The sequence below is a fragment of the Colias eurytheme genome, chromosome 21 (assembly GCF_061535395.1).
Source record: "Colias eurytheme isolate Ceu_HAF_F1 chromosome 21, ilColEury1 Martin Lab GWU primary, whole genome shotgun sequence".
Taxonomy (NCBI): Eukaryota; Metazoa; Arthropoda; class Insecta; order Lepidoptera; family Pieridae; genus Colias; species Colias eurytheme.
In genome coordinates, this window is record NC_143000.1 from 4,994,296 (window position 1) to 5,055,859 (window position 61,564).

The 61,564-nt window shown below is 33.3% G+C and overlaps 1 protein-coding gene and 1 long non-coding RNA gene across 3 annotated transcripts; one reads left to right on the top strand and one right to left on the bottom strand.

Moving 5' to 3' along the window:
* Positions 1 to 588: 588 nt before the first annotated feature.
* Lim1 (LIM homeobox 1) lies at positions 589 to 56,966 on the bottom strand. Of its 2 annotated transcripts, none has more exons than XM_090114382.1 (7): positions 56,721 to 56,966; positions 46,824 to 47,013; positions 41,631 to 41,839; positions 25,743 to 25,900; positions 24,712 to 24,930; positions 1,560 to 1,818; positions 589 to 1,236 (listed from the first exon to the last, which is right to left on the bottom strand). In XM_090114382.1, the coding sequence occupies exons 1-7, from the start codon at positions 56,734 to 56,736 to the stop codon at positions 1,094 to 1,096; spliced, it is 1,194 nt and encodes a 397-aa protein (XP_089970508.1). In that variant the 5' UTR covers positions 56,737 to 56,966; the 3' UTR covers positions 589 to 1,093. The 2 variants fall into 2 exon arrangements, with proteins under 2 accessions (XP_089970508.1, XP_089970507.1); XM_090114381.1 differs by having other exon boundaries at positions 589 to 1,248.
* Positions 48,623 to 49,637, top strand: LOC149899098 (uncharacterized). The gene is made up of 2 exons (XR_016457975.1): positions 48,623 to 48,888; positions 48,963 to 49,637. It is a non-coding gene; the product is annotated as an uncharacterized LOC149899098 (long non-coding RNA).
* Positions 56,967 to 61,564: the final 4,598 nt, after the last annotated feature.

The following is a 61,564-nucleotide window of genomic DNA, read 5'->3' on the forward strand; positions in this document are numbered from 1 at the left end:
ACACATTTTTCTGTGTACTGAACCAAAAGTCATTCTTATAAATAAAAGTAGATACTAGAAAGGATGCCATTTTAAAATGAATATCTAAATTATTAAAAAAAAATATCTAAAATGTATGTAACGTTATATACAAATATCCACATACCAGTATTAGCAGAATACTTTGTAAGGTTAGCTGGTACCCGCTTTGAAAAAAACTTATACTTGCACTTTAAGATATACATAGGTTAAATTGCATAAAGCATTTTTCTTATTTTTTGGTTCAGTACACTGGAAAACGTACTTATTTTAATGAAATACAATGATCCCTTACTTATGGAATTGCAATGAAAATACCTCTATAATAATAAATATCTTACATTTTTACAGTCAAACTAACAATGATTAAAAAAATCGACGATCGTTAAGTTAAAAAAAGCAATGCAGTTTAAAAACAATAAATGATAATTAAGACAAATATTCAAAAGTAATTAAAATGATAAAAATAATTTCAAAGATGTGATTTACTTATTTAAAACACTTGATATTATGCTCATTTACGAATAAGTATATAATATTTACACTCAATTCTTTTAACAAGTCATTATTTTGAATTAGGTCTTGTAGTATGTACTATTACTCTTACTATTTCAATTTACCTAATTGGCTAATAAAAAATAATTAATAAATACACAAAAGATAATGCGTATAAACTATCTTAAAATAGGAACCAAAATGATTTTGTATAACGACCACGTTCTAATACCTACTAAATAAATTATGTATTTGCTTTATCTTAGGATATATTATAAAACTTTATTTCTGTACACTATTCACAATTTAATCACAAAACGTTACGTGCATATAATGCTAATGATATTTAATTTACAAAATTGCATAGAAACAACCACAAATCGTACCCTTGAAAGTGTCCATTCACGAATCACAAAGGCGCGTAAACGTAAAAATGCACAGAACATAAACCGGGGGAAACGTTCACAGATAACACAAGAATACCGGTATCGTTTTCGTTATCGGTTCGTAACGTTATTCAGTCCACAGTATAGCCAATCGAGCCGCATCAGTCGTGGTAGTCACGCGGCTCCGGCTTCAGCTACCACACCAGGCCCTCGGGGTGGAGGGGCGGCGGTGCGTCGCCGAACGTGAACTCGGGGGACGAGGGCCGCGGCAGCACCAGGTGGTCGGGCGGCGGGAACTGCTCGGGGAACTCGCCGCCCGGCAGCGACTCCATTCCGCCTGCGAAACGACCTGCTCCCGTTAAACTCCTGGCACATTATGCACGTTGGTAAATAATTGCAGTTGCAAAAATGTAACGATATAGGTAATCTATGCTTTCAAAAAATTTACTGTATTATCGATATGATATGCGACTAATATAAAAAATCGTTACTAAAAATGTATCTGAATTTTTCAGATGTTTTGAAAGGAATTTAATTTCAGATATGACTTTACCAAGCAAATATGTGTAGCCTATACGCAATATACTGGAATGATATTCATTCTGCTTATAACAATTAGCATTTGAACATATAACAAGCTTTATTTCGAAGTCTACCAACCTGGCTGATTAAACGGCATGGAAGGAGGCGGATGGAAGAACGGCGCATCATGGTGGAACGGCGGACCATAGCCAAACTCGAACTTGCCATCTGCTGTCGCGAAGTATGGGAACCCCGGAGGCCCTTCCTCCAGCCCTCCCGGCGAGAGGTTCATGGGGAACCCTCGCATCTTGCGTGACGAGCCGAAGAAAGGACCTCTCCCCATTGATGTTAGTTGCTTTAAACGTCTCTCTTTTGAACGCTTATTTTGAAACCACACCTGTTGAAAAGAAGAATATAGGTAAATTATATATTTGTACACTAAATATAACGTAATAGTGTCTAAGATTAGGTAAGTTCTCAAAGTTAAGTTATTTTTCCTTTCAGAAAATATGGTGAACATTAGAGTATGATACATAAATATCAGCAGCAGGTCATAGATACACTTTCAATACGCAACTTTCAAGTTTTAATTATATAAGCTTCAAATATTTTACAATTTCAATTACAAGAGCTATTACAAGTTGCAACACATTGTCTATCTCGATACCACAAAACACCCAGCATTTTTAAACAAACCTATTTATTTCTTAAATTACATGAAACCGCGTCAATACAAAATCGCGTAAACGAACTTTGTAAGCTTAATAAGCAATAAAAGTGAAAACATATCACTTTGTCGGTGTGTTACAAAACATTTTTATATATTTACGAGGCCGCGTGAGATTGTGGTCGCAAAATGTTTGTTCGTACATTGGTTTATTTCACGCGTAAGTACATTGTGTAATGTAAAAACCGCAGCCAGTTTATGAAACCGTGTTCTTTGTTGTTAATATCATTAGGAGTGTGTTGCACTTTGTAAGCGTATATTGCGCGCAAGCTTTGGGAAAGGAGTTTTTCAATTAGTTACTATCTATGTAACAGGTACAAACAACTGTTGTCGGTTAAGTAGGTATGCATCATGTAAAAGATATCATTTCTATTTTATACCGAAATACATATATGAATATTCTTTCATAGTATACGTATGAAATATCTTTTTACAATTTAGAGAAGTTACCACTGTTCTGAAACGAAAATCTACCGAGTTAATACTTCCATCGCATTCTGCCATGTCCTTGCTCAACCAATCCAAATACACTGCAACGGTAATTAAATGAAACGTATCTCTAAATCTGTGTAAGAATTATAAAATCATGACCAGACGATCGTTGTGCGTTACGCCGCGTTATTCACACGCGTCGCGTGCGCGCGCGCGACTAATCTCTAACGACTTCGTACTCTCGTGTGTGAGAGCCATTATATTTGGTCTCGCCTGTTAGGATCGTGTGAGACATGCACCAACACTTGACAATGACATTCACGCCGTTTTGCATACCCGATGCTTTGTAGGTCATGGTACAGGTGGGAAATACTGCAGTTGTAACGTTATGTTAGCACGTAGCGGGTGCATGCGTGTCAATCATAGCTTCATAACTGTTGCTTGGAGCTTTGGTAATCTGAAGTATTAGACGCGCATTTCATAATGCTTTTTAATACAGTACCTCATTTAGATCTTCTTTCAGATCAATTCTCATAATACTATATTTCCATGAAATATTTTATTACTTATACAGGGTGTAATCGTTAAGTGTGCACAGGCGATTATTCCGTAACTATTACCTATATCAAAAAACTTTAAACTGATATTGAAAGTACTTAACCCAATGAGTAAAATGGCCATAATAAATTTTCAAAAATAAAACGAGAAATATCTAAAAAAATCACTTGAAACCCTCCCATACATTTAGTATGAGATATGACTATCCCATATACATGAGTTGATCCAAAAGTAATTATAATCAATATTAAACCAGGTCATTACAGTTAAAATATTTCGCTAGATAGTCTTCTAACTAGATAATATACTCCGTTTTTTTTTTCCAAAACTTAGAAAAAAAACCTTCGACTTCATCCGTAAAAACCCCTCAACGCGGCCATCTCTTCGCTATCGTCTTAAAATTTTTTGCTAAGACGGTGTTTTTTGTGCCGAGGAAAGAGATAGAAATAACTAGGAGCTAGATCTAACAAACAGGGTGGGTGTTCAAGAATTTGGAATACCGATTTTTGAATGGCAGCCATTGCAACTGACGCTTTGTGATCTGGTGCGTGGTCTTGGTGAAACAACATTCAAGCCCGCAGTTTGCCATGTCTCTTTTCCTTACTAACCTACCGCAATCTTTCAATATGGTCTGTGTAGTAAGAGCCCAACATAGTGGCTACCTTCTTAAAATATTCCACCAAAATTATTACTTCGGCGCCCCAAAAAACTGCCGCTTTAATCTATCCCACTAATTTTCACTTTGAATTTCTTCATCGTCACTTTGGAAGCTCGCATCCAGGCCATTAATTGTTTCTTGGTTTCAGCATAAACATGGTGAACCCGGGTAACGTCCATGGTCACAAATCGTGCCAAAAAATTATCCTGATCTCATTAAGAATTTAGAAATTCACCCTCTAAATGTCGAATTGTTGTTTCTTCTTTTTGTCGGCAAAAATTCTGGCACGCACGGTTCACATTCAAATTAATGTAAATACTTGGAAACGTGGCCTATTGATATGATTTTTTTGTGATAACTTAGTGAGTACATGAGCAAGCAAAAAACAGTTATTTTATATTTTTATGTACACAGGAAATACCCAATTATCATTACTTTTGGATCAACCTAGTACATTTAATATGAAAGATTTTAGCTTTTTCTTTCTTTTTTTGGTTTTCTGCTTAAATTACTTCGCAAAACTGAAAGGAATTTCATTTCGAAACTGCAAATAGAGCTCCTCATTGTATTGCACAATGAGGACGTCACTTCGATAATCTGCTATGAATACAAAATGTATGGGAAATAAAATGTATGGGAGCGTTTAATGTAACATTTTTGGATATTTCTCGTTTTATTTTCAAACATTTATTATGGCCATTTTACTCATTAGGTTAAGTACTTTCGATATCAGTTTAAAGTTTTTTGATATCTGCAATAGTTACGGAATAATCGCCTGTGCACACTTAACGATTACACCCTGTATATCGGGTTGTTATTTTACTGTCAATGACAACAGCTGACAAATGAAAAGCGAAAAGTTGAGATATAACTTTAATGTTTTCTAGATACCGTATATATTTAGATTATATTTTATTATGTAAGTCCTTGTACCATAATTTATATATTCAAAATACGACAGCCAAGTTAAAAAAAAAAAACATCATCAAAATGATACCATTGCTAATCTATAATTGTATGCAAATTTGGCAATTCTTATCAAGAATTTTTTGTTATTTTAACAAATGACAAAAGCCTCAAGGTTTTTAGAACATCCTCCTTTCACGTCGTTGTGTAATCTTTAACAAATTTATTTACACTGTATCAAACGGATTGTATACAAGTTAACGTAAATAATTCAAATATATTGTCTATTTCACACGCGATTAAAACACAATTTTCCCATCTATTTATATTGACCGTATTTATTTGCATTTGCAACGGCTGATTTGTTTGGCATGTCTGACGTGTCATTATAATAGAAGCATGTTGTTACTTTTTTACAATTTGTAACTTTCCACTTGCGAAAATGATACATAATATCTAATGCCTGCAGCATGTTGTAGGGCATATTTTTTTTTCATTTTGCTCTCTACGTTATTTTGATGACTCTATCAACTAGTCTCATTCTTAAAACTGTATAAACTTACTAAACTGTTTATTTTATAGACACACTTTATCTCTATTTACAGGATGATTTATATCGTGCAATGGTTGGTGGCAGGGTCGCCATGCAATGGTTGGTGGTAATGAAACACTTTACTAGACTGTAGGGTGTATATAATAATGTATTCAACTGCTATTGCAACTGCTCTTAAACGGACTATATAGTATGACGCACAATAATAAACATACATTACACACTACAATCGTATTAAAAATCTTTCAATGAATATAGAGGAGAGATAATTGCGAAGAAACAACTTATACTGTTAAATAAATTGGATAAAAAGAAATCAACTCGAGTGAAAGTTTGCCGCTATTGTTCATAAGTAAGCTGTATGGAAACAAAATTACATTGTAGAGCAAATAATAGTAGGTACTTCAGTAAAATATATATGATAACACCCACGCGTTCTGTTATATCTATGTATCGCAAATAACAACAACCTTTGATAAAACTAAAGTGACGTAAGCATATAATAACGATATATATTTGAAATGAAGAATGAATAAAGAATAGATAAGAGCGACAGGGCATTAGATTTAAATATATACCTAGGCTCCTTTTTATACCAGCTGCAGCTTTGCAAGACGCGGGCTAAATTAACTAACCTACTAAAGCGTCGCTGATCAGATATTTTCATAAAAGAAAATATTTTATGTTCTTTCATATTGACTGTATTGAATACCAAATAAATAATAATAATAAATGATACAAATATATAAGTGTAGTTATAATTAGATAAAGTTTATAATTTCGATAAAAATTTGAACCCGTAGTTTTGACTCTACCTTGATAGTAATTTATTATGAGTTACTTTAAACAATATTTCTGACCGTATATTCCCAGATCATTTTAAAGCAGTCCCGTTATGTCCGAAACAATTATGTTTATTACTTAATCGCTCGTAGACGATATCAAATTTGGACAAAAAATTTAAACATTAGAGCTATTAAATATAATCACTTGATTATAATGATTAGGTACTGCTTTGACAAGACCTGACGGTGTACCAGCATTGAATATCAACTTTTTTACATGTGATGCTTAATGCTTTTTCATATAAACTGTGGTATAAACTTAATTCGACACAATAAAATATAATTTATGTGAACTAGTTGTCGCATATTTGGCTTCGCAGAATCAATTCGTTTTCATTCTGAGAAAAGGAGAAATAATGCTTATATTATTAATCGATGTCCCAAAAATTACTGTTTGTAAATGCACAAAATCAGGCCATATTGAGGGTCATATATTATCCACAGAGGTAAAGCTAAGTCACATGGGCTCTAAACCCGATCGTGTCTCCATACCTTAATTGTGTTTAATGTTAAGGTTTTACGATCATTATAAAGCGTCCGAGATGCATTTAACGAATGTTCGCAGCAGTGGTTGCATGAAATATAGGTTTTAACACCAGTCTGCTTGTACGGGTGGTATCCCGGGGCGCAGGCCGCGCGCCTTTACCGTATCGTCACCTTTTGAGTGCTTTGAACCTTCTAATATCTTGAAGTGGATACTAGCCCTTTTAGATATTTGACTCCGGTTATCGGAACTAGTGATCAAAACAATAATTGTAAAATAGGATTATTTTGAAGTGCGTAAAGCTCAATAGCCTTCTAGGTATTAAATTTATTTAATTTTGTAAACACGTTTGTTAATAATATTGAAAAGTACGCGAGAGAAACTTTTAAATCTCAAACTCGACTAAAAACTCGGTTCTAAATTCTAATATGTATAACTATTTTCAATTAAATAAAAATAAATGTTATAAAAGGAGAGTTCCTAATTTGCATTCTTGATTCTTAAATAAATAAGCTAAAATAATTAAATTTTCTATTATATAAGGATTAAGACCTAGATAATTATCTCTATCATAAATCTCGAATGTACTTCATGTAAGATTTTATAGTAAGACACATACATTGTAGCAAAGTAGGTTATGTTTAAAGTAAGTATTCAATACTCCCGAAGTAATAATTATAAATCAAGATTTATATTACATACCCGTTAATACTTTGATATTCAATTTTAGGTTCAATACTTTGATAATAAAACAATTGTTTATAAATACTTATAGCTAGGTTTTAAGAAACCTATTTCAATAAAGAGTGAGCTTTTGATTATTTATATTTAAATTTAAATATACAAAGGGGATTAAAATTAACGATTAATTTTCATTAAACAAACTTCTACAACGCTTAGACACAGAAAAATGGTGCAAATTCAAAACCTTACAAGTACCTATTAAACTTAAATTAAATACGTTTCAAGCAAGTACGAAAAAAGGCGGAAAACACAAAGGCCACTCTGTTATAAAAACAAATCATTGTCTATTATCGTACATTCACCGGGTTGAAGATGATTAATAAGTTTGTTGTATATTGTTCTCAGGCTCAGTATAAATATCCGAGTTTACCTGAGGCGCCCCCTTGTGCTAATGAGTTGATTTGTTTGAAATATACTACGTTTTTCGTTATTATAGACTGATAAATGGGTTATAGCACAGACTAATAATAATATACTACGTATACAAGTTATAGTAGGTATACTTAGTTGAATTTTATTGGTCATGTACCACTCATGCTTAGTATTATTTCTAATGTGCTAAATATTGAAATTGTAAAATAGAACTTATGCAAAATTTTTAAATAAAAATTTCTCTACATAAAAATTATGATAGGGACCTATGCTGCTTTATAAAATCTGATAGTAGCAGTTGGCAGTAAATATTCGCTGATATCGATAAGTTTTAAATTTTCTTGAACAAATAATATCACAAAGTTTTGTCATAAAGATATTTCGTAAAGAATTAATTTTTGATAGAGCTTGTGTTATCGTTTTATTCGAATGGAAACAAAAACACGCTGTTACTTTGATAATACATATAGTCAAAATGTACCAAATTATCTATCCATAAGTATGCTAAAATGGACAAGTCCGTAAGGTGAGTGAGGTGAACTAGTAATTTGGGCGCTGAGTTGAGAGGGCCCAGCGGGCGGCCGGCCCCCCGCCGCGCGCGACACAATATACCTAACCTTACCGATACTGCCGATACTTAAACACTGAACAGTTGTACAAAACCTTTTTGTTTCGTTCTCGTTCCGCCATAAACTTTATTATGTCATGCGCCATATGCGAGATGCACGCTAAATTTTGATCCCTTGCCGAGTTTCGACCGGTATGCCCAAAAATTGGATTATCACTTTAATTTTATGGAAAATTGCTTTGCACGCGGTTTCCGTTTGAATTACACGACGTTTATAAAGGTACGAATAAGTTGTCGATATTATTTTTTGAATGAAATGCCATATGTTTACGTGTTTACGTTCTGTTGGAACTCTTATACCTAATTTTTACCTTTTTTAAATATTTATTCTTATTACCTAATTTATAATATTTTGTATTTGATATTTTACTTAATTGGAGCAATTTTATAAAAATTCATACATTGTGGAGTTTGGTGGGGACTGGGGTTCATACCATTAAAAATTAAGAAAAATTATGTCATTATCATACCTATAGCATTACGCTGTGCCTGTTCAAATTGGAACTCTCATGAAACGATTAATACTGATCTCCATAACAAAAACTTCCAAATGCCTTAATTTCAATTTCAAACTGTTCATTGAGAACAAATGTTTGAAAATACATTGAAAAAAGAAACAAAAGGCAACATGGCGTCGCTGAAGCGACCACACTGCGCGCTCCGCATGCGCCATCTACAATCAATTGGCGTATCGAAAGGTAAAAGTAAATTATTATAGCGCTATTTGAACTGCTTACAACGTAGAATACTAAAATATGCATTTGAACATTTTGTATGCTTTGCATTTTCATTCGTAATACTTATAGTCATTCAATTTTAAATCAACAAAATTCAATGTAGGTAAAATCACCTGACCACATTTTGAAGACTGGTACCTAATTGAAAAAAAAAACTTACCTATGTGCGAAATTTAATACCGACTAAATGTAAGTTAATGGAGATTAATTTAGGTGCTATTAATTAAAACAACAATATTAAACAAGCGTCGAAAGTTATTTAAATTTTATTAATTTCCTCATTGTTTTATCTATCCATCTTGCGCAAACTTTTGAGTAAAAATTAGTTCAGTTATATAGTTATACCTAAGAGCTTTTTTGATCTATAAAAAACTGTTCTGCATAAGGCGAGAAAATTACTACTTATTATAAATGTAAAACACGCGTCCTCAATGTTTATTCTGCTAAATTTACCGTGCTCACTGACTTGTGCCTTATTTTAGTTAATTAGACGTTCCCGCTCGAGTGTTGTGCGTTATTCTTGTATCTCATCTGTTTTCATAAAAATAATTACTTTTACTCAAATAGCAACTAAAAAACGCAATTATAAAACGATGTGTCAACATTTATAAATAAACTGAAAATTGGGAACATTGAAGTTATTTCAAGACAAGATAAATTTTAGAAAGTGATGAATTGAGTAAGGAGCTGTAAAAATGTTATGACAACACTAAAAAGCTAAAGAAGTAAATTATAAACTCTATACAATTTATTGACCATATTTTAATGTCCATGTAAAAAAATTATTTTGATAAAATTACCTGTTACGTATTAAGTAATACCTCATATCACTGTTACGGTTAATTTATTTTTGCACGCCTCATAAGCGAAGCGTTGAGGTGGGTACTACTGTCGCTTCGCGCAAAACATCTGATTTTTCAAACTTAAAATGTCTTTATGTATCATACATTGCACTTGTAAGATAATACATACACACACATATTAAGAAAAAACACTATTTTTAACGTTCATGATATTTTTGATGTCATTTTTGTTATTTATACTAGTTAAAAAACAGTTTAAAAAAGTTCTGTCTTGGACGTCCGTGTGTCTGTATGTGCGGATCCTTTTTCTTGTTAACACGATAGCGACCGAAATACTTTACTAATCGAATCTTTTTTTTTCTCTTACGCTTGAGTATGCTCAGGAATAGAACCCTTTCATTTTTCAGGGTCTGATTCGATGTGGTTTAATTGTTATTAAATAAACAAAAAAAAACTCGGCTGTTTTTTTTTTTTTTGAAGTGAATTTTTATATTTTTATTGAAATTGATTCCAGAAGATTACTGGGAACTTTAAAAATTCATTTTGTTACTTTTATTAGTAGGTACGATCCTTATAAGTATTTTAGTGTATTCAACCAACTTAAAAAAGTGTGACTATTTTACAACAATTTGAATATGAATTGTATTATTGTATACAATATCGAAGCTTTTTAAGAAATGTATAAAATACTTTTTTAAGAATTATTATCATACATAATATTATGTTACCGGCAATATATTAAAACCGGCATTGTAGGGTGGTTTTTGGGGTAGCTATTAACCAATATGAGGTCAAAACTAAAATCCAAGATGGCGCCGACGAAAATTTGAAATCTTTTCGTCATGGGTGTCATTTTCATGGTTTTTGGGGTAGCTATTAACGAATATGAGGTCAAAACTATAATCCAAGATGGCGCTGATGAAAATTTGACTTTTTTTCGTGATGGGTGTCATTTTCATGGTTTTTGGGGTAGCTATTAACGAATATGAGGTCAAAACTAAAATCCAAGATGGCGCCGACAAAAAATTTACATCTTTTCGTCATGGGTGTCATTTTCATGGTTTTTGGGGTAGCTATTAAACAATATGAGGTCAAAATTAAAATTCAAGATGGCGCCGACGAAAATTTTACACATTTTCGTCATGGGTGTCATTTTCATGGTTATTGGGGTAGCTATTAACCAATATGAGGTCAAAACTAAAATCCAAGATGGCGCCGACGAAAATTTTACATATTTTCGTCATGGGTGTCATTTTCATGGTTATTGGGGTATCTATTAACCAATATGAGGTCAAAACTAAAATTCAATATGGCGCCGACGAAAATTTTACATCTTTTTTCTCTTACGCTTGAGTATGCTCAGGAATAGAACCCTTTCATTTTTCAGGGTCTGATTCGATGTGGTTTAATTGTTATTAAATAAACAAAAATAATAATTAATAAATAATTATTAAAAAAAAATTATGAGGCGTGCACTTTTGGATTTTCCAAACTATTGTTAGTTATTGTTGGTATCCCACTAACTAGTTCAGTATTCATCTATAAATTATTTTATTTTTAAGTTTATTACTATTCAATTAGCAATCAACATCATTTAACAACATAAATAAAGTTCGTAAGGAATATTTAACGTTTTTATAATGTGATATTATTATAGTAAACCACCATAATTCATGATCCATTTAAAACTCTAACAAGCTTTTCTTAACCCTGATAACGGCATTACGCAACTCTCAGCCAATCAAAAAGCAGGATTCATAAATCGAATTCTTATCAGTAACACGCTGATAACACGCGACACAACTATTGGTCACGGTTTTCAATATGGCTGTCGTTTGTTTGAATTTATTTTACTGCAGGTTTTATTCACTTTTTAATGGTTTAAGATATGTTATCAGAATACCTTTGTTTTAACGTACATAATATACTTTGTAAATGTAAATTAAACTACCTTCAACCGTTGCTAGGTAAATACTCCTTAAAACAGTACGTACCTAAATGATAAATAAAATAAGAATAAACTTATAATTTCATGTACCACTATCATATATCACTGTTTTGAAAAATACATAAAAATAGTAGCAATAGGTACATACACTCACCAATGTTTCGTTTAAAAAATGGCTCCATAACGACATATTGGCAAATCATGTGCACATTTTGTACTTACAACATTCAGAACTTATTCCTACTTGTATCATGTAGTACCTATAGGTATCTGTAAATAGTCTAGAGTCATCCCTTACGGAAGGGCAATGTAGGAAACGTTCAAGTTGAGTAGACGTGGCCTCGCATATCGACCGTGACCGCTGTTTAGTGATGGAATTTACGATAATTTAGTTTCCTATTAAATGCCTAGATTTATATTATTAATTTCCATGTCTTTTAAGTAGGTATATATATAGTATACACTATACACATTACACAAATAGGTATGTATTTAGTAGTAGAGTCACAATGTTCATTTGTAATTCTTAACTTTTGGATGCTTTCGCACATGTCTGCAGTTTTAACGATGAAGTCAATACTAGCTATACCTATAAGAAGCTAGCTACTGCTTTTTTAAGGATCATCTTTCGATCGTTCTTTGGTAAAGAAGATTTTTTTTTTAATAATGAATTTAAAAAGAAATATACCAACTACAAAAAAAACAAAGTCTTAATGAAAATTTATGAACACAAATAAATATTCAAAGCACAACCAAAACTATTAAGCTTTCACCTTTGCCCTTGTACATTTGACCGTAAAAATTTACCGAAACTGATGTTATTTCTCCAAATACCCATAAAAAGAGAAAAATGGGCACGTCTCGAAACCATAAACCAACTTCGGCTGTACACAATGGTGAAAAACCACAAAAATCAATAATCGACAATAAAACGGTCCATCGATATCGATATAGTCACGTCACTAGCGGCGTGAAGCGTGAACTCTGTTACGTGCCTATCTCTGCAGCTGCGAAACGATAAAACTCTTGAAATCGGTCAACGAACCATTTTTTTTCTAAATAAAACAAATAGCTTATGACAGAAATCATCAGCAATTAAGTTTACTTTTTCTCATTTTTCGAGGTTTTTAGGCAACATCGCAAAATCTAAAAACTATTGCAAAATTAAGACTTGTCACGCATTCTACCTTCCAAATTTTGCAGACGTTTTTATAGCATGCCAGTGACCTGAAAGTGATCATCTCCGCTCATAACGTCCTAGAAAACCAGTCGTATTTCAATATGCTCCTGATCTTTGATGAAGATTAGGTACCTATGTATTCTCAAATACATTAAAAAAGTAAGTAAACACGATCAATACACAATAGGTGTTTAACATTACCAGTAAACCGTAAAGTATTTCTTTTTAATCTTTATTAAATTCCATATCAATTTCTTTACAATCGGTTCCGCGACTAATCCGTGAAAATGCAAAGAATTTCCGAGGCGGTGACAAAATCTGGTTTGCATTCACTGTATAAAGTAACGTCGCAATTATTGGTGCTCCGTGCTATGAAATATATACGAATTTAGCTGCAGGTTACAATATATTGACACTTATACAAGTTGTCCAGATACCGATAATTAATTTACTATAACGCGGGCCACTGTAATCGATGGCATAATAAATCAATGTAGCAAGATGTGGGCAGGCATGATGGATGCCAGCTCGCGTCGTGTTTGCGTACTTATATAGCTACTGCAAGAAGCTGTGATAATGACTTCTTGTTTTACGTTAGCATTATGTATTTAGAGGTGATTTTAATTCCCACAGTAATTACTGATGCATCTCTGTTATGTCATGTTAGTATAGGTAATGCGCTTCCTTGATACGTAGATCTGGAAATATGCTAATTGTGTTTGACGAATTGCAGTGTCATGAATTGGTATATAATCGATAAGGAATTAATTATTTATAATCATTTAACATTGATGTCATTCTTGAACAATGGTGTGAATTTGTTACCATCAGTGACCAGACATTACATTTTATTTGTTGTGTATTATATAAATTCTAATTTTAAATTTTTAACAACTCATAAAATATTTACAAAATATGTTAATTCTTTGTTAATTTGTTTATTCATAATGATAATTTTTTAACATAAATAAAGCGAATAAACAATACAATACAACAAAACAACAACCATAATCAATTTTCAGTCCGCAAAATCATAAATTTCATAATTCGAACGACAGATGAAATTTACAGGGAACGGCGACGCTGACGAATGGTGAGCCTAGGGCGATCGAACATTAAGGTCTACAATATTAATGTAGCACATTCTCACCCACGGCAATAAAATAAATGATGTCATTTTTTTGTGTCCACGCGGGGAGCCTTTTGTCCCGTTCGCCGCTTCGGATCCAGCTTTGTCCGCTCCGCTGTACCCGCGGGACGCCCTTTGACAAAAGCTAGGCGCCGCACTTGAATTTTTTGCAATACACGAGTTTTGTATGACGCGGCTTTTCATCATAATTAATAATTTATTGCTTTCGTCAAGCCTTTGTGGCACCGCACCTGCGCAGACAACGCAAGGTGCTTCTGTCTTGTGCGTAATAAATCATAAAGCATTTTTGCATCTTCTACCGTGATTGTACCCACAGTTTGCGTAAAGTTTAACTTAGAAACTGATAGAAAATCTGTAAATATGTCCATGATTACTCAAAGTATTTCAATTTATTATCATTACAAGCATCAATAAATATTTATCTAGGTTTTATAATCATTTTTAAATAATGGTTGTCATAAATTACTAAGTTTACGCTTACCTATGAATTATAGAGTTAAGGCATAATTAAACATTTCCAAAGCCTTTGATTATAGTTAAGTTATTACGTCATAAACGAACCGCTCTGAAATTGTAAGCTCAATTCGTGTCAAGTGTCAAACACGGCGAGCGTACAATACTCGCATAAACGTCGCATTTTGATGCAAATCCGGCACTCACAATACATCGGACGATTTTACGAGAGCTGCCAATATGAGCGCTGTAAAACATCTATTTTACTGTTCATTCGCGTATCCCGTTGTTTTAACCATAACGATTAAAATTACAAATTTATTATCATAACACGGCGCTTTTAGATAAAGTGTGGTATCGACGGGACGGTAAGCGTCCGTCCGGCGGCCGATAATCGTTATCGACAACATTTCACGTACGATGACATCGCATCGCCTGTAACGACCATCAAAAAATAATCGCGCTTAAACGGTTTTTATAAGGTGCTCCGATGTTTTTGGTTGTAAGTGTACATATCTTATGGTTTTTATGTGACGTTATGTTGAAATAAATGACATTTTTCGGAGTGAGTTGCCCGTCTAGATTTTACTACACATCACAAATGTGTTTCTTAATCTACGTTTTATAGAGATTTAACGTGTATTACGCCATGTTTATCCAAACAGCTATAAAAAATAATTTCTATTATCCCGTTTAGATAGAAATTCATAAGTTTAGCTTGCTGGGAAGAAAATATACGTAACGCTATATTTACAGTATACATACTACTACTTATTTAAGAATAGATAGGTACCTATATAAACTTCTATTTTAATAATTGTCCCATGCTTATAATGAAGACTTAATTATCAATACTCAATGTTTACTATCCTTTATTTTATAAACGCTCTACCGTAATTAAACCTTCGAACGACAAAATAATCAAGAAAACACAAAATAAAGCAAGAAGATGAAACAATTTGTCGTAAACGCTAAGCGATCGAACACTTTGACCAGCAAGGTATATGGTCAAAGGCTCTGCCGGTTTATCTCGTAACTTGTGAAAGTTATAGTATTCGGGCCAACTCAAAGCCGCCGACGGACATTAAAAGAAGAGATATGGTTGAGCGACCGACCTCAACTCATTCAGTAATATTGTTGATCTTGACGTTTCCTTACATCGAACCTTGATTGACTGACCCTCCGTAAAGTGAAATAAAAGATATGTAAATTGGTTAAAAATCAAAAATTTCAGTATATTTAAGTGATGTTCAAGTTGGAGGAGATAAAATTTCTTCGAGCCATAACTACGACATTAAAACAATTATTATTATATAGCATAAAAATAAAACCACAGAAAGGACTTTAATAAAGAAAATTCAGTATACAATAAAATATATATGTCTCATACTCATTAAACATATTAAAGAATCCTTATGTTGTAACGGTAAAATAAGCACCAAGCAATCCTCCATCTTGACCACAGACAACTAAAAGCCATGGCCCATAAACAAGAGCACACATTAAGGTAGCCACACACGACATTAATCAGTCCGCGTCATGTCAGTGACATAATAACATGTTCGCGACTACACCGACAAACGTTTTTATCTACTGCTATCAATCAAACGTCGACACTGGCTTCCGTGTGAGAAATAGCTTTCTCTTCATACGCATTTTACACGAAAAACGAACAATAAAATCTCCAAATTAAATTAATTACCCAAAAACCGCAAATGACATATAATTACTACAACTCAAAACTACCATTAGAGTTCAAGTAATCGTGACGGAATATTGTTTAGCGACTAATTAATAATGATTAATGATCACACTCGGAATTGTAAATGCTATTTCTAGACCGACGGTGAATACGCTTTGAGTAATAAGGTAATTTGTAACTTGTACTTTGATGACAATGCCTGGCGCTGTTATAAATATTATTTGTGAATAAATTTTAACAAAAACAAGCATCTTTTACAATCGATTTTAAAGATGAAATAGATTTTAGTATGTCATTTGTGTTATTTTATTCATGAAGCAAAAATGTTGGCATATTAAAACGCTATTAAATAGCTTCTATTTACAAAATGCTCATACATAACGGGAAATCATATTCAAAAAGCAATAAACGTGTAATTAACATGTTGAACTGTCATCACTACAATATTTTGGCGCGAAACAAATGACAAATGAAACATTGACATGAGATGGCGCTAGCATAAAAGTTTGTACATTTTAAACTTACTTACTGGTTATCAAACACTTTATTTGCATAAAAATTAAGTAAATAAATCTTCACTTTCAAATTACCAATGAAAAATTAACCGAAGAGGACACTTTGTAGATAGCAATTACATTTTGTTTTCTCTACTCGATAAATTTACCGTATAATGTAAGGGTTCAATAAAACGCAGAAAACCTTCTATATTATATGGAATGTTAACCGCATCATGTGTCAAAATAAAATATGAGTCAATAAGGGCGCGACACACGATGACAGGCCCGTCACGCTGAAGAAATTACGATGTATGAACTTATTAAAATATCCTACGACTATTTTTCTCGTTTTGCGGTCGACTGACATCATGTTGCAGTGGAATGACGATGGGTAACACGCTTGTCTGTTTATTTTTAGTCTCCCAAATTATAGTTTTTCATTAGGTTCCTGTCACTTTTTGTGATGAATGTACATATTATTAAGATGCATCCGAAAATTCAGTTTTAGAATGTGTAGATAATAAAAATACACCGAATCTCTGCACCAAAAAAACAAGCAAAATAATTTAGCTATAATCTTATGGTACTCACGAATAAGTTCTCTACAATTTAACTATTTATCCAATATCGTACAAAGTGCAGTCATTATTAGAAGTGGTTTTATTTTAAAAAAGTAACAACTTAATAAACGGCGCAATCAAGTTAACTTCGAACGAAAGGTCTCCCAATTAGTATTAGCATATAAATTAACAGTCGTATAGCTTACAAAGTGATCATCGGCATCTTCAAAGGTTTATCGGTTCACACGGACCGGTGTTAACTAGTTAAATCCGGAATATTTGAACAAAAACGCCCAATACCGTTATGTCTACGCCACATGTGGTACAAACATTTGACACGCGCGATCTGCCTCTTGACGGATGGCGACAAAAAATTCTTGTTTATGAACCCACTTAACATACTTGACATTGTTGTTAAACGAATATTGTTACATCACAGTTGCTTGTACAAATATTTGCGCTCGGTCCGCACTCCGCCTACAATGCATAATGATCAATACTTTTTATGATAGCTCTTGGTCTATAGACTATAATGTGCTTGTAGCTCAACGCTTGTATTTTATAACCATTTCTACTAAATTCAGATTTTAAGAAAAAATTAAATAATGGACGATGACCTTGTCGATTCTTTTAAATGCATAAGCAAATAAAGCATCTTTTTTACATAAAGTCAAATTCTTGGAAAATATTCTAATTATTTTGTATATTTACATGTTTTTGTTCATTTTACACAAGTCAGTAAAGCTAAAGAAGTTTTTCACCCGACAAAAAGCCACAAAGAGGAAACAGTGCAAAAAGCGTGACGGACAGACGAACGACTCCAGCCGACATCTGTCGTGAGGCGGTGTGGAGAATTGCGCAGATCCATGTGTTAGATTGGATTAGAATTTTTCAGAAACTGATCAGTCACCGTGTTACAATTTAACGGTCCATATTACTGAAACGACGCCGATTTTCTGTCATAATCGCTAAAGCAGCCGTGGAATACGAACATAAATCCAAAAATTGCTGATGGCAACATTCTTTATAGTCTGTGCTTTGTTAATAAGGATATTTGTCACGTCAGAGCTGTTTCTGAACGGATGTGCGCGAAATTCAATTTACGAACATTGGAACGTTGCTGTCATGATTGAGTATCGGCCATTTGTGATGGGATACCGAACGTAGGATTTCAAATTAAGGCTGCAGTCTAGCAAAATTGCGTTTTCAACAAGTTATTTGACAATTTTTTCCCGGCTAATGAAATGATAAACTGAATTTTTTTTTCTTGTTTATCAATTAGTGTTATATACGCAATGCGCGTGAATTTTTTCACATTTATAAAGTTACTTTATTTTACCTTAATCAGGCCTTCAAGATAAGTCTCTTTCCCCCAAAGACATTTCGAGCTAAGTTTGTGCACTCACTACGTTGCAACCGATTACAATTTACACAATCTGATCAGCGCATTATTATCCTTATATAGTCGTTATTAAAAACTGCTGAATACAATTGCCGAAAAACTTATGATTTTCTTAATTAGAACGTTATAAATTCATTAAATTTCCCATTTTTTGCCTTACAAAATCTATTGATAAATACTGCTAAAAGTTATTTTTTCCATTAATTTATTCGAGTTGGTTGAAGACCAATGAGTATTAATCCTTTAAAAAATTTTTTTTTTTTAATTTTGATAATTCTTTAAATATTAAAAAAATATTTAAAATAATTAGGAAAAATCCTAGCGAATTTCTTTAGTCGCGCTCCTTGGGCCGGAGCGTTCTGACGTGTGCTCTACGCTCGATTTTCCTTCATACCGAAGTGAAAGTTGCTCTACTTCATTAAATTTAATATTTTTTTTTATTGATTATTTTTATCTTAGTTTTGTGCAAATATTCGTATTTTAAAACATTTGATTTCGATATGGAAAATAAACGAAAAAAATACGCGTGTAACTACTAGAAAAGAAATTATCTTCGAACATAAAGTTAATGAAACCAAATAGATTGCAAAGGTGATTGGCAACAATTTCTTTATTTTACGGGGTGTCAGTAAAGGGATGTATATTTCTTTAAAACTAAAGTAAGCTCATAAATTTTCTTATAATATAATTTTTTTTAAGTTCCAAAAATGTTTATTTTTCGTTTGAGAAATACGAAATATAATATAAACTTGTATTGAGAACTTGAACTTCCCAAGTTCATCCGGGGAAATCCCCATACGGGGAAAATGATTTGTTTACTCCAAAATTGATCCGAGGTGTTTTAATTTTTTCTTCTAGTCATTTTCAATTTTGTAACTTAAATACAGGATGTTGGTTTTATATTCTGATCTTATACAGACGCGCTGACAAATTTAGTCCGCCATTTCTAGTTTAGTCTACCAACTCTAAGTACCAATATTTAAACGAATGGATTATCATCACATCATCAAAACTCAGATGTAATGGAAGATCACAATAACATAGAAAATTCAGTGGGTGTTGAGAACTAAACAAACAGAAGTAACAGAGACGCGAAGAATAAAAAAAGAGGACGAAAACGATAATTCGTTGATGCTTTCCCTTTTCGACGTATTGTTAGGGTACATCACCAATCTGCAAAAAACAAAACTGATGATTCCCAATTGCTAATTAAAAATGAAAAACAAATAATCGACAACAGTGGTGAAAATTTGCTGATCACAATGAAACATCCTTCAGTGGTAGCAGATTTACTCATTTCAAATGTATCGGTGAACAGCGTAAAGGAGAGGAGGACAGGAAAACATTATGAATGTGGATGGTGGATTGTATACAGGGTGTAATCGATAAGTATGTGCAGGCGATTATGACGTTATTATTGCAGGTATCATAAAACTTAAAACTGATATCGAAATTATTTTACCTAATGAGCAAAATGACAATAATAACTTTTTAAAAGTATAACGAGAAATATCTAAAAAATTTACTTTATACACTCCCATATTAAAAAGGGAAAATGGGACTAGTAGAAGTTAAATGTCTAATTCCGGCAAAAGACATGAATGCGGAAGATGCGGTTAAAAAAAATTTAATATTTGAAATCCATCCATCCATCCATCCATTCAGCCCGGATAAGTCCACTGTTGGACGTAGGCCTCCCCCATACTGTGCCACAGTTGCCGATCTTTGGCTTTGCTTAACCATCTGCGCCCAGCTGTCTTAACTATATCATCCGACCATCTTGTGGGAGGGCGTCCAACAGTGCGCCGTCCGGTTCTTGGTCGCCATTCAAGGACCTGTATTCCCCAACGAGCATCGGTCCTGCGGGCTATGTGGCCTGCCCACTGCCATTTTAGTTTGGAGATTCTGAGAGCAATGTCAGTTACCTTCGTTCGTCTGCGAATTTCCGTATTGCGGATCTTGTCGCGCAGAGAAATTCCGAGCATTGCTCTCTCCATAGCTCGTTGGGTCACTCTTAATTTATTTATCAGGCCCTTTGTAAACGACCATGTCTCTGCGCCATATGTTATAACTGGCAACACACACTGGTTGTATACTTTTGTTTTTAGGCATTGCGGTATGTTTGATGAGAAGATCGTGCGTAGCTTCCCGTAAGCTGCCCATCCTAGTTGGATTCGGCGGTTTATCTCCTTCTCGAAATTGAATTTACCTAGCTGGATCGTTTGTCCCAGGTATATATATTCCTTGACAATTTCGAGTTCACAGCATCCCAGAGAGACAGGTTTAGCTTCGATGTGGGCATTGAACATAATCTTTGTTTTATCCATATTCATCTTTAGGCCTACCTGTTGGGATACTTTATGGAGGTCTTCTAGCATTTTCTTCAGGTCATCAAGAGATTCCGCCATGAGAACTATATCGTCTGCAAACCGAAGATGAGAGAGATATCGCCCATTGATGTTTATTCCTGATTCTTTCCAATCCAGAAGTTTGAAGATGTCTTCTAAGGTGGCAGTGAAGAGCTTGGGTGAGATCACGTCTCCTTGTCGTACGCCTTTCCGTATAGGAATTGATTTTGTGTTCTGGTCTTGGAGACGGACTGTCATATTGGCCTTGTTATATAATCCTCTCAGTACTTCGATATACCTACTATCTATTCTGCATCGTTGGAGAGCCTGAAGTACAGCCCAGGTTTCCACCGAATCAAACGCTTTCTCGTAGTCCACGAATGCTAGACAGAGTGAGTCAGGAACCCCAGAGGACAAATGCTTTTGGATTTTATGGAGAGAGAGGGCCTGTACCTGATGAACTCATTCTTTAAAAAACCGAAGCAACGAAGGTGGACCTGGATTAGTCCGGACGGATCTATTAAGAACGAAATTGATTTTATTCTTTCCACGAAACGACATATATTTAACAACGTCTCAGTGATTAGTAGGCTTAAAACTGGTAGCGATCATCGTTTGGTTAGAGGAACGTTAAATATCAATGTTCGGATGGAAAGATCGCAACTGGTCAGACCCACTTTTCGTCGTTTAAATCCAAGTTTCCAAAAACAAGAAAGCTTTCAGCTCGAACTTCAGAATAAATTCGAAGCGCTACAAGACCTTGATTCTGTCGACGACCTAAATGACTCCATAGTAAAAACTATATATTCAACTGGTTTGACGCATTTTAAGACCCCCCGAAAAACTAAAAACCAAAAGATCTCGGAAGTTACTCTAAAACTCATGGAAGAACGTCGCCAAATGAGGTTACAAACGTCGACGGACAAAGAACATTACTCACAGCTTAACAAGCAGATCTCCAAGTCACTGAGATATGATATTAGAAAAGCTAACACGATCCACATACAAGATACAATTGAGCGAAATAAAGGCTCCAAAGTATTTGCAAGGGATCTCCGTATCGGACATAGCCATATGACTCAGCTGAAGACCGAAAGCAATGTTCTTGTCTCGTCCAAGTCAGAGATGCTAGGAGTAATCGAAAGATATTACAGCAATCTATATGCTTCACAGATCCAGCCGCCAACGAATGAAAAAGATAAAAGAGCCAAGCTTACTCGCCATCATACCGATGATATCCCAGATGTTAGCTTGTATGAAATTAGATCAGCTCTCAAACAAATGAAAAACAACAAAGCCCCAGGGGAAGACGGTATTACAACTGAACTACTTAAAGCTGGTGGAAAACCAATACTACAAGTCCTACAAAGGTTATTCAATTCCGTTATCCTGAACGCTACCCCACCAGAGTCGTGGAGCAAAAGCGTAGTGGTTTTGTTTTTCAAGAAGGGTGATAAGACACTCCTAAAAAATTATAGACCTATCTCACTTTTGAGCCACATATACAAGCTTTTTTCCAGAATTTTGACAAATCGCATAACACGAAAATTGGATGACTCCCAGCCTCCCGAGCAAGCCGGTTTCCGCAAATCATTTAGTACCATGGATCATATCCACACGCTGCGGCAGATTATACAGAAGAATATTTGAAATACAATGCAAAAAATAACACTTTTGTCATAGATAAGAATCATGACTATTTTTTCTAAATTCAGGGACAACTAAACGTTGCAGAAGCAGAAGTCTGCTTATTTGCTGTTTGGACTGGAGTGAATAATTCGTTAAAAATAGAATATATAAAAAATTATGTAACGTTTAGGCAAAATAAAATGATGGACCATTATCAAGATTTTACATAAATTGCCTACTGTCAGAATTGATTGATTCGAGACTTCAGCATTCGATGCCCATCAAGGACCCATCCTATATCATTCAAGCGATTGAAAAAAAAAGAGATAAATCCAGTGCAACCGATAAAGCATCAGAATGCTAGCAAAAGATTTATTAGGTTTATCAATATAAATCTATATATTACACATAATATAATAAATCTGTAGAAGACGCGAAGACTGACATCCGCGCGGACGGAGTCGCGGGCGGAAGCTAGTCAGAAATAATTATCTTTTGTTTTCATTTGCGTATTTTTCTATTTTATAATTTTTTAACACAAACATTACATTTTTTTTATTATATACAAAATTTGTTTATCCGTTTTATTAGTTAAACTGAACAACTTTCACTAAGAAACTTAGGTCGAAAAAAATTTATAGAGTTATGCATTTTGTATGGAAAGCTTATTTTTTTTATATTTCGTCCAAATTTCTTTGTAAAAGATGATCAGTTATATATAAACATGAAGTTGAAGATATCAATAGAAAGTATTCGCAAATTTTGTGTACTGATAAAAAAAATCACCCGGTGTAATTTTCACGAAAATTGTTTCAAATTGTCATTTTTGGTACTTATTACGAATATTAAATTATGCATACGAATGATTTTATTTTTAAAAATTAAGTGGAGCAACTTTCCCTTAGTACATTTGTATTATTTACATATAGGATGACAGGATGCATTTGTTTGCACTACTAGACCAAGCCCTTAATGAGTTATGTTTTGTCTAAACTATTTTGCAATACAAGCCTTTCGAATATATTCTATTGTTATACATATTTGAATGTTCGATTTACAATAGAAAGGATGCAATGAAATAGGTATTTTTGAATAAATATCTGAGGAATTTGAAAGAAATACCTAAACAGAAAGAAATAAATAAATGTATTTATGTAACGTACTAATATTACAAAAAACCTCCAATATTTGTGTCTCAAGACCACTCTATCGATATTAACAAAAAACTTTCAGTCAATTCTCATTGTCAAATATTCACGGTAACGATTCGGAGTAAAAGTGAAATTCGTTAAATGTTGGCCAACGGCGCGGCGTTGTCGTTGTCGTTATACGCCGTTATTGTGACGTGGAAATACAATTATAACGAATAATAGATCACGAAGAGCGAAGGTTTTTTTTGGACGTAACGAAAAATTTCGAAATTGTGTAACAGCGTGTACGAAACGTTATTAAGGTGATCTTTGTATTGTTGGAACTTGGAAGGTGTAAATTGTAAAAACGATTAAGCATTGAGTTTAGAAAACAAGGATTCTGGGTCAATATTATCATGAATAATGAAAACTTATAATCCGTAACGAGTTTTTAGCTATTTAGTCTGTAAATACCTAAAAAAACTGTAATATGTTTACAATTTCGGTCTACGTTCTGCAGAAGTCAACCTAAGATTATATTATGATACACATCTTTGAAATACATAATGAAGGATGATTCAATATGAAAGTTTTTTTTTTATCAACAAAAACCCAATCGTAAAATCTTGCAACTAGGTACAACATGTGAATATGGTGATATCGGAAAAACACATGTGTCTTAAAATGTGTCTTAATTATTAGAATTACAAACCTCTTCAAGACAGTAGGTAATAGATACGATAAAACGTAGATAAATTGAAAATTGTATGGTATAAAACACAGTTCATTAAAACATACATATGAAACTGTAATGCTCAATGTATTTAGAACTATGATCACTAACCTGTATAACCCGCATCGGCAGTCCAGTCTCTTTCGCCAGCTGTTCTCGTATATGCCTCGTGGGTTTAGGTGTCTGTGAGAACGCAGACTTCAGTATTTCTAGCTGCTTCGCTTTTATCGTTGTTCGAGGACCTCGTCTCTTGGAACCGCCGTTCCCGTCATCTGGGGATTTGTTCTCCGCTTGCGAGTCCCGCGTCTCCGGGTCGCCGTCCAGGGAACCCTGGGAGTAGAGGAACAACTGTATGCGACTATGTGGTCAGCTCCCATGCATGTTATATGGGATTGTCATTTTACTGGGTGAAGTTTTGTTGAAATATACGTTTATGAGTATGCAATGCTTGCAGTATATTTTGGCTAAAGCTGCTACGGTGATTTAAAGTTTCATTTAGACTGAAATTTGAAATAAGGATCAATAATGTGAAATATACCACTATTTTTTTAATTTAAAATTAAAGAGAATTCTTTTCAATGTTCTTTATTGGCATATCATGCTACATTAGTTGCAAAGAATAAGCTAAGCAAAGGTTAGAAATATGTTTAGTGAGTAGGCTCTACCACTTTTCTTGTTTATGCAAACCTTTTCATAAGATATTCATAATATTAGCTCTAATATTTATGATAGAATACATACGTTAACAACATAGTTAACGTATTCTATCGTAAATATTAGTTAAAATGATTTAGTGCTGCAGGATAAATTAAACTTTTCACTTTTTAACGATATCTTTTCCACGCTTCTTATAACAATTAACACTACATCATATAGTTCACTAACTTTGCGCCCGCGGCTTCGCCCGCTTTGTCTAAAACATAATAAATTATATATACTAAAACCTTCCTCTTGAATCACTCTATCTTTAAAAAAAACCGCATCAAAATCCTTTGCGTAGTTTTAAAGATTTAAGCATACATTGGGACATAGAGACAGAGAAAGCGACTTTGTTTTATACTATGTAATGATACCTCCATCCTATCCATTGTCATAACCACCAACCATCCTCTTACCGAAACCTATTATTCAATAATACCAACCTGGTCTTCCGAATCCTCATGTGGCTTCGTGTCCCCATTATGCGAAAGGTCGGAATGTAACGCTGGATGCGTCGCATGAGCTGGACTACTTGAGTTGTTCGCTGTTCTTGATTCCTCCTCCTCTTCTTCATCAGACCCGGAGCCAAGAAGGGAGTCCGCTGGTGACAAAAAAATATATAAGAAAGGTAAGTCTAATATTTGAAAAAATAGATAATAATGTAATGTAGAGCTATCTATACAAGTTGGAAATAAGTCTAAATTAGAAAAAAAATTGAAATCGAGTGTTTTGCACATTCAAAAATATGTTTTTTATAATAAAGATGCACACTTAATTATAGTACAATAATTATTTAGGTATACTTTCATTTGAGATCACTAAATTCTATCTCTATCTTAATAGGTGTGACCACATTTAAGATATTTATACTTATGATCACACATTTTCATATTCGGTAATTGAACAATTTATAAGTATTAGCATATAACCTATAGCGATGATGGTTAAAATTGACTTATCAAAAAGCAATCGCTCGACCCTCTAACTCTATAAAAATGTAATTTGGAGACTCCCCTAGAGAAGCGGGAAGAGAATTAGCCACAAAAACAATTACTGAGACCCTTCTATGAAATGTTATGAAATGTCTTGCTGTTTCAAATACGAAGCAATATAAATAAATAAATAAATAAAATATATTTGTTTGTAATCAAGTTAAATATTTAGGCTATATTTAGGCTATTTTCTAAAAAGCAAAGAATCGTTTCATGTAAACAATGGAAGATCCTTTTTAAAAAAAAGCTGTTAATTAAATTGTTATAAATAATTCACAAAAATGTAAATCAAAGAAGCCTAATTTAGAAGTAGAAAGCTGATGAACGTCTTGCTGTTTCAAATACGAAAAGCAATGTATGGAGATGTTTGTTAATCTTCAAGTTCCATTTTTAAGTGTTGATGTTGGTGTATGATCTTATTATCGTTTTTATAAGGATAAGAAAGAAAAAGAAAATCCTTTCATTTAAACAATAGATGATGCATTTCAAGAATAAATCTTTTAAATAATTAGGCATTACTTTTTGTCTCCTAAATTATATTATTTGTGATATCTAAAATTCACGATAATGGATATCAAAAAAGACTGTTTCAGACGTAGAAAACGAAAATGCAGTTCTGAAATGCATCTTGCATCTCTCTAGCTAAATGAGAGCTCACCTTAATGAAATAAAAATAACTATCGTGTTAACTGAAATATCAAACAGGTTTCCTAGTGTAGGTGTGTTTATCTCAATCTCATTACATTTATAATTGCGAAATATTCCAAGCTAATAATAAATTTAAGCCGGAGGCAAAAATGTCTTGCGTACAAATATTTGAACATCTGGCGAAACTACACAATGCCGCTAACTATAACTAGTGCTATTAATTTAGGTATACATTTTTTATAGCTTTTCTATAAATATTAATGTAGCAAGTTAATGTCGTGTTTCGAAATGGACGATAAAGTTATTATTTTTTAAACTGTAGATAGCCATTCTGTTGTTCTTCTTTTTCCTAGTGAACTTCTAATTAAGTCACTGCTTCCATCACAGACACACAAACTTTGGCTTTTGAGTTCAAAACTTTATTTGATAATGTTGTAAATAAAATCCTTACTTAATTTAGTATAAAAAACCGTAATGTGTTATTTTTTACCTACCTATATGTTATCATCGTTCAATTTTAAACTTATCTACATGCCTAAAAACTCTATATTTCACAAATACTTAAAAGCGTAGTATCTAGGTAGGTACTAAAACAACGTACCCACAAAAAACTCAATCTAAAGTGCACTTAAGCTATATAAAACTTCAAATGAAACTCGGTAAATATTTGCTTGCGTTTACCAACATTATCTCTTCAAAGCACTTCTACGCGTACTAGCCAAGTGTTTACCGAACATATAAAACAAGGGAGCTAAGGGCTCTCAGTGTCCGGACGTTTTGTGCTCAAGTATTGCCGGGAACAATTGGAAAATAATCTACTCTAGTCTTCACACGAATGTTTGTATATTGATGCTTTTGAATAATAAAGTTATAAAGAACTATATTTTTATCAACATGCTAGTGTTTTATTGTAATGACGAGCTTTTCGTAGAGCTTTTGATGAAAATGTACCTAGGTAATTAATTGGCTTCGTGATGTGGCCTTCTGTTTAAAAATAATGCAAGTTAAAGTACCTACAATAAGTAGGTTCTACTGTTTAATATTTACATATTTGGTACCTACATGTTGTCTTTTTAACATTATTTCAAAATGTTTTTTGAAAGTACATACATATTTTTATGGAAATTTCTTTTAAAATGAAAATTTTTAAAAAGAAGAGTCTCATAACAATATAGAATTCTGGTATAATAAGCTGTAACTTACATTAATGAATGTATAAGATTACTATTTTTATAGTTAGAAAAAACTTCACATATCACAAGAAAGTCCCGTTAATTCGTTTCCCTTACAATGACTTGCATTTTCCTAAGGAACCGCAAGTCAGGCAGGGAAAAAAGTTACAAGATTAATAGAAGTCAAGTCCCTTAGCCAACTCATTGCTTCTATTATAAGTTTTTGGTGGTAAATTAGTTTGAGAAGTGCGGTATATACCTATAGGTATAGGTACCTACTATTGTAGTCGGTAGGTATGTATATCTGAAATCCGAATCCATAGCTACCTGAAATCCGAATATATCATAAGTATAGGTATTTATTCGTTTTAATTTTGGTAATTTTATAGTAACAACCACAGGTAAATTTCAGAAGCTAGACAACCAGAATGAGAGTATTTTCTTTTGTTTACAGTCATGAAATAACTGAAAAGTTTCGCCGTTTAAAATATGTTTTCTACACGACAATTATTAATATTAGGTATATGTTTTAAATCAGAATTGTTTAATATGCGCACCAACTACCTACCTAGGTAGGTACATTGAATTGAGAAGGGCGGTAAGGCAATCCTGAAAACAATTTATTTCGCCCCCAAATAAATGGTTCTTTGACCCTCTTCATTCCCAAATCGAATTTTGGCGGGAATACAGCTGGCTATTGTCAATAATTTTATAAGATTTCCTCGTTTTTCGTATAAATTGTGAGTTAAATATTTACATACCTAGAAGACTGAAAAGTTTTCTTGAGTTACCTACACATGTGTATGAATGAACTTTGAGAAATATTAAAAAGTAATTAGTAAGTAACAAGTAGCATTCAAAGATAACTTTAATGTGAATTTTTAATTTATGGGATAATGCATACAAGATAATGCATAACATGCCAACAATGCAACAACTCTATCGCCTTCATCTCTAAGTCGTTCAACAATTAGTAGCTATTAAGAATTCAATCAACATGATTCATGAATAATTTCCCCAAAAATTATAATGAACACTATCTTGAAATCTATAACAACCTATTAGCGGAGCGAAAGCTATAAAAATCACAGATTATTTCGTATTACAGGCATATTAAAGTTTGTTATAGCGTGTTTATGGGACCGACCGTTAATTCGAGACCACCATCTTAAATGTAAAATAAGAAACCGCGATAAGAATCTAAGAATATAAAAGATATGGGAATTCTTTGTGGTGCCGGTAGCCGGCATGTACTTATGTACGCCGCCCATATACGGGACGCGGTCCACGCACACTCGCGCACTGAGCCGGCACACATACACGAGCCCTATACACACACTCGGAACTGTGAAGTGTGATTGGTGAATGGTGGAGCGACGCCACGCCCACTTTTATCGACGTTGCGCCGTAAGCGTGCGTGCGAAACACCGCTATATGTACGTAAGATCGTCTATAGCCAGCTTTGAGGCCGAGGGCCGTTTTTAAAATGTCATTTCCATCCGACGTCTGTGGGAAAGCTCTTTGTTGTTTTTCAATGGTACTTTTTATTGTCGAAATCAAATTTCGCCGCTTCGAATTTTTCAATTTGCGCTCGGTTCACGTATATCAAAATTGTTGAGTATTTTTCTTGAATAACAAGGTGAACTAACTGAAGGTCTTGTTAGTGATGGCTCTTAGTAACAATCGTGTTATGTAGGACTGTTATCAATTATATGGTCTGTGATTGATACTATCTTCCCAAAAGGGTACTTATATTCCAAGTTCTTTGTAGACGTGGGATAGTATCATATCATAATGATTAAAGTTTTGGTGCTCCTCCATAACTGAGTCAGACTTTAGTACAACTACGTTAACGTTTAACTACGTCTCTGGCTCTACACGTCTCTACATTAATAACCTAGATGGCTCGTAACGTTAATAACAGTCAAATCTAGTCGTGACCCTGACTTTCCCAGGTAGCAGGAGGGAGTACAATTGTGTTGAAGAATGACTCCACTCTTTCCACTCGTTTGATTCGCGGCGCCTACACCGCCGTGATGAGTTGCATTTTTTTCTGTTATACAACTTTTGAGTTGTTATAAACAGTCGTTATTGTGTACCAGTTTAGCCGTAAATACCCCTTGAGATTTCTTTTTTACTTGGTGATTTTAGGTAGAGACCGATACATTAAATTTTAGGATAACAACCTTGAATAGATATTATATAATTATAGTAAGAAGCAAGTCCAACTAATCAATATTTGACTAGGTACGTAAAATGTACATTATACACACAAGTTCAACATATGATCCAATCAATACAACTGTAATAAAATGATGAATCATTATAGTATCCTAGCTACAGGACTTTTTATGACGATAAACTTGAATTAAAATGAAGTTCATAAACATATGACGCGATATTATCCATTTACGAGCACAGAGCCTAAGATTATATAACTCTTGATTATTATCAATACATAAATCAACAATCATGTCGAACATAAAACAACAATGCGCTTAATTCAGCTATCCACGATGTTCATTAAAAGTCCAACGAACGAAAAAAAGGAATTCAATAATTTAAAAAATGATATACGACCTAAGGTCACATCACACGACCTGGGTGTCGTAAACCTTCGTCGGATAAACAAAGAAAAAAGTCTAACGGTAGAGCGGGCAAAGCAATATGTCAGCGTCCACAGACTATCCAACGCTGCGTACGCGTTAGAAAAATTGGTAGCTAATTCATCAAATGGCTGTGAAAAATTGGTGTTAAATTATTTTTTTATGCGCCGCAGCGAATTCTATGACCTCGTAACGAGCTTGAACCTATCTGTTTGGTTAACGTTTTAAATTGCTACAAAAAGTTTCTATTATTGCAAGGAGCTGAGATTAATGGTAGTGGCTTACTGAAGTGGAAGATTTGGTTACAACTGATAAGCATTAGATGCAATTGAGAAATTTGAATAACGGCAAATGATTTGTAGAAGGAATAAAAGTATTTCAATCTAGTCTAATCACGGATTATTACGAATAATTACTTACAAATCGCTAAAGCTTTTACTACACAGAAATTATATTTCTATTTGAATTGTATAATGTACGGCGTTTTATGGACTGTCTTGCATTCTATTATCGGTTTAAGCTGGGTATCGACTTCGCGCTCCTGGCGCGCGCGCCATGAATGACCGCGCCGAGAGTGCGTTCCGCGGAGCGCGTTCCAAATAATTGAAGTATATCAACTAAGCGCGCCTGGCGCGCGTGGCAACTGTTCCAGTGTTTGACCGTTCATCATGGAAGCTAGTCGTGTACGAGCAGCAGCAGCATTTTTTTCTTTAACTCCGGCACAGGGACTCTCATGTCACTACTGATTTCTCTCTAAGCGATTTATTATGATACGAAGAAATTTTACTGTTCCACAAAACTACTTTCGTACCATACAGCTGAATTAATTTACGGCAACTTTGGTTATCCATAATTATTGCTCGGAGCGCAACAAACACAAAAATACGACAAACCCGTCTCCATTGGCGCGCGCGCCACGTTTGATGCGCGGTAAAAAACCGACACCCGACGGAACGGACCGCTCCGCGTTCGACCGCTCCAACGAACATTTTGGCGCGCGTTCCAAACTGGTATCCATTTCACGCGGCTGGAGCGCGCGCCAATGTTCGATCTCTTGGAGCGCGAAGTCGATACTCACCTTTATTCTTGCGTAATGCTAGTTGTAATGATCTTTATGGCTTTACCTATCAGCGAAGAACCCAAAAATATATCAGAAAGAATATACACAAACTTAAGCCCTAATGGTGGTCTATCTCTAGCTCATATTGAAACTGCACATTGTACACACTAAGTTATTATTTAGTGATGAAAACTAGAATTTATGTCACTTCATCTATCAATCACTGAGACTGTTCGAACACTTCACAACTCATTACCTATCATAAAGCAAAGGTTTTTACATCTGCACAATAAATTACTGTATTGCATAACGGAGTCACGAACAAATATAGATTGCAGCTGGTCCAAACATTATGCTCATCTTTTTAAACAAGTTTATATACGCTCGGCACATTAACTAAGAACTGACATGTCTAATAGTTGTATGGATTTTCATTTCCCTTAAGGCTTAAGGCTTCCTATAAGAAAGTAGCATAGATAGCAGTAGATTCTAAAATGGTGACGCTTAGAGAAATTACGATTGAGCGTTCATCTCTCGACCCTTTTTCTTGACCACTAGGAAAACCTAACCGAGTAATCAAGCAACTGGTCATTTTTAAAAATGACTTCAATTGTAACCTAAAATTACACTACGATATTATCCCCGACTGTATTACTGTAACTATTATGCTTATAGCGAGGTATGGGAGTGGGCGAGCCGTGACCACAAATCGTGATCTCCTGAGATTGCGACGTGCGTGTGCAGTGGCTTTATTTTATTTGATTTACCCGTACAACAGTTTCGTGATATATATTGTTGACTGAAATGAATATACAATAATTATTGCTGTGGTAATAATGAGTAAAGCTCAACCGATAACTACAGAAGATGGAGAATTAGCTTATCTACGTCATTTTTATGAAAAGAAAAATTTATCGCTCAAATAATGTGATGGACTGAAGATTACCTTTCAACATTATCTCAGATTATATCTATCGTAAATATTTTATTCATTCTGCAATAAAACATCGTTAATAGGAGTAGGTACTATCTTTAGTATCATTCATAGCATTTATGTATAGCTCCTTTTATTACACCTTGACCACCGATCTTATCAGCGTACATTATCTATATTATGTGTACCACAAAATCTGCAGACATCAAAATATTCGAATATTCATCATAATACATTTCCGAAGTATGCGCGCAAAAACTGATCCATCAAACCTACTCATAAGACAATAATGATAATGAATACAAAAAGTTCCCATCAAATGAGGATAATCGCAAAATAAATAAAACAGCTGGGAACAAGTTGTCACGTAATGGCATGTTTGACACTAATGACTGGTAAGGTGGTGAGCATACGAAATCGCTCAATGAGCAGCGTACGCGCGAAACTCACTGTGACGAATCGGCAAAGGATAAAAGTTGTATGCCAATTTCACTTAACAGCCAACTTTTTGCAGCCTCGATGCATTTGAACGAGTTGCTGTAGTTTATTCGAATGAAAGTGTGACCTAAAGTTTAACTTCGAACAAATGAGACATTCTGCCTCACTTATTTTGAAATAAGACGAATAATGAGATATAATTTATTATCTACTCATAAATATAAAGCCGTACTAATTCACCACTGGACAACACTGTCTTACAAGAAGCGCCAGAAGAAGACTAATAATAGACATTAATTATTACTTCCAAGTTCCATCATACAACCCTTGTTGAAGGCACGTCTACCAAACGGTAGAACACAATACACAAAACCTGAATGCGATGTAATTAAAAGGGTTGAGCCAAACACGATCAATCTCGACTCCATCTCCCCACTTAAAGTCAAAATAATAGACGGCCAAGTCTAATGTCGCTTTTTTTCCACCCGACGAACAGCGATGGAATTGACAGGTCATCAACGCAGGCGCACGGTGACTAGGCTCTTTCTTTTGACTCACGACCTTGCAACGAAACGTAGTAAGTCCGCATGGCTGCATTCGATTACCACCCTTATTCAGTAGCATAAAGAAGCAATAAATGCATGAAGCGAACTCGCGGTTACGTCCTTGGCTGTCAGATACAGCGCCTCCTGTTCAGTTCTTTTTCCGAAGATAATCTTCGGCGGCCGAGGCGTGAAGGCCGAGTGCCACACAACATGGCGTCGACAGGTTTCTTCCCGCTTTTTTACTTCTTTGTTCCCTCCATTATTGTCTATAGATTCGTATTGTCTGCAGCGTTCGATTTTGACTTGTTCTTTTTTGAATCACTGATCAACGCGGCTTTTTAATAGCTATTTACATAATGGATTTCAAGTGAAATGTTTATTGTAAATAAAAAACGAAATATAGAGATTTCTAAGGTAGAGCAGCAGTTTGAAACATAAATGTCATCTTTTCGCAGACACTTATGATTTAGAGTTGGTCGTAAAATATTGAAAACAATATAATGGTGGAGGTCCGAATCGGTAGCCTGAGAACTTCAAACGGATGAATGTTTCGGTATAAATAAACATATTTATAATTCTAAGATGTATTATTTCTATTTTGTTATAAGTATTCTTCTGAAGTTTTTATTTTTTGTTCCAGAAATTCAAATCATAGCAGAATTGGCAAGAGCTGGAAATCTACCAGTACTTAGTATCAGTAAAGATATTGCTATAATATCCGTTTCATTGTTTTGTCTTTGAAAAAAAATGTGACCTGATTATAATGCAATGAATTGTGTTTCATTTCACTCTTGAATAATATTACGGATTGCTCTGCAATTCATAAACTTTTCTTCACTTGAAAGTTATTGAAAAGAAACCTTACATTATGTTAATTGGGTATGTTTTACCTTGTTGCCACTATTTCTTACGACGTTACGTCTTATGCTAACCAATTAATCCTTTTAAAAACTTTTCAATTGTAATGGCTCGAATATACTGAGGTTAAGGTTTATTTTAGGTTGTGGTTAAGTGAGGAAGTGGATTGAAATGAGGCGTTTCGGGTTCGATTCCCGATCCAGGCTATTAAAGTGTTAAGGTTAGCTTGAATAATGCTACGGTCGGTTAGTTAGCATATGTTTTGAGTATGAATGGGCCATTTTGACTGAACAGCAGTTGAATTGAGTGTCGGATGTCATTATGTTTATGTTGGTATGAATTATGCGATTCTCGGAATGTGTGGGGTCGTTGAACTGTTAGATAATTTGTTAGTCGTATACCACCTTGAATGAAGTGATGTACTGTTAACTGTAGATAATAACATAATTATGCGTAAAATCCTTCTGCCGAGTTTAGGGCGGTACGTAAATAAACTTGTGTATTTAGAATTATAATATATCATATAGATTTTAACGTGTATAAGAAATTAACAAATAAGTAGGTACATAGGTAATGTAATATAGTATCTATATCTCTCGCAAGCATACATTCAATATGTACTTTAAGACGAATCATTTATAAAACTGTCATCTTACAATCGTTCAGAAACGACCTCTGAAGTTTGAACCCTTACTACAGAGGCCTTACCGGGGGTAGATAAGGAAATAATATTTCCTTTCTTTACTCCCTCTTTTCCCTTTAACATATCTATACATATATATCACTTACGATTGATTCAGAACGTAGATTTGATCTTAGATTTCAGTTTAGCGGAAATTAATTTTTGCGTAGTTGATTTATGGCAGGTCGTTTTATCGTAACTTTTACACTACACTGTTTTCGTAATGATACTATCGCGACAAATATAATGTAATTGCAAAGAAAAGTCTGCCTAAAACAACCACTGAAATTAAAAACGAAATCAGAAACAACATATTGTGCTCTATGTTAAATATTAGGTGTAACTTTATATCTTCTTATCTACAAAACTTGATCTGTATATGCCAGGTCGTACAATTATTATTTCATATATTTACACACTTATACCTACAATGGAAATTGTAACAATAAAGGCTTTGTCAGACAGGATGCGTACTTAGCGCGCGTCAGAGCGTTAAGTTGACGCCGCGATATGACGCTAAGATGTGTTCTACTACCATCGTAGAATACCGTCAAACAGAGCGCCGGCGCTAGCAGTACGCAACGCTCTGTCGCGGCGTTAGGACGCTTTAACGTCGGGTGTTGTATTTTTTTACAAATTCTATTTTAGCGTCGGAGTTAATAGGCGTAAAATAATAATAAAATACTGCATAATGACCGAAAATTTGATAGAATTGGTTAGAAAATATCCATGCTTATATAATACGAAGGATAGTTCATATAAACTATAAAGATATATCAATGAAGGCAAAATTGTGGGCACAAATCGGAGAAGAAATTAATGAAACTGGTAAGTAAAAAATTCTTCCGACTCCGGAGTTAATATCGCTGTACCTTGTTTTGTTCGTAAGTAATAATTATGTAAACAACATGCAGCTTTAATAATATCAATTGCTGTGTCCTAACGCGCGCTAAAGCGTTCTGTTTGACGAAGCCTCGCGCGACGTTAAAACAGGACGCTGTAGCGCTACTACGCAGCGCTAAAATACGCGTCCTATCTGACAAAGCCTTAAGTTGGTTCAAGTTGGGAAGGAACCTACAGTTTTTATAACCGAAATTTAATATCATGTTAAACATTTTTAACCTAAGTTTTAACTGACAGATGGTATGTGAATCAAAAACAGTCAACAAATACTCACTGACCGCCAATTTCACGCCATTTACCTGCGCACAATACTGGCGCGGAAAAAAGAAAAAAATAATGCGAAAAAATTAAAAAGTGAACTCGATTCTTTACTGCCAGGAACGCGCGAGATATAACTTAATGCTGCCATTCGAAAATTTAACAAGCCCCAGAGAAATAAGAATTCGAAATATAAAAAATTATGACTTATTCCGATGGTATAGTTATGGAAAAAAATCATACCTATGCTGAATCAAAATTATCCATTTATGGCTGCGATTACTGAACTCGACTCCGAGCATGACAACTAATAATTACTAATAAACCCTCGAAAAGCTCACATCGGCCAAATTACGCTAAACGTTGGAGTTAACCCTCGAATCGTCGCCGACAATTACAGTTAATAAATAATAATTTTAATAATAAGCGTGCACAAAAAGTCATGCCGTCGCCAGTTTAGATAGAATCCTGGTCGGTCATAAAATTGTTCGGAGAGCAGTAGCTTTTGAGGACGATAATGGGTCAAAAACGGTGGTCTTGATTTAATACGCTGGGCACGTCTCCTAATGGCGAGCGGTAACAATCGGCCAGCACTAGCGATTATAACGATTATTGTCGATAACTTGTATCGACACCGGCTATTTGGTTAGTCAGTCGATTATCGATAATTTACCTTCAGGGTACGCTCCTGACGCTGTAAATTGTCCAACCATTAGTTTTTTATTGATGTTTTGTTTGCATCTATACGGACGCTTTCCAATACTGTATGTCAATATTATATCCGTTATCGCTGTTTGATTGCGAATGAAAGTGATTGTAAGGCAATCATAGATAAAATAAGTGCAACATGTTTTCACGCTGTGGTAGGTACCTACTAGGTATTACTTATAAGTTTTTCCGTAAATAAAATACACTGCGTAATAACAATAACTATATTATGTTACATCTATAATTAACAATTATATGTTTCTACCTCAACACGAAAACTAATTGCAAACATATAAACGAGTAATGGGTATTGGTTTCACACTCATCTCGAGACCCACGATTCCATTAACCGAAGTTATTGTTCTTGTAATATCCTAAAAACGCCATAAATTTTAAAATAATGTTTTATTACTCTGTGTCATATAGAATTTTGCGAAGCCTGAACATCGTATAAACGGATAAGTCCGGAGTACCGTTACGGCGCATCGAGGCACACGTTTTACTACCTATAATTCTATTCCACGAGTACCTACGTATAAAATAGAAACTTGGGTCTAGCGAGCTTTCAAAAACGCTACATTAAAACATCATAAACTTCAAACATAAACGTTTACTGCGGCGATTTTACGAGCACGCTACCTATCGATCGTTTTGTCGATAAATAAAAATTAATGGTTGAACATAGCGCTCGATCGTAGCGCGCTGAGAACTCCGTCCTGAAATATATCTTAAAATGTGATTCTTGCCTTTATGTTCCGTAAATCTCTACAATGATTATCGTCTGACGTGACTGACACAAGCCTCGGATCATGCATCACGGCAACTGTATTGTACCAACTCATTTCTAGTTTGTAATAGATGATCTAAGCTGTTAGTTTATTTCCAATAAATAATAATATGTTGATACAAGAATATTGCGGTTAACTAAGCTTCATTACGGATGCTCGTTTTCAATAATGTTTATAGAAGATTACAGTTTAATAAAACAAGAAATATTATCAATTTTGGTTTTACAGGCAGAAGTGATCATAGAGCTTTATAGAGCACAGTTTGAAAAACTTTCTCATTCTACAAACTTGCCAATAACCTACTCATATTCGCTAAAATATAGTCGCAGTCTTATTAACTCGATCAGTCTGTGCTGTACGTCTCCCCAGCCCTCCTCCAATAGAGGTACATCCCAAATAGGATTCTATCGGATTCCTCCATTCCACGCCGTTCGCTCCCAACGTGATCCTACATAACCAAGTATACAAGAACCGTATATAGATTTTAACACAAGGGACTAAGAATCGTAATACGACAACCACGAATTTTGCGGTTGAATGGTTTTGTTTACGTCGGTATTTTGTTTTTTATACTTTACGGTTGACATTTGTGTTAGTTCGTGAATACTTTTACTTATACATTGTTTTTGTCTTGTCTAAAGTCAAGTTATAATACTTTTATGTCTGTCATAACGAATCATCTGTAATAAACAGTTCCATCAGGAACATTTTACAATTATGGCATTGTAAACTTCGACAGTTTAATTTGTGTCGTTTACTCTACATCCTACATTCTAAAACGCAAATCATCCAAGCAACATAATCATGTCCAATAAACGAGAAGCGTGTACTTGATGTTGTATTACATTTTCTCTGGTCTGCACACGCTAAGGCCACAATCTGTACCAGCTACACTCTACAGCAAGGGAGTCTGTCCGGCCGCGCACGATAACGTCGATACGTCACATGCACGCGCGGGAAATGAACCGCCATTTTTGCAAACAATTTTTAATGGTTGAGGCTATGGAAATTCTAAGATGGTAATTGGAATATTGAAACATGTAATGATAAAACAAAATTATCGAAATCCTCGTTTTGAAAAAAAGCCCTGTCATATCACAATATTTTTTCATATTATATAGATATTTAGATACCAGTAGATTTCTGATTTACGCAATACCTACATATGTTTCGAAGCAGCGAGCAGTAGCCGGTACTAATCACATCTCTTGCCGTACGATATTATTTTTTAAATAACCATAAAAATAATAGAAGAAATTAGCATAACGCAACATTAATATCATAACTGCTTACGTTTTCATTCTTATCCCTCAATGGGGTCGAACCCCCTTCACAAACAATCTCCAGGCTCCCGGCTATTTGTACTGCAACCGATACGAGGGAGCGGATGTGTTTTTGTTTGAAATGGGCACGCTCTAACGCTTCTTGGTCATGTTAGCCTGGTACTTTTCTACCGCCTATGAATTATGATTTTTTTATAACAACACAGTAAATTTTAGAAGCTCTATCTTGAAAATATCTTGATTTTGTAATAATATCTTTAACCAAAAATTTGTAGCTACATAATATCACTGCATGTAGGTAAGCAGGTAAAAATACAAAACAACAACAACTACAGAACCAATTAATTAAGTAAGTATCATGTCTACCCCTCCTTGACTAATTTTAAATTTTGCAATATAATAGTGAGTGTTGCTTTCAAATTTATATCCTTAAAAACCTACCATAATTTCTACATAAGCCTCTTAACCCTCACGTTAGGGTTCCCTAATCTCATGAGGCCCAGACCAGTGGAAACGATTTTGTATTTGCTATCATATATTATCTGTATAAGCTCAGAAGAGGGGGATATTATCTATCCTGGCCCACAGACCTCGTGACATTCTCATAGAAAAGATAAACCTAATGGAAGAAATTTCATGTTCAATTCAATCAATTATTTATTATACCTACTTACGATTTTATTCGACGTCTCTATAGACTTCATATTTTTAATAAAACATTCACCATAGAAGGTAATAAAAAATTTTTATTACCTTCTATGGTGAATGTCAAATTCAAAGTTTATTAGAGAAATGATAGAGTTATGAAAAAAAAACTTTACATGAACAGCATTTCCCCCTGTTTATATATATCCATGTCTAGCTAACAATATCTAAACACAATTACATCGAACAAACAAGCGACGCCGCAGGCGTACACATGTTGCGGATTCACTGAACAAACCGATTCCAAAATCTATTAAAGACGCTAAAATAAAAGCAATCGTTCCAGACGTCAAAATAAATTTAATTATAAGAAATGCGTTTTTGTGAATTTTGACGAGAGTGAAAGGCTGCAATTCAAGTTGCAATAAAATCTTTTCGTGCAATATTAAAAACATTTCAGTATATTTTAAATCATTTCTGTAATAAAGCGTCTTCCTACCAGGATAAATAAGATTCAATGAAAATTTAATAATTGATAAGCGAAATAAACCCTCTACATCAAACTCGAAACATTATAATTCAAAGATGATACAGTAGCACAAACTGAATTCATTAATACAGCCGTAGCAGATATACCTACGTATACTACTAATCAACCTTCTAAAACCAGTTGATCCGGATTCAGTGTATTGATATAAATGGATACCATGTTCAAATTACAATCTCAATTAAATATTCCAGAGCAATAAAAATGTTAGACGGATTCATAAACCTATTCTCTATGAAGACATCACAATATTTATACGTCTCATATGCATATTTCAATTTTCTTCTACATCTGTAACCCTTGTCTATGGTTTTTTCCATCTCACGTCAAGAAAGCGGTAAAATAAAAAAGTAAAAAGTTGTCTCTACCACTACCGCGTAGAGACGTGGCTAATGTGTAATGCGGTTGGCTTTTTGTCCATCGCCTTCGACTTTTTACAGTCTTTTTTCTTCACTTCAGTTACGGTTCGTATTGATCGAAAAATTCGATTACAAAGTGGGTCCCCCGTTTTTATTGCTGTCGTGATACGTTCTTAACAATAAATGTTTTTCGATCGGTGAACGCAATCACATGTCACGTATCACGTTTAAAAATCGATGACGATGATAGAAAAGTAATTATTCAGCATCGATTGGCTAGCAGCGAATACCTTAATGGGACAATAGCGGACCTCATTTATTTAATTTTTTATGTGACAACGTCCAATTGCGTACGTGCTACTGCGGCGTAATGTTTGGTCTTGGAACGAGCTTTTAATCATACTCGCTGCAAATATTGACTGTACAATTCGAAGCAATTTTGTTATCACATTATAATTACGTTAAAGTCATTTAATTTGACTAAAAAAGCAAGACATACATTGTCGCAAAACAACTTTACTAATTACCACCATTACTCGTAAAAGGTCATAACAACAACCATAGCCAGCTTTTGTAGCTTTAGCTATAACTACTCTATGTATGCCCATAATACAATTACCACATCTATGAACGTCAACTCCAAACTGCCCCTAGGTATGCTTATAATAAAATGGTCAAATCTATGTGCATTGTACACCAACTAAATACTAAATTCACTTGATTACTTCTTAACTGATTCGCAGCGCGGCACCAGAGAAGAAAATCAATTAGGAACTACTTACAACTCATTGGCAACGACGTGTCTTTTCTCGATTGGTTTGGCGAATACTTATTACGTCCAAAACATATAAAATATCCCGAGATTACTTCGCGAAATGTGTAGGAATGGTAAAAACAGTACTTACAATGTGTCGGCGCCTTTCCAGCGAGGTAATCCTCTTTACATATGAATTTGTTGTCATCCAAGACGTATAGTTCTTCACCAGTTGACAGCTGCTTTCTGCAGACAAGGCAGGTAAAACAGTTGAGGTGGAAGACTTTTTCCCGCGCTTTCCTGACCAGGTCTGATGGGGAGATACCGTGGCCGCAGCCGCTGCATTTTGTACCGTATCGCCTGGGAACAAGATTGAAAGTTTCGTTTAATAATGTTTTTATATTGATATTAAGAGGTACACGTAATATAGATAATACGAGGTATAAGTAGGTAATAATCTTAACAAAATCGAGTATATTATATGCAAAGTATCTACTGTTTGAAAATATGTACTTTTTATATGATGATATACTGATCACATACATTGACTCTGATCTGATATGTATTTCTATAGTGATTTATTTATTTACACGCAAATACTTTTCAGGTTAGATATTTATGAAGTTTGATCTCTTCATTAGGTATGCCACAATTCGTTGGAATTTATAATTTTATAGCAGGAACTTATTGGTGTAGGAATTTAAGAGAGGTAATGAAGATAATAATTATTATACAACATATTACAACAATAACAAATAAATTAAACAAGTTTTAAAAACTATTATTAACTAAGTATCTTGGTGAATAATTTATTTCGGTAGATAGGTTTTTAAAGTACGAAGACTTTAAATACAAAATTAATTAGGTACTTACAAACTTTAATTGTTATTTTACAAACGTAAAAGATTAAGAAGTAATTAATATGCAAATTCTTTCACAAAACAGTAGGTAAGTACCTACTTATGGCATTGACATTTCTTTGGCAATTATATGAATTATATAATCAATTATATATTCAGTAATAATATAGAGCAAGAATTACAAAAATAACTACTACTAACTAAATCTATTTAATAATTCAGCACATCATCAATTTCAGAAAAGAAATGGAATATACGTCTATAAAAATACAAAAAAGTTGTATTTGGGTTGAATTTCGAAATCATAAACTAAACTTAGATCTGTAAAAACCGCAGTATCACTGACGACCTGTTGATTTCTCATATCCAATCATAAATAACAATATCTGGATTAAAAATAGCATAAATTGCCGAACACGACGTCCGCCGAATAAAATATGAGTCATAAACATAATTTAGACATCGCTTCCCAGATACTTCGACATCGATATTTAGAATATCAATAAATCGATATTCAAAATCGTTAGCTTGTAATGACCGATGATAATTTAAAATCCAAGTTTGTATCAAATTTGAATGTAAGGCTGAGTGCAAACTGAGTCAGGGCCGTTGTGTCGCCGCAGACCGTGTGTATACCGCTCGTGTAGGCTTTTATTACTTTATTACATCAAAGTTATAACCAGAGCTACGGTTACCAGTTTAATGTGTCCTTACCCTATAAATCTATGTCGGAAGAACCATAAAAGTTGTAAAACTGCATGTTATTTAGTACAGTTAACCGTTGTCTTCGCTCTACGCTATTACATCCTTTCATATAGTTGCGAAAATTCCGATGCTTAGTATTAGCTCTATGTATTTTACGGTCTAAGACTTTAGTAAGATAAAATAATATAGATCCATGCAATGTCGTTAATCGGCAGCGTTTATGGTTCTACTTTATTATAATTTAATTGACGAATAACATGATTGCCAGGTACTATAAATTATGCCTATTATTAAGAAATTTTGCAGGTAATTAAAATTATTTATTTCCTTATGATGAACATGTTCAATAAGAACTAGAAAACACTTGAATATGACCTAACTATGTATTTAATATGATTTATAGGACCAACATGAATTATTTATATATAGATACATATTTGAACTATCATTTGATTTGGTGGGTATACCTACAATGGGGAATACTCTTTCAAACATCTTTTAGAACTCTACCATGTATCACCTAAAAAGTTTATTGCAAATTTTATATAATTTCAATATTTAATTTAATACAGCTACCTAATTTTTCTCCAACACGCTCCACATAAAATTGGTTCTACACAATCTCTTTTAAAACGCGCACTAAGCTGAAACCCGGAAGTAATAAAGTAGCCAGATGAATGTCGATACAATAAATAACTTTTGGCTATAAAATATGAAATTATGTGATAACGGTGGTCGATCGTGCGATGGCTGATTTTAGGTCAATATCAAAGAAACTATTCCGCCAATGTATCACAAATTGTTGACGGACACGTATCGTATAGCACGCGATTTATATTTAGACAACATTTACTGTAATACAGTGTTAATTAAACAAGTTGGAGTGCTATTTCTTGTAAGCGTTCGCGAATAGAAAGCTATGAAAAATTGTTACCATTAACCATATTGATATACTTGAACTTCCTGGACAGCATTTATTTTTATAATACTTGGTTGTCATAGTAAGAAATAAAAAAAGCACTCGAGGACTGCTGCGTTAGAGCTATTGCATAGCATCGCATCGCTGTGCCGGTTGGAGTGGGGGGTGTTAGGTTTTTTCGTTACGAAATTTTTACATTCGGTCGCCACGCTCAAAGTCTGAGATAAAAGCTATGCAATAGCTTAAAAATATTAGGATAGTAACAGATCATTGTTAATTGTTATACAATTTATAAATAGTGACTATAAAATTGTTTGTTTACTTCTTGAATTCCATGGCTCTATGAACACAAAATTGTTGTAAATAAATCATTTTACACTAGCGAACTACAATTATAGGTAACTACTTTATCCACTAAGATAATTTTATTTAGCAATTAGAGAATTTCTCGAATTTAAATATCGAAGTGATGTATAACCTGGTTTTGTTTTACTGTGGTAAATAACGAATTATAAACTATGTGTGCATTAACGGGTTGTAAAACAAATTACGAAGTCATAATTAGTAATGTAGATCTAAAGCTATGTAAATTAGAGACAATACAACATCGGACAAGTCTGAAATTCACTGTTTTTATTATTTTATCATCACTTTGAATTATTACCAGGCAATTTGCATAAACGATGGAGGTCGCATGAATAAAACATAAACTCTGTGGTACGTTGGCAGTCCGCCATGTTATCCACACGTTGCTGCCAATTTTGAAAAATGTTCGAATTTAATTTGAATTCGACTTTGGAATTTTCTTTTGTTTCTACAAAAAAAATGTTTTTATTGTCTTCATAATTAATGGTATTTTATGGACAAAAATCTATTATGTATGTATTTTTTATACTATAAACCGTTATGGCAGTTTATGATTTTATAGTTATTTTTTATGGGAATTAATTCCTCTTTTTTTATTTATAACTGCTTTTTAACATGGAAGATTCTTTATTTTATATTTGACTTCTCAAGAATGATTTAATGTTTTTTTTTTTTATAAACGATGTGCATCTACAATCAAATTCAAGTGTTTTAGAGTGAGTCGAGTCTACATAAAAAGTTGTCTATAAACTGCCTAATATTTTATTCTCATTATAAAAAAGTTGCACCTGTGCATTTATAAAAGTTAAATGTAACTCGGCCAAACAATTTAAACTAACACAATAATGGCGGAGTGTCAAGGAGCGGAAATGACGTCACTTAGGTTTAGGAAGTTGAAATGTCACTGAATGAACTCATCACGTAACAAATTGGCCAAGGTGCGGATTGTAACTCCATATATACGTTAAATGTCAGTACGTTTGGTACTTGTAAGGTATAAAATTTAATAAATAACTGGAATTATAATTCTTTTAGAAGTAATTTGAAATGCGTAAGTTAACAGTTTTAATAAGACTTTATTATGCATTTACAAGATAACGTTTTAATAAATTGGATTCTTACTCTATAATCCTACCCACCAAAAAAATAGTGTACAAAAGTAACATTTCTGTCCTGTAAACAAATAAATTACTACATTGATTACTCTGTTTTGAAACCGTCGAGATTTTATTTCTCTTTAAAATTGTTGTCAACGTAAAAACACTAAAAAATAAATGAATCCATCAAGACAGCGGAAGTCGTAAGTGAAGCGCTTTCCGCTGCGCCGGTAAATACGGGCAATTTTTGACAATTGGGCGCCATATGATTAAATAAACAATCAAATAATTTTACAGAAAAAGCTTTGGAGTTATAAGAAATATGAGAGTTTGTTTACACCTGCAAACGGTTGGCTACATTTTTAAGAAATACTTCAAGATTTATGATGGAAATATTTGTACAAACTACCTACAATCTTTGAATCATTTATTGATATGTTTTTACTGAATAGAGGAAGCTTCTAAATTCTTAAATATTTTATCTATTTGATGAAAAAATTGGTAAAGGTAGCTCTACATTTACCCCAGTTCTTTATTACTTGGTAGTTGGTATCTTATTGTGTATGCAATAAAAACTAGTTATAACTAGTATGTAAGGTATTTCTATTTAATAAACAACGTACACGCTGTATATCTTAACCATCACACATAAGTACATCGCAAGTGGGCTAACTAATTCGCATTAATAACGAAAACAATAAGAAACAGTAATATCTCGGCAACATAAGGTTTTTATGGTTTGTTCATCAATGTGAGAATGCGCCTAACGATAATGTCGGCTAAACATCATTTATCATTTACAAGCGATCTATAACATAAAGCTAAATTAAAATAACAAATAACTTCCGACTCAGTTTTTATATGAAACTATTGCGAATTTCTGTCATATTATCGCGATTATATCGATATGCAACGATGATCTTGGTCGATGCGTGTTGGCAACTTAGCAGTTTTATAATTACATGCTATTTCTTGTAAAGTAAGACTATTATTATAATGTCTTGCAAGTACTAATTTCTGATATCCCTGATGGAAGCTATAATTGTGTCCGTTAAACGTATCATAATTTAAATGTTTGTTTAATTCACTAGTTATTCAACCAAGCTATCATGCCATTGCATAGCTACAAATATTTGATTCTCGCGATAAACTGTTTTATTTACCTAAGTACTTTTCTACTCAGGTTTATATATTAGATAATAGGTATTAGATCAAAATTGTGAATAGATAACAGATAATCTAAGAATTGACTATTTTTTCCCCATATTCATATATGAGAGATAATAATCAATGAGACAGCTCAAAACTCTTATCAATTTTAAAATTCACATAGCACAGACTGAAACCATAGATAAAATCATAGACACTCTAAAACCATAGACTAATCATGGACTCACCTGAAAAAATCATTCCTACAGAACAGTTTATTATCCCTAGAGTAGCACTTATCCGCGAGCGGCGCGCGGCAGTCCGCGCAGCGCACGCACGCGGCGTGCCACGCGCGCTCCAGCACGTGGAGGAGGAACTTGTCCAGGATCGGCTTCTCGCAGCCGGCGCACGCCATCGCGCCGCCTGCTTCGCCTCTTCCTGGAGAAGGAATATAGTTATTATACCTATAGACTACAATGGATGTTTGAAAACTGTTGAGATAATTTATAGGGCTTGATGAAAAAAATTGTGCGCATACTTTATTTTATTATTGCAACATTATGTATATGTAAACGACTTTTATAAGAAAAGCTGTGCAATTTCGAGCAAAATGATAAAGCTCTACATTACCATCTCTCTCACTCTACATGTGATATGTACACTCTAGGTAGGTACATATATTTGTACCTACTAATCAGCAAATTATTGAAAATTTTTTTTGAACGTCACCTATTTCACCTACTTGATATATTTAACAGTATAAATTCAGGTTCAGACATGATAGCTTCATTAAAGATAGAGGCAATATTCATCATTATATTTGTATAACAATAAAAGCCTTCGGTTAAATGCGATTTTAAATTCAAGAAGTTCAATTCGAATAAAAAATTCATAGTATTTATAATATTAGCTACACTTTAAGCGAAAAAAGTAACGAAAACTTTTTTAAGTATTAATAAAAAGGCGAACAACTTCGCGACCCACAACTAACATTTAACAAATAAATTAAAAACTTTTAATTACTTGCCAATTAAATATACATATAGAAAGCGATCGAATAAATTTCCAATTAATATCCTGTGATAACGTATCGCATAAAAATGTAAAAAAACACCGGATAAAATATATCTTGTAAGGTTAAAATTGCAAGGGCACGTTAAGGTCCTATTTAATAATTTTAACAAGTAACTAATACTAAGGAATGACACAATGCAGGTGTCAATTGAATTATTACGTAATGACACGCGAAATTTTGTATAAATTACCAAGAGTTTACTACGCTGCTAGCATGACTAAACTAAGTTCAATTTATATCCACTACACTACCTATATTATGTTTGTATAATTCTAATTCTATCAGAAGCTTACTAAATTTGTAATAACTAATTTTAATTACCATCAAGACTACAGGTAGAATATATATTATCCTATATCCTACACATAATTTAGGAACTAATAATACTTTAATTAAAAACTACTATAGCAGGACTAGCAGACAGCAGGAATCTGTAATTTACCTACCTATATTAGGTATAGAGTTTATAGTCTTAAGGTGATGAATTAATTTTTCTAACATTTACGGCCCTTTTCAAACCTTCGTAATTTTTATATTATTAAAGTTGTCGTGATGAAAATTCTTGACAAGAAAGTTCAATAGTAACACAATACGTCTACCGTTTTAGAAACATGATTCCATGATATTTTCTCGATACAAAAAAAATACAAAGTTATCATTGTTATTTTTTTTTAATCTCTGGCATCTTCAAAATAACAAACGTAAAGTTACGACTTTTTGGACATTAACTATAAAATATACAACCTATACGTCTACCGTGTTAGAATTTTGAAATATGCGATGGTTTTGAAATAAACAAGAAATACTTGAAATTAGCGCGCGACCAGCCAATATAGCGAGAGCCGCCCTGTACCTTCCTACCCCGATCGCTGCACGAGTCATTCCCGCCACGGCCGTCATACGGGGAACTTGTGTCGCTCGCGCAATCGTAAAAAAGGGTGACAACACGAAAAGACAAAATGAGACAAATGGGGACAATAAAGAAAATAAGAATAAGAAACATAAAGGTTGGAGGAAAAAGAATGCTTACAATTGGAACAAATTAATGAAGTAAGTTGGTTTTATTTTAAATTTGATGATAATTGTATTATAGACGATGTTTGATATGTACCCCTGTTTTAAGTACATAACGAATGTGTAAGATTTTTTCATTTATAGCATAAATAATCTGTTCAGAAATCCGGAATCCAGAAGGAAAATAAACCCACTGATTGTTCACAATGTGAATCCACTCCTTCGTAAGTATCTTTATTCAGTCAAAAATGTATGTTATCAAAGCTCTACTGGTTTTATCGCATGATTCCATTTTTAGCAAAAAGCAACAAAGTGCAAAGAAATAAAAAATCATGGTGAACTTAGTGGAAGTATGGTGGACATAATATGGAACAGGAGCTCATTGGAGTAGTATTATATTTAAAAAAAATACGAAATAATTTCAAGAATTACATTTCTTAGAAGGTGGTAGATAAGTATGTTGTATAAAGAATTTGATGTTGATATTTATTTCATTTATACTTACTACACCTGTGCGGGAAATTGCTTAGTAATAAAACAGGTTTATATTCATATTTACATAGTAATGTGAGTTTTCATTTCGAAAAATTTTGTGTAAGTATATTAAATTGAGTTCCTGGGTGATCTGGAAACACAATTGGGCCCGGAAGATGGCGCTGCAGTCACTCCTCCTAATGACATGAACCGATTTGGATGAATATTTGTGTGCACATTTCATTTTTGTGGGATGATTGGTTGATTCGCTTTCACATTAGCTAATATTATGTATTTTTGTTGTTAGAAAGTAAACTTAATTTAATGTTTATAATACATTATTATTGGTATAAATAAGCCAGTGTTCGTCTCACATTGCTGTACCTGCCTACCTACCCTACCAGGGCCTAACTTTGTTCTGGCTATTTTATTTTGATTATTTGTAATGAATAATTACAATTATAATAGAGTGCAAAAAATAAATACATGCGTCAATATATTTTGTGTTTTTTTTAAACAATTTTTTTATTTAAAAAAATATCATTCCGACCGCGGCTTTGCCCGAGTGGAATTAGATTATATCGTGAATCCTGTCTTATCCCATAATTTGAAAGAAGTGTTCAGTTCGGATAAAAAGTATCCTATGTGTAAATCCAGGCAATTAGCTATATTTTATCAAAATTGGTAATGTAGTCTTGACGTGATTAAGTAACAACTAACAAAAAAATATACAAATTAACATCCAAAGTTTCGCATCAGTTTTACTGTATTAGTGATATCTTCCACTCTTGACTTTGACTGAGAAGAATTAGGGTTTATAACTTCTTTCAGAAATATTACCTTTCATTTCTGGGCATGACGTAATATCTACGTCAGCATCAAATTCTATCTAAATCCATTCAGTAGTCCGCGTTATTGAGTACCATTTCATTTTTTCAGAGTAACAATATTTTTTGTTATTTTAAAGATTATTTATAACCTGTATTATTTTGTAATAAAGTAAACATTACGAAATAATAATAATTATTAATAATGTCTAAGTAGTTGTTAAAAAGAAGATTATTTGTTTATAAGCAAGAAAATAAAACCAATAAATCAACAATTAAATATATGTATAAGAATATTATAACTGTATGACGACTCCATACATGTTTGTCCCGAGTCGGCTAGCGGCAGCGCGGCGAGTTTGCAAGAATGACTTCGCGCACACCCGCGTTCGCGATAGCGAGCTATTAGACTCCGCCCGCCAAGCAGTAGATTTTTTTTTGTGTATCGTCTTAATTCTATTTTCTTCCTTTATTCTATACTAGAGGTCCGCCCCGGCTTCACCCGTGGTACATATTTCGCAATAAAAGGTAGCCTATGTCCTTTCTCGGGTATCCAAATATCTCCATACCAAATTTCATGCAAAATTGGTTCAGTAGTTAAGGCGTGATTGAGTAACAGACAGACAGACAGAGTTACTTTCGCATTTATAATGTTAGTATGGATGTATGTTTATAATATCTAGTATATTTCCCAAATAAATGAAGATATTTGAAAAGTATTAACTTTTTTCTTATTTTCCCATTGCTATATTAATTATAGAGTCGTCAACATTTTATAAGACAGTCAACAAATTGTTGTTTAAAATTTAATAAATGTATAAAGTTAACGGATTTTGTTTATAAACAAGAGATCTAAAGAGAATTCTCGGTTATTTTTTATCGAGAAAGATACTTGATAGATCACCAAATATCAAAATGATTGACTAAGTCCAGAGTCCTAAACAATTCAGTAACATAGATTTGCGTATGCATATATAAATGGTATATTTTACCGATTACCCAAAGAACGGGTCTAGGGTTGATAAAGGTCTAAGTATTAAATAACGAAACATTCAATGTCTAACTATTTTACGTAAAGTAAAGCTAACAATCGTAAAGTTGGTAGCAGAATGGCTGAACGTAATAGGATTGAGTTTTACGATCGATAAAGCATAGTTGAATAAAGTTTTATTAACGTAAGCTATTACTGGTTACCACGCATGTATGTAGGAAATATGGTATGGGTATACTGGGATGTATTCACTTATTCGAAGCTTTTAATCCATACTCGATATCAATCACTCAATAAGGTAGGTAATCATTGTTTTTTCTATTATCGATACCTAGTAGTTAGAGCTTAACGCAGTGAAAAAATGTGGAAATAATTAGTTTGAAAACTCTGTCGTCAAAAGTTGGTTGTGAAGATATGAAATATTGGGGAAAGCATCTTGGAATTTTTCAACATTCATCATAGATTAAAAAAAAAAAATAATGTAGGTATTTTTCAAGAGACCTATTTCAGGAGTTTACAGAATTCTAAATTGTGGGCTCATTGAAATTTTATTTACTTAAATTATTAAAAAATATAATTAAATGAACAAAATAAACCCTGAACATTTTAATACCAAGCTATGAGAAGTATAACTCTACCATTTATTATTAAGTCGTTAGAGTCAAGACTGATTATTTTTTATAGGTTAGGTATATTAAAATTATAATCTGCCTTGCAAATTACATAATAAAATATTTCAGGAGTCTCACTATTAAGGAGATTCACACGTTCATAAAACTTGTAATATTTTTGTTTATTTATTTATCTTAAGTTTAAGGCCTTTTAAGGTTTAAGGTATGCAAGTATATATCTATTAGCATTAGGTACTTATACCTTTTTTATTCTGGCACTTACCTACAAAGGTACCTAGTTGCTCTATAAATAAAGAAAAATCTTAAATATAAATAAAAATAAATAGCTTCCGCTTTTATTGATCTGACACTAAGAAAAATAAGGATTACCTACCGTTATATTTTTTAGTAAAAAAAATAAAAATATATGAGAACTGTTGAGCTCTAAGATAGAGCTCTTAAAACTTTATTAATATCTAATATTCATAAAGACAATCAATTAATTCATAATGATTAAATTTAAAATAAAAATTTAATAATTATTCAAACAATTTATAGCAAAGTGTTATAATATTATGCATGATACAAAAAAAATTATCAACCCTTTTTTGTAGGTATATAATTTTATATTATTTAAACCTACTTATCCTATCATACTAATATTAATAATGCGAAAGTTTGTGAGGATGTGTAGGTATGTGTGTGTTTGTTACCCTTTCACGCAAATACTACTGAACCGATTACAATGAAATTTAGTTTTTATTTGAAAACGCGGGCGAAGCCGCGGGCGGAAAGCTAGTATTGTCTAAAGACACATTACACAATATACCTACCTTCTTAATATATGCCATAAAAATTAAATAAATTAACGAGTGCACAAAATAATTTATATCACATTATAAACATTAATTTTAGTATTCATAGATAGCAAAAACTTTGATTCAAAAAATTACTCTTCACTTTTATATTTACGCGCGGTATCACAACTGTTCGCACAGTAAATCCTAACCCAAGGAACGTTATGTTATGTTATTCTTTTTAATTTTTTAAACATCTGACATTTATTAGTTAAATTTATGAAGGTCGCGTCGTTATTCCTCCGAAACTGCTCGATTGGTTACGCACCATTTCAAATGTATTAAAAAAATCAGCGTATCACCTCTTTGCTCATATTTTAACTGAGAACATGTGACCCTTAACGATATTTATACCTTTAAAAATATTTTATTTGTAGACTTAAGAAATTTTAACCGATATAAAAAAGACTAGATTTCCGCCCGCGGCTTCGCCCGCGTTTTTAAAGAAAAACTCGCATAGTTCCCGTTCCCTTGAGGTTTCCGGGATAAAACCTATCCTGTGTGCTAATCCAACTTGGATTGTGATGTGTCATGTGATTGTGTGTGATCCCTCTATTGGATTATTATATTGGATTGTGATTGTGTGTGATCCCTCTACCTATATGTGTGCTAAATTTCATTGTAATCGGTTCAGTAGTATTTGCGTGAAAGAGTAACAAACACAAACACATCCTCACAAACTTTCGCATTTATAATATTAGTAGGATTTTAACCTCTAACAAAATTTCATAGAAACCTAACTGTAAAGAAATTAGGTTCTTTACTATTTAAAGCAGCTTACCTAAATCTTGTATCAATACACTCATACAAAGTAACACATATCGTAATCCCTTAGTTTAAGCACAGATAATATAATACTGTTTTAGTTAAAGTTTTATGGTTATTAAAGTTACTTAACATAACTGTCCCTGATATAAGTCGGTAATCGTATTTTAAAATTCTTGATCTCATAAAAAAAAATTATTCATGATTAATACGTATACTCTACCTACCTTATAAATACTTACAAACCTACCATTATTTATTGGTGTGCGAATATCTAAATATCTTAGATATATAGGTAAGAACGTGTTTATTCATCCGAATGCAAACAATCTTGTTTTTAAAATTTTAAACCAGGTACATACCTACGAAGTTGCCTGTTAGATACCTACATATTTCTCTGACTACCTATCAAAAATTACTATAAAATAACCACTGATGAACGACAATGTTAAAAAATAAAGATTCTCTCTCTGAACCTAAGAGTATTTGCACCATAGCCACTTACTTGACATTTGTTTAGCACTTGCCAAGGATACGGGCTAAATAATGAAATACTCAAATACCTAATGCACTAAGTACAAAACCACAATATGGCGTCATGTATTTTAATTAACACAAAACCAAAAAACCTAAATCGAACATGGAAAATAAATTAAAAACCCGCAGAATTGCACCACTTTTAGCAAAACAAAGAAACGGAAAATAAAGATTCCTTCTATATTTCAGTAATATTATTTTAAGAGCATTTTCAAATAAGGATATTTAAATTGTGTACCTATAGGTGCAAGTAAAAAAAAAGGAAAAATAAAATAAGTTTTGCAATTTTGCGTCGGTATTTTTATAATTACTTATACACAATTAATTTTTCGGGACAAACCCTTGATCGTTAGCATTTCCTTTGCGCTAAAGACTAAAGTCTAAAATATATCGTATTTTAATTAGGTATATATACTATAGATATTTTTGAAGCTGTAGTCATTATCGTTTTCTAATTTAGGTATAACTTCGTCAAAGTGACTTGAAAAAACTTGATCATTATTGTTGTATTTAAGGAAAATATTCACTTGAGAGTTGAGACCGAAATAGAGGCCAACTCCATTTTTATAAACAGCATCGATTTGTATTATGAGAAACTTTGACACGCTTCCAAAAAATTAATTCTGGTCGAAAAGACATCTCACTTCTATTGTTAAATCTATGTAGACAAAGGCGTGTTAAGATTATATACAATATGCCTTGTAATCCGTATTAAGATAATCACGTAACGTTTTTTCCGTTAATCTGTCAGCAGCTTTTTAATTTTTAATCTGTATACGGATTGTGAATTACAAGTACAAAAAATACGTAAAAAACCTAACCATAACTATTTTAACAAAAGCTTAGTTAGCATTGTCATAACGTTTTTTGTTCAATTTTCAAGAGTTCAATTGAAACATGAATTTTAGTGAGATAACAATAGTTTGTAACAAAAATAACTATAAGTTGATGTGTTTTATATTTAACTACACTCATGTTTTGTTTATAAGTAGGTAATCAACAATAAGTTTGAGTAAATTATATCGAGCAGGGGGTAGTAAGTACCTACTACAATTGTAGGTATAAATGGAACTCTATGATATTTATATTTATTTATATATTTTATACTTATTAGGTAGGATTAGATATCCGTACCTACTTAGGTATATTACCTACATACAATTTTCAAAATCTCAAACACTCTTTGCTCTCTTCGTATGGCAAATAAATTGACAATTCACTAAACAAATAGGTTTTAAGCCCTAGGTATAGATATCCGGTTGCATGTTTTAACGAAATGATGACATTGATTTTGAATCAGTTTCACATTTCCTTATGAAAAAAGTTTTACTATTATCCAATTATATACGACAAATTTTGTGAGGATAATGGAAATAACTTTTTTCATTCAAATGCCTTGTCCTTACAAGGGCCCCTTTCTTCCGAGGGCACAAGCTGTAGCACAAACTAGTAATAGATATCTATTATAACTAAAAACAAATTTGAAATAACGAAATGGCATGACAGATTTATTCAGGAAACATCAAAGAGAATTTTTAACTTCTCTTATTGACAACTTTAGCAGTTGGTTGTTGTACTGAGATACAATCAATAAATTCTCTTTTATTCTTATTTAATAAGTACATTAAATTATCGATTATTTATACTCCGATACCAAGAAATCTTAATAAATATTTTAAAATAATTAGGATTATATTTTATTGATAATGAAATTATTACGATAATTTACCTACCTACCACAAGGTATTTATACCTACAAAGGTATAAATACAGAATACAGATACATAAATAAGATAATGACATTTTTAAAATGAAAACTCGTAGGCTTTCCGCGAATTTATTTGATTAATGTTTTTGAAGTTATTTTATGCTCTTATTATAGGTACTTTTCAAGTCAATATAAAAGCATAAATAGTTAAAACCCAAGAAAATAATAAGTCAGGATAATATGTAAGTATATATAGGTAGGTAACATTGTACCTAGTAAGTATGAAATAAATTTTATGTAGAGTCTGTATTTATATGCAACTTTTATTTTTTGTAGGTATAATTACTTTTCATCAATTTAAATTCTATAAAATGTTTATATATCTATGAAACTAGGTATATAAAATCAAAAGTAGGTACCTATTGAAGATTTTAATTGTTGCTCTATCAATATTTTATAATTTTTATTGTAATCTACGCTAATTGAAACTTATCTTATTGATCTGATAACTGATTATGGGGACACTTGAAGTGTTTGTGTTAAAAAATATTTTATAAGGCAGGCAGTTAGGCATGTACCTATATCTACCTACCAATATCTTTAAATTTCAACATGATAGCCATATTACCTAGGTCAAATATATTTTGTTTGTTTTCTATGATACTATTTCTATACCTTAGGTATAATAATCCTAATAAAATATAGTTATTTTGTTTTGGTTCTTTACCTATAGGTATCTGATTATGAACTAGATAAGTGATTATATATGGATTATATCAAAGAAAGTATAACAGACTAAAATAATTTTTTACCACTCATATATTTATTCAAGTACCTAGGTATATTGTGATAATACAGTGTTACCTTGTTACTACCTATTTAGCGCGCTAATTAGGCCTAAACGTTCGTCTTTTACAATAATATTTCATGCATGTGTGCATCAAAAGAAAAGTGTTCATTACTATTCACTTAATTTGAAGTCAACTTAAACCACTATGAATACAGAAGCCATAATAATACATTACAAGGTAGGTGAAATAGGCTTTAAGTGATTTTATACACGCCTTAACTTAAAATCTGACTTGTAGAGTCATGAAAGCTTGCTCTATCTTATCAATTATAATTCAACGCAATGTTTTCAAAAGCTTTTGACTCATATTTTTGTTGTCATGAAATAAACTAATAACATTCCAATAAATAAACACATAAATATGTACATAAAATGATAAATAATTATAGAAAATAAAAATTGGTAAAAGTAAAAGAAAAATAACAAACTAAACAACCTCCGTAAGTCGGCATCACTGATGCTATATGTCACATTCAAAGTTCGCGAATAGAAAACTTCAAAAAATCTTGTCTGATAATTCTAGGAACACAGGACACTGACTTTTACCAATGTGGTGCTGGTGGAAGGGGGCATGAGCCCCCCGACCTGCGGCTAGGAAGCCCGCCACTTCGGCACCCTCTACACGTCACTGCACTTGACACACCGCGAACCGCGCGGAGCTCCCAACGACACTCCAACACGCGCCAACACCAAACGCGTACTGATCGGAGAGCCGCAGCTTGGTCGCCCTAGCTCGACCCGGAGCGAGACGGCTACTTGGGCGGCCTGCGCGCCAGAGGGAGAGGCGAACAGCGCCGGCGACAGGGCGTGGTTCCGGTGAGCGGCCACTAGCGGCGAAGGGGTGGCGCCGCGTACGTTCTTCTAGTTTTTTTTCGTGCGTGTTTCTGTGCGGTAGTGGGATTTCATTTTGTGGGACACGTGCGGCGTTCGCAGTAAATTTAAATTGCCTTGCCGGTAGATCGGGTAGCCGGCTGTAATTATAGAGCTTGGGTTTTTCGGTTGCCTCTCTTCTAGGCTCGTCTTATTTTATGATTCTGGTTCTGTGAGGATGTTTTGACTGGGGGCGTGTGAGAGATGTTTATATGGAGTGTTGCCCGCCTTCCCGATCGTTCCATGATCTCTGTAATCTATTATTTTCATGATTCAAATGCGTTCTTGCGCTACAACATCTGTAGAACGAAATGTAGAGCTTTTTATAAACGCTACAACATCTGTAGAACGGAATGTAGAGCTTTTTAATTTTTTTTTAATTTAAATATTATTTATCTAGTTAAATATTTTGATAAGTACCTATGTGCGTATGTGTCTACACAGAAATGTGGACTTTCAATTAAAGAGGAACTGCAATTTTTTAAAACGAAGTCTCAATTTCAATTTCTTAAATAATTATAGGTACCTACCTAATAATTTGGGATCATAGATTTTAGTTCATAAAACACAATATTTACTGAAAAAATCAGAAAAGAGACATGAAATAGGTATTCTTCACATCTATAGGTACATAGAGCTCTACATCAAAATGTAATTTCACTCAAATGTAACTAGTCCATTTCAACCTTCATTAAGATTCCTATTCCTAACAACAAGTGTATAGCTAGCCTTATATTTCCCACTTACCTACTACTACATGAGACCAGTGAAAGATTCAAAATTACACCGATACTTTTACATGAACGTTTACCATTTTTCTTTTGGACGTCGTTATAAATCTTTTTCCCACACCAATTTATCCTTGTTCTTCAAAATAAAGCTTATTCCGTATACTGTAAAAATTGAGATCTATAAGTTATACGGACCATTTCTGTATACATATTTGCATACAAGATGTGCCATATTCGTTGCACTGGCTTATACCTACATCTTTTATTCTGGTTCAATTTTTATTTAAAAAGGTAAAAATCATATACCTACTTAACTATTTATTAAATAAGTACCTAACCTACCTACTGGTTTACTTTGGAATTGACATAATTATCAACAAATATTTTTTGTATGTAGGTGACTACCTACTTTATTAACCTCTCTCACTTCAAACTTCGAGAGTAGATACCTGCCCTGCACAAACGCTCTAATATTTTTGTCGATCTAGTTCTAATAATTAATCAGTACCTACCTACAGCAAAATTGTTTATTTTTCTCTCTACTTTTTATATACGACCCTTAAAATAATTACCTTACAAAAATTTGTATAGTTTATTAAGAAGATCTCATCACTTAGCAGTGATATCTTCCAGACAACCAGTGCAAAAAGTTATCTGTTTAAACTATTAATCTATATACGTTATCTACTTATCTATATAGGTATACAATTACTTAATGAGAACTATCGATATGTTACTTCAATTTACCTACACATACTTGGATAATAACATGAATAAAACACAGAACTCTACATTACATTACTATTCCATCGATAGAGAGATTTTATGCCTATTCGATTTTATTTATTTAATTTATTAGCTAAGACTTTGCTGTTATGATGATACCTACAGTTATACAAAGCTTTATCATCGTGTGCTTTGTTATATCGATTTACCTATAACGAATCCTAATTCCTACTACAGTCGTTTATTAAATTTCAAGTATAATTGGTGATTTATTAATATTTTGTTTTACCAGAAACAATTTATCATGGATGCAACGCTGTTTATTAATTGTCAGTGTGTATTTATACCTACACCTACCGCGTGTAGAGCCTACTTGCCCCTGTAAATGTTGTAGAGAGGTAGTTTTTAGTGTTTTTATCATATAATGTAGTACCTACTCAATTTAAAGTATTAAGATCACAGTGGCTAATAGCCCTGACTATCACAGGATTCCATTCATTAATAAATAAAATATTATAATTATAATTCTAAGTTATCTTAGAATTATAATTATAATTTATTTCACTAAGTTATAGACGAAAAATAGGAATTCAAAGTTGCAAAAATTCCCATAAGGTTGGAAATAGGTGCTAATTTCGGAACACCATTATAATTAACAAAGCTAGAAAAGTCCTCGTCTACAAAGAAAAGTCTCCAGATAAAAGTTCGCAACGCACTTTTCACATTTTTTCAGCGATTCGGAAATTTTTATTATAAAATCAATTTAAAATAAAATTAGGTAGGAATATATCTCTAGGAGTAGGTACCTACCCTTCATTTTTCTGTAGGCACCTACGTCCACGTCGTTGATGAGGCTTGACGGAACACAGTGGGGTTTTGGTCGGTAGGAATCCGACATAACCCACGGCCCCTTCCCCGGAGGCCGTGGGTATCTATGTAAGATTTCCCCACTTTAAAAAAAAAAGGCACCTACGTCCACACGTTCGTTCACGAACAAGTTCTTCTAGAAGTCTAATTGAATAAATAAATGTTTGAGTTTGAATAATAAGTCCCTAACCTAACCTAGTGCAGCTAATAAATTCATTTTTGTTTTCGCAGATTTGGGCTTTCGAAAGTTCATCGCTGCATCTGAGGAAGTTATTTATCTAGTGTAGGTATTTTAAATTTACCATTTAATAAACTGGCGTCAAAACCACTCTTGAGACGAAGGTACTTGCTAAATATACGAACTTCACCTACAATTGCATACCTAGGTAGGTAAGAGATATCCTGCTTTTTAGCACTTAGGTAGGTATGTATGAAATAAACATTTTTTCTAACTGATATATCTTATCTTAATACTATTATAAAGGCGAAAGTTTGTTTGGATGTATGGATGTATGTATGTATGGATGTATGGATGTATGGATGTATGGATGTTTGTTACTCTTTCACGTAAAAACTACTGAACCGATTACAATGAAATTTAGCACACATATAGAGGGTAATTTGGATTAACACATAGGATAGGTTTTATCCCGGAAATCCCACGGGAACGGGAACTATGCGGGTTTTCCTTTGAAAATGCGGGCGAAGCCGCGGGCGGAAATCTAGTATCTATCATAATAATTAATACCTACGTTACCGTTAATACACAAGATAGAAGGTACCTACCAACCTAATTTATCTGTTTTTAACAGTTGTACCTATATCTATATTCTCAACTACCTACTAATACTACTAGTTACTACTCTATATATACCTAATATCGACCTTCTGCACCTTTTAAGGCCAAAATCTTGCTAGCCAGCACGGAAAACGCTGCACAACATTTGATTAGGTAGGTACATGGCGGTCCTAAATATCATCATCATAAAAAATTATAAAAATCGTAGATATAATTGTAGAAAACAATTAAAATTCCTTGCCCATTTTCTATTTTCATTATTCATGTTTCTGTAGCCTACCTACTTACCTTAGATATTGAACTACATATTATTAAATTATTATCGCTGGATTTTTTTATGAATTGAAAATTAATAATATTAGGTAGGTACCTAGGTACTTATTATAACGATTCTCTTCTAACGATCATAAAACTTCATAAAACCAACTGCTGTACCTATAGATACTCTTCGGTCAATCTCCATTTAAACTAGCAAACTACACGAGTAATCTATAGTTACTTAATATTATAAAGCTGCAGAGTTTGTTTGTTTGAACGCCCTAATCTCGAAAACTACTGGTCTGCTGTCTGATTTGAATCAAGGAAGGCGCGAATCTTGCTAAGACCAACAGTAGCGGAGCTCTGCGGGTAAAAAGCAAAGTGGGTATATGCGCAAGCGCAGCGTAGAGCGACAACGGAGAGGACTGGCGCAGAATCCGCAACTTTACGTGCTAGCACAATTTTAATTAAGAAATATTATTTTCAATGTTTTATAACTTAAAAGTCAATGGGATGCAGAGAAAAAAAGATCTTTCTGTAAATAAATTAAGTAGTTAGATATAGATTGATATAATAAACATTTTTAAAATAAAATATGATGTTTTATTTATTATCTAGGTACTTTTACCAATAATAAAATTGGAGTGTCTGTTTAAAATATTAAAAAATGGCTTTTTATTAAACGCATATGCATTTAAACACAGTAGTTACCTACAATCTACATACCTACTATAAAGTGTTTTCGAAATTTTCGATGGGCCCTGGAGGGAAAGTTCTTGAAATACTGGAGATAGCAAATTTTGGTATAAGGAAACATTCCGTTATTTTTAAACAGAAATAGAACTGCATTCAAAGATTTTCGAAAATTCACTTGCTTCGACCGGGAAAAAAACATATTTTTTTTTCATTCTTCACATCGATGCAAATTATGTCAAAGATACTCTTTCACGCAAATATTACTGAACAGATTACAATGAAATTTGGTATGTACATGTAGGTAGCTGAAGATCCAGAATAAGACATTTTAGG

Coding starts and splice junctions, on each gene's coding strand:
- Lim1 (XM_090114381.1), bottom strand. Junction 25,901..41,630: donor TGGAAAGGCGCCGACACATT/GTAAGTACTGTT, acceptor TTTTGTCACCAG/CGGACTCCCTTCTTGGCTCC. Junction 1,819..24,711: donor TGCCGATGCGGGTTATACAG/GTTAGTGATCAT, acceptor TCTTTTCAACAG/GTGTGGTTTCAAAATAAGCG.